At 38.1% G+C, this 72,089-nt stretch overlaps 2 protein-coding genes and 1 long non-coding RNA gene across 12 annotated transcripts; 1 reads left to right on the top strand and 2 right to left on the bottom strand.

Moving 5' to 3' along the window:
* Nucleotides 1–14,029: 14,029 nt before the first annotated feature.
* On the bottom strand, nt 14,030–17,887 carry LOC116263314 (uncharacterized). Its single transcript, XR_004174631.2, has 4 exons — nt 17,473–17,887; nt 16,779–17,073; nt 16,602–16,637; nt 14,030–14,154 (listed from the first exon to the last, which is right to left on the bottom strand). It is a non-coding gene; the product is annotated as an uncharacterized LOC116263314 (long non-coding RNA).
* A 4,432-nt stretch (nt 17,888–22,319) lies between these two features.
* LOC116262516 (protein DJ-1 homolog C) lies at nt 22,320–55,235 on the top strand. Of its 4 annotated transcripts, none has more exons than XM_050080038.1 (8): nt 22,325–22,731; nt 22,920–23,120; nt 23,797–23,946; nt 36,080–36,259; nt 49,523–49,600; nt 52,742–52,942; nt 54,020–54,160; nt 54,238–55,235. In XM_050080038.1, the coding sequence occupies exons 1-8, from the start codon at nt 22,588–22,590 to the stop codon at nt 54,466–54,468; spliced, it is 1,326 nt and encodes a 441-aa protein (XP_049935995.1). In that variant the 5' UTR covers nt 22,325–22,587; the 3' UTR covers nt 54,469–55,235. The 4 variants fall into 4 exon arrangements, with proteins under 4 accessions (XP_049935998.1, XP_049935995.1, XP_031497824.1 ...); XM_031641964.2 differs by having other exon boundaries at nt 22,334–22,731; nt 54,241–55,235; XM_050080040.1 differs by having other exon boundaries at nt 22,592–22,731; nt 22,901–23,120.
* A 324-nt stretch (nt 55,236–55,559) lies between these two features.
* LOC116261859 (wee1-like protein kinase) lies at nt 55,560–66,061 on the bottom strand. 7 transcript variants are annotated; one of them, XR_004174373.2, is made up of 12 exons: nt 65,777–66,061; nt 65,326–65,386; nt 65,136–65,244; nt 64,801–65,052; nt 63,897–63,964; nt 63,699–63,808; nt 63,587–63,627; nt 63,343–63,494; nt 62,411–62,764; nt 61,233–61,301; nt 57,299–57,473; nt 55,706–55,779 (listed from the first exon to the last, which is right to left on the bottom strand). XR_004174373.2 is itself a non-coding variant. In XM_050080332.1 (11 exons), the coding sequence occupies exons 1-11, from the start codon at nt 65,902–65,904 to the stop codon at nt 55,720–55,722; spliced, it is 1,413 nt and encodes a 470-aa protein (XP_049936289.1). In that variant the 5' UTR covers nt 65,905–66,061; the 3' UTR covers nt 55,560–55,719. The 7 variants fall into 7 exon arrangements, 6 of the variants coding, with proteins under 6 accessions (XP_049936289.1, XP_031496624.1, XP_049936291.1 ...); XM_050080332.1 differs by lacking the exon at nt 57,299–57,473 and having other exon boundaries at nt 55,560–55,788; XM_031640764.2 differs by lacking the exon at nt 57,299–57,473 and having other exon boundaries at nt 55,560–55,779.
* Between the last annotated feature and the right edge of the window lie 6,028 nt (nt 66,062–72,089).

Below are 72,089 nucleotides of genomic sequence, written 5' to 3'. Positions count from 1 at the left end.
GCGGAACAACTATGTTTACCCCAACCATCTCTTCACACTCATTTTTTCAAATTTTGGCTGCTTTACTCAGGACAACTTAGTCTTTTGTTCTCTGATTGATTCTTAATAAGTTCTTATTTTTCTAGTGGCCAAAGTTAGTGACATTACCCTGACTTTCGATTTCTTTTGTTTCATTGAGCTTCCTCCATGGCTTATGATATCTTGTCAAAACTTTTGTCTTTCGATGAGCATCAAATCATTGCTAAAATTTTCTTGTCATTTCAGAGAAACTAAAACCATTAAGTGCTTGCAAGATACAATGTTGATCTTATAAGGAATGGTTATTAGGGTTGTGATGCTTGTTTGTATCAAGATGTGAAAAATGTGCACAAAGTCCAGAAACATGCACAGAGTGTGAAATCTCACATTAAAATGTGAGTGCTTATGTGCTTGTGAGTCACATATGATTATGAGTGGTTGTATGTCTCATATGAATATGAGTGTTTGGGGTTCTCCTTGTGGTTCTCAAATGAATGAATATGAACGCTTGTGGGTCTCATACGAATACGAGTGACTTAGGGGGGCCTGTACAAATACGAGTGCTTGTTGGTCTTGTACGAATACAAGTGCTTTTAAAGATTTGAAATTTATATGCACTAAAGCATGACAATGGTGTGGCGAAGGATGAAATCATTTTGAAACTTATGAATACGAGTGATTGTAAATATTTGAGATTTGTATGCACTAAAGCATGACATGCCAAAGCATGAAATCATTTTGAAACTTGCGAATGTGAGTACTTGTAAAGATTTGAAATTTGGGGTCTTCGAAGTGTAAAAATCTCACTTAAAAAATGCAAGTGCTTGTGAAATGATTGTGAAATCTATGCATTGGAGTGCATGTACTTGTATGCTTGTATGTGCCAAAGTGCAGAAATCTCACATAAAAAATGAGAGTGCTTGCAAAATGCTTGTGAAATCAATGAATTGGAGTGCATATACGTGTATTGTTGTGTGCACCAAAGTGCAGAAATCTCACAAAAAAATGTGAGTGCTTGTGAAATTCATGCATTGGTTTGCATGTACTTGTATGCCTATGTGTCCCAAAGCACGGGAATCTCGCCTAAAAATGTGAGTGGTCATGGAAATGGTTGTGAAATTTAATCAAATCTATTTGCATGTATCTCTTGTATTTTGTAAGGGCCCACATGATTTTATTCATGTAAGGACAAAAACTTTTTTTACCAATGTAATGAATCTCATCTAAAACAATTGTTCTTTCATTTCCAAATGATAAACCGGGAAGAGTTGCTCTCTATGTCATAAGGTCTCTCAGTGCAGGACTACTCAGTATCCTAATTCCCTCTATAATCATAAGAAGCTTATATTTATCATCAGACAATTCTATGTGACCTTGGTGTTTTAAACTGACATTTTTCTTGTTTTGAATTCTTCCTTAAATTTGGCCTTTTTTGGCTTCTTGTTCTTGCTTTCTTGACGTTTCAAGCTGACCTTCACCTACAAGGGACATGCCTCCCCAAAGGCTACTACGAGGCTTCATTGCTTTCATGGTTATGTAGCTTTGTCAAATGGAATGTCATGTCTATCAAGCTTTCTATTGAACAATTATAACGAGTTTTGGGTCGGTAGTTCCTAGACCAGCTAGCTCCAGGGTACCAGGTATATAACACCATTCAGACTTGCTTGAGCTCAGAAAACTTTAGAAGACATGATTGGACAAACGTTCATAGTTCACATTTTACTTGGTACTCTCGAGTACTATTTAGCAGAACAACTATGTGTACCCCAGTCATCTCTTAACACTCAATTTCTAAAATTTTGGCTGCTTTGCTCATGTCAACTTAATCTATTGTTCTCTGCTTGATTCTTCATAAGTTCTTATTTTTCTAGTGGTTCAAATTAGTGACATTACCCTGACTTTCGATTTCTTTTGTTTCATTGAGCTTTCTCCATGACTTGTGATATCTTGTCAAAATTTTTGTCTTTTGATGAGCATCAAATCATTGCTAAAATTTTCTTGTCATTTTAGAGAAACTGAAACCATTAAGTGCTTGCAAGATACAATATAGATCATATAAGGAATGGTTATCAGGCTTGTGATGCTTGTTTGTGTCGAGATGTGAAAAATGTGCACCACAGTCCAGAAACATGCATGGAGTGTGAAACCTCACGTTAAAATGCAAGTGCTTATATGCTTGTGAGTCATGTATGATTATGACTGCTTGTGTGTCTCATATGAATATGAATGCTTGGGGTTCTGCTTATGGGTCTCAAATGAATATAAGTGTTTGTGGGTCTCATACGAACACGAGTGACTTAGGGGGGCTTGTAGAAATACGAGTGCTTATTGGTCTCATACGAATACGAGTGCTTGTAAAGATTTGAAATTTATATACACTAAATCATGACAATGGTGTGCCGAAAGATGAAATCATTTTGAAACTTGTGAATACGAGTGCTTGTAAAGTTTTGAAATTTGTATGCACTAAAGCATGACAATGGTGTGCCAAAGCATGAAATCATTTTGAAACATGCAAATGCGAGTGCTTGTAATGATTTGAAATTTAGGTCCTTCAAAGTGCAAAAATCTCACTTAAAAAATGGGAGTACTTGTGAAATGCTTGTGAAATCTATGAATTGGAGTGCATGTACTTGTATGTTTGTGTGCCAAAGTGCAGAACTCTCACATAAAAAAATGCAAGTGCTTGCGAAATGCTTGTGGAAACTATGAATTGGAATGAATATACATGTATGCTACTACGCACCAAAGTACAAAAACCTCACATAAAAGCATGAGTGCTTGTCAAATTCATGCATTGGTTTGCATGTACTTGTATGCCTATGTGCCCCGAAGTACAGAAATCTCACCTAAAAGTGTGAGTACTCATGAAAATGGTTGTGAAATTTGTTAAAATCCATTTGCTTGTATCTCTTGTATTTTGTAAGGGCCTACATGATTTTATTCATGTAAGGACAAAAAACCAATGTTATGAAATCTCATATGAAACAATTATCCTTTCATTTCTAATTGATAAACCGAGAATAGTTGCTATCTCTATCATGAGGTATCTCAGTGCAGGACTTCTCACTATCCCGATTCCCTTTGTAATCATAGGAAGCTTATATTTTTATCATCGGAGAATTTTCTGCATCCTTGATTTATCAGATAGACATTTTGGTAGTTTTGAATTCTTCCTTAAATTTGGCCATTTTTGGCTCTTTTCATTCTTGTTCTTGCTTTCTTGATGTTTCAAGCTGACCTTCACCTGCAACAGACATGCATTCAACACCCCAAAGGCAACTACGAGGCTTCATCACTTTGATGGTCATGTAGCTTTGTCAAATGCATTGTCCTGTCTATCAGGCTTTCTATGGAACCATTATAACGAGTTTTGGGTCGGTAGCTCCTAGACTAGCTGGCTCTAGGGTACCAAGTATATAACACCATTCAGACCTTCTTGAGCTCAAAAGACTTTAGAACACAAGACTAAACAAATGTTCATAGTTCACATAACTTCACAGAATAGATGCAAATCAATTTAGCACTTACGTGGTACTCTCCAGCACTAATTTAGTAGAAAAACTATGTTTACCCCAGCCATCTCTTAACACTCATTTTTCAAATTTCGCCTCTTTGCTCAGGTCAGCTTAGTCTTTTGTCCTCTAATTGATTGCTGCTAAGTTCTTATTTTTCTCATGGACAAAGTTAGTGACATTACCTTGCCTTTTGGTTTCTATTGTTTCATTGAGCTTCCTCCATGGCTTATGATATCTTGTCATTTGTCTTTCGATGATCATCAAATCATTGCTGAAATGTTCTTGTCATTTCAGAGAAACTGAAGCCATTAAGCTCTTGCAAGATACAATATAGATCTTATAAGGAATGGTTATCAGGCTTGTGATGCTTGTTTGTGTCAAGATGTGAAAAATGTGCACCAAAATCTGAAAACATGCACAGAGTGTGAAATCTCACATTAAAATGTGATTTCTTATATGCTTGTGAGTCTCCTACGAGTACGAGAGCTTGTGTGTCTCATATGAATATGAGTGCTTGCGGTTCTCCTTGTGGGTCTTATATGAATACGAATGCTTGACATTTATATGCACTAAAGCATGACAATGGTGTGCATAAGCATGAAAGCATTTTGAGACTTGCAAATATGAGTGCTTGTAAAGATTTGAAATATGTATGCACTAATGCATGACAATGGTGTGTCGAAGATGAAGTCATTTTGAAACTTGCGAATGTGAGTGCTTGTAAAGATTTGAAATTTGGGTCCTTCGAAGTGCAAAAATTTTACTAAAAAAATGCAAGTGCTTGTGAAATCTATGCATTGGAGTGCATATACTTGTATGCTTGTATGTGCCAAAGTGCAGAATTCTCACATAAAAAATGTGAGTGCTTGCGAAATGCGAAGTCTATGATTTGGAGTGCATATACATGTATGCTTATGTGCACCAAAGTGGAAAAATCTCACATGAAAAAGTGAGTGCTTGTGAAATTAATGCATTAGTTTGCATGTACTTGTATGCCTATGTGCCCCGAAGCACAAAAATCTCACCTAAAAATGTGAGTGCTCATGGAAATGCTTGTTAAATTTGATAAAGTACATTTGCTTGTATCTTTTGTATTTTGTAAGTACCGCATGATTTTATTCTTGTAAGGACAAAAATGTTTCAACCACTACTATAAATGTCATCTAAAACTATTGTTCTTTCATTTCCAAATGATAAACCAAGAAGAGTTGCTCTCTATGTCATAAGGTATCTTAGTGCAGAACTTGTCACTTTCTTGATTTCCTTTGTAGTCATAAGAAGCTTATATTTTTATCATCAGAGAATTTTGTGTGACCTTGATTTTTCAAACAGTCATTTTGCTTGTTTTGAATTCTTCCTTAAATTTGGCCATTTTTAGCTCTTTTCATTCTTGTTCTTGCTTTCTTGACGTTTCAAGCTGACCTTCACCTACAAGTTACATGCCTCACCACCCCATAGGCTACTACGAGGCTTCATTGCTTTGATGATTATGTAGCTTCATCAAATGCAATGTCATATCTATCAAGCTTTCTATTGAACCATTATAATGAGTTTTGGGTTGGTAGCTCCTAGACCAGCTGTCTTTAGGGTACCAGGTATTGAACACCATTCATACTTACTTGTTTGAGCTTAGAAGACTATAGAAGCTATGACTGGACAAATGTTCATAGTTCACATAACTTCACATAATAGATGCAACCAATTTAGCACTTGGTACTCTCAAGTACTAACCTATTGGAACAACTATGTTTACCCCAGCCATCTCTTAACACTCATTTTTTTCAAATTTTGCTTACTTTGCTCAGGTCAACTTAGTCTTTTGTTATCTGGTTGATTCTTAATAAGTTCTTTTTTTTTCTAGTGGTCAAAGTTAGTGACATTACCTTGACTTTCGATTTCTTTTGCTTCATTTGGCTTTCTCCATGGCTTGTGATATCTTGTCAAAACTTGTCTTTCAGAGATCATCAAATCATTTGAAATTTTCTTGTCGTTTTTGAGAAACTAAAACCATTAAGTGCTTGCAAGATAGAATATGGATCTTTTTAAGGAATGGTTATCAGGATTGTGATTGAAACCTGAGAATTTTGGGTCCATTGAAGTGCAAAACCATGTGCAAAAGCATGAAACTTTGGCTCTTTAGCCTGATAGAGCCCTCAAAATTCTTGTTACTTAGCCCAACTACTACTCCATCATGCATCACCTACTGGACCATCTTATGAATCACCAGCATTAGGGTGAGATCAACTTGAGGATTCTTGATCTCTTCCTGGATTTCTGGTTCTCCATCCTCATCACCTTGTGATCACGTACGTTTGCCATAATGAATGCTTGTGATACCTGATGTTTGATGAATGATAGGTGAGTCCCCAAAATAAGGAGGATCATGATAGAGATAAAACATGGATAAAAATCTAATGACTTGATTGGATGAAATGTGGCAGGACAAATATATAAGAATCTGAAAACGAAATGGGAAGGTGGGCAGACTTTGTGAAGAGAGTATGTCTACTAGAATCAACTCAATAGGAGGTTTAGACTTCATGTGTGACATTTTGACATTGTCTGATTGAAGAGAAATCTAGGGGATAAAACATAGATTGAAAATCCTCGATGGTTTTGACACTAGAAAAATAAGATTCTTTTAGAACGTCTATTAGTTTTTGATGAACATGATGTGCATGAGATTAATGAAATGTGACACATGAAGAAGAGATAAACATATAATCAGACAAGATATGCACATAATGCTTCAAACAACACCCCCTAATGACACTAGTCCATCATGCAAATAAATGTTTGAAATCAGTTTCATCACCTAGAAATAGATACTGGGATTGGAGATCATTAGTTGTTCTATACCAAGTATCCTATATTCCTGGACAAGAAGTCCAAAGTACGTAGCATAAACTCCCTGAAACTGTTTCATTCTAAGGGTTAAGGGTCTTTGTTTCTCTTGATCACTCACCAATGTACTGGGCTAATGCCTTAGTACAGGTGAGAGATGGCCAATACCCACCTAGGTTGGTCCCGCTATTGAACCATCCCAAGTTAATGCATACAGTGAGTGCTTTGTGACATGATAACTAGGACATATAGGTGAGAAGAAACTTAGAAATATTCAATCACATGCACAAACAGTTGGTTTGAATGCAGGATGGCCTAAGATGGGGATTACAATCAAAGGGAGAGGCCGACATTGTTTTCAAACAATTCATAAAATGAGAGAGGTAGTTTGTATATTTACATGAACAGGAAAATTCCCTCACGATTCTAAGTCCTAATGCATAGTAGAAATGTACATATCCATCAAATGAGGGCATCTAAATGACTCTAAAGGTAGGACAACATTTAGAATATAGAAAATTTGAACATTTTATCTAGTTAGATAGTGATAAGTTCCATCACGGATCTCACTTTTGTTTATACGTACAATTTTCAATCTTACATGCAGACCATATAAATGGGATATGCTTCACATATGCTCGCTTTTGTTCCTTGTATAGGATTCGAAGAAATGGGACCCAACTTGTCAAAATGAGGTCTGATCATTCTTGTCACCTTTACTAGAAGTAAAACTAACAAAGGACTAGACTAAACTAGACTAAATGTTCCAACTCTTATCGTCTAAAACCTAAGAAAGCAAACGTGCCCTAGTTTTGAAATTGTATATATTTTAACATCTAAACAGATCTCAAAAATGCACCAATGAACAAGAAGAAATTAATTAGAAGTTTGTTCATGTCAAGATCATCATAGATCAATGCAAATCGATATTTTAAATCTAATATGATGAATGCAATAACTAGGTCATGTTTGCTTGGAGTCCAGCCTCTACTAGAACTTGGGTATAGAACGTGGATCTATCAAGAGAACAATTTGACCCAAATCCAAAATTTATAATCATGATCTCATAGATTATATAATTATTGTGATAAATTGAAATAGAAAATGTCATAAAGTACTAAAATATCATGTTCTGTTATGGAGAGGCAAAATTCATGTTCCAAGGTTCGGTGGAAAGAGGTCCAATAAATGTGATCTTATATCTCATAATTTGATCTTATTATATCCAAACTCTGAAAGAAAAGATCCAAATGTGATGATTGTCATAGTTTAAAATCTTCTATTTGCTCATGCTTGTATGGGATTTGATCTAAGGTTTATGATCAAATACTTATTTACTGTGGAATTAGATCCAAAATCTAAGCTCTGAAATCCAAGATCCAAAACCTAAGATTTGAGATCCAAAATTTGATATCCATAATATGAGATCCATAGCTTGAAATTTATAATGCAAAATCCATAAAACAATATTTAGAGTCCAAAATCCCAAATCCAAGTATGCTAGACTTGGGTTTAACATCATGGTTTAGATCAACATAAGGTTCATGATTTGAATCCAAAGCCTTGAGTTGAAATCCATGATCCAAATAGGCAAAGAGATTGTTGGATAACTGTTCCTATGGACAAAATGGATAGGAGTTCCTGTCTACCATAGCCTTATCCTATCCATCTTGTCATTGGTGTTCTCTGCCCATTGTTTGATGGTTTTAAAATCAGAAGACCGTGTTCCATCCTACCTCTTCTGTTTGATTTTTTATTTATGTTCTATCGATTTGTATGTTTTGTCCAGTACTTGCATCATTTATAGTCTGTTATGTGAACATGGATTTCAAATACATTACAAATTATATTTATATCTAAAACCACACCATGTTGCCTACTAAACATTTAGCCACATAATTAGCAATATCAGTTTTCATACTTGGCCACCAAAAATGTCGCTTTACATTGTAATACATCTTATAACTTACAGGGTGGATGATATATTTTCAGTAATGTAGCTCATCTAGGGGGATTCTTTCTACCATATCATCATTTGGTACCCATATTTGATGATGGAAGGGAATGACACCATTTGAATCAACAAAAAAAGCTGTCTCCTCATGACTGCACATTTCGTACATCTTAGAATAACTGGAATCCTGATTTTGCTTTTGAAAAATTGTATTAATTAGATTGTCTTGTAGCAAGCTACACGTGGAGATTTTTAATTTGGTCGTTTTAGAATGGGTGCCATTCTGCCAAATTCTCAACCAATCTCCAAGTCTAAATAAGTATATTGTTCACGGCTGCACTAGTCATTCTACAACTGCATCAGCCACCACATTTGCTTTCCCAGGTTGATAAGACAATTTTATATTATAATCCACCAAATATTCTATCCATCATTTTTGGATGAGGTTCAAGTATTTTTGAAAAACTAAATAAGTCAAAAATTTGTAACTAGTGTACACCTCAAGTCGCAACTTCCATGACACATAATATAACATGGCCATGTTGCATCAACACCTCACTATCTAGAGGTGTTGGTATAAACTACATACCCTTCTATGCCTGAGGATAAAGCCAACAATAAGCTAGTAGTTAGCTTCTAGTTCAATGTTTGAAAACTCTCCTGACATGTCTCAGTCCAATCAAACTTTTTTCCTTTCCCCAACAAAGCCATCATAGGCAAATCTAGCTATGAAAATCCCTGAATGAACCTCCTATAATAACCCAGTGGACCCAAGAAAGCACTTACCTCTATAGGAGTAGTAGGCGTCTTTCACTATTGAACTACCTCCACCTTAGTTGGATCTACTGCTACACCAGGGCTAGATATACTATGCCCCAAAAGACTGATCTCCTTTAGCTAAAAAGTTACATTTCAATAACTTAGCATAAAGTTTGTGCTGCCTCAAGGTGCTCAATATAATGCATCAATATCAAGCATGATCCTCATGGGTGGAGAGTAAATGAGCACGTCATTAGTGAACATGATGATGAACTGGTTTAAATCTCCTTGAACACCATGTTCATCAAATTCCTAAACATTGTCAAGGCGTTTGTCAAACTGAAAGGTAGAACATAAAATTGATAGTGTCCATACCATGTATAAAAGTCAAGATATCGTCCTCTATGATGTGTAGTAGTTGATATCCCAATCTCAAATCGATCTTAGGAAATAGTGTGCATCCTTGAACTGATTTAACAAATCTTCTATTCTATAGAGGGATATTTATTATTAATGGTTACTTGACTAAACATGCAATGATGGATGCACAATCATAGAGATCCATCTTTCTTCTTCACAAATAATATTGGTGCACCCAAAGGAGATACATCGGACCTGATAAGTTCCTTATCCAATAATTTTTGCAACCGCTTCTTTAACTCTTCTAATTCTACTAGTGCCGTCATATATAGAGCTTTTAAGATTGGAGCGGTGCTAGGTTCAAGCTCAATGATAAACTCGACATCCCTTGTTGGTGACAATATGTGAAGATCGTAAAGCAACACATAAGCAAACTTGCTGACAATAGGAATCTAGTTTACCTTTAATGGCTTATGTTCCTTAACTGCCAAGCTCACTAAATATATTACATCACCTACACATAAACTTTTCTACACCTGCAAAGTAGCCACTGCCAACTGTGAAGCAGTCCTATGGAGTATGGACCATTACCTGAAACACCATAGGATCTGCACCATTAGCATGAATGATAAACCTCCTGGCATGACAATTGATAAATGCATCATGCTCGCACAACCAATCCACCCCAAAATCACATCGAACCCATCCATTTCAAGAATGACCAAGTGAGTGGAAATTCACCCCTAATATATCCACCTATACATCAAACAAGAATTGGGTTCGACAATCATGAATTCCAGTATCACTAATCACTCTGAAGCTCGTATGGAGTAATTGGGCAGGTAAATCAAGACATTGTGCTAATCGTCAAGATATAAAACTGTGCAAGGCTTTGGAATTAAATCATACATGTGCTAAAAAGGAATGGATAAGCAGAGTACCTTCTATGAGGTCATGGCTTTGCAGGTCCTCAAATGTAGTGGAGTACACTCACTTGGGATTCCTCCTACCCTTGCTAGAAGAGTACATTGAGTTTCATCCATTGTACACATGTTAGGGCAATACCTCTCTAAATGTTGAAATGTACAGACATACTCCACCTCGTAGAGATAGATTGAGGAATTTCTAAACTTTCTTCTTCCACACATGCTTTGGGATATGTCTCTACAAAAATTTCTCTAAATTCCTTGCAGGTAGCTGCATGACCTTTGAACTTTAGTTCCTTAGTGCATCGATGTAATATCCAGACTTCAGGTCTGGAGACATATTGCCCATTTCAAAAGTGTCATTTCTCTATCTGAGCCACCCCTCTGCTTCATCTACTCCAACCTTTCAAGTGAATTTGGATGGATTCATGCTCATAAAATGCTTACGTTGAGTGCTAGGAATTGACTATGTTGTTGGCACAAATTCCTCTGTTGGAGTCACCTTTGCATGTCGAGCAATTGCTTGTGCCAAAGCCTACATCCATCCAGAGATGTCATGAAGTATCGCCATAACATCTAACTGGTCATCATCGCCACTCGTGCCCTCATGAGTAAGGGTGTCAATGGATCAGAATCGGATCAGACATACCTTTTTACCATATCGGATTTTTCGGATATTCATATATTCATATTCGGATTAGGATTTGAATACGGAAAAAATTTTATACCATATCCGAAATCCGACTTTAAAATCTACATCTGAATCTGATCCAAATCTGATTTTTAAGTTATACTTGAATCCGATCTGAATCTGAATTTTAAGTTATATCTAAATCCGATCCAAATCTGAATTTTAAATAATACTTGAATACATCTTAATCCAAATTTTAAGTTATATCCAAATCCAATCCGAATCCAACTTTTAAGTTATATCTGAATCTGATCCGAATCTAATCTGAATTCGACTTTTAAGTTATATCTCAATCCATCTGAATCCGATTTGACTTACATAGATAAATCTGATCCAAATCTGATTTATGTACGAAAAATATATAGTAAACACTAAATGAACTATGAAACTCAATCTTAACATCACACTAGCTCAAACTTGACTGATGATAATTGTCAAGCTTATTGAGAAAGAGAGAGAGAGAGAGCAAGTGTGTTGTATTGTGTGTGTGTGTGTATATATATATATATATATATATATATATATAATACATCATCAAACTTCATTCTCTAGAGCATGCAAATTTAAATTTCCAAAAATTGTACTTGGTTGTTGATGCAACAAGAGACTAGAAGAGTCATCCTTGACAACTTCAATAATAAAAAAAAATCACCATATAGTCCAAGTTTGCAAAATTTTTCTTCAATACTTCAGTCATGTTGATACTACATTAAGGTCCTGAGGATAATGCTATCAAATTAACGAGCATTATGCAAATAAAAATTTAATTAAATAAACATCTTAGACATACATAACTATAGGTTTTAATTGATCTAATGAAAATAGATAAGTACAAAAGAATATATACCTCTAACTTATGATTCAATTTCAATGTATGCAGATGCAAATGGTGTTTTCTTTTCAGGTAAAAGTGTAGGTAAATCGGAATCATCTAGCAAAAGAATAAAATAAACAACACAAAAATATACTTAAAAGCATTAATAATAAGTAAATTACCATGAACCTGATTTCGCAACCAATCTTGTGCACAAATCAAAGCCTCCACGGTCTTTGTACCTAATCTACTTCTGTATAAATCAAGAATACATCCACATGTACTAAATGTTGACTCTGATGCAACAATTGATATAGGAATAGCCAAAATATCACATACCATTTTAGATGACACATGCTATTTAGGTGCATTGACCTTCCACCATGTCAAAATGTCAATTGGATTGTTTTTGGATAAATGAGTTCTTCCAAATACAACTCCAAATCTGATTTTATGCATTGGCTTTGTGATGATTCTTCAAGAAAGTCATCTAATGCACTTGTTCTAGGCTTCTTAATAAAAGAAAATTCAATTAAAGAAGTAAAACTCAATGCATCACTATCCTTCTCAACATCAACAATATAACCCGTACCAGTAGAGAGTGTGTTCAATGCATAAGTAGTTTTATATTCATCATAAAGATCACAAAGGTAGTTCTTAATTGTAGAGACATATTTATATGCTTCATCTTTATAAAATTGCCTATAATAAAACTCAATTATTTTCATCTTATAATGAGGATCAAATACCACTGCAACTGCTAAAATTAAATTGCATATATCCCAATACTTGTTAAACTTTGTTTTCATCCTCATTGTCATATTTGAAAGGCAAATATTTGAACTTGAACACATTTTTTCAATTTCTATCTTTATCTCACAAAACTTTTTAAAGAAGATATTAGAAGTTGGATACTTATCCACTTGTCCTTAGTCGGTGTCAAATGATAGTGACGATCAAGTTTTTGAAAATTACCAAAAGCTTCATTATATTGTAAAGCTACATCAAGCATAAGAAATGTTGACTTCCATCTAGTTGGAACATCAAGACATAACTTTTTCTCACAAGTAACTTTGACATGACGCACTGCTCGATCAAAAAATTCAAATCAAGCTGAAGATGCCTTTATATATTTTATGTTTTTTCTGATCTTGTCAACCACATCACTTATTTCTTTAACACCATCTTGCACAACCAAATTAAGAATATGAGCAACACATCTAACTTGGAAAAAAATTCTGTTACAAACAAGTGCATCTTTTTCAAGAAGCCACTCTATCAATCTTGTAACCATGATATCATTTATCGAACAATTATCTAATGTAATTGAAAATAACTTACGAATAATGTTCCATTTTAATAAACAATCTTTGATGATTGATGCAAGTTTTTCTCTTATATGATGTGTTTCAACCATAATAAAGTTGAGAACTTTCTTTTTTATTTCTCAACTATTATCAATATATTTGTGCAGTCAAACATAAATAACCACGTTTCTAACAAGACGAAGTCCACATGTCAGATGTGAGACTCATCCTTCCATTAGTCTTCTCCAAAATATTACGTAATTTTGTCATTTCATCTTCATAAATGTGTATGCAATATGATCTGACAGTATTATGTGACAATAACTTAAACTGTGGTTGTAATCCTTTAATAAACTTCTGAAAGCCTGAATGACTAACTATACAAAATGGATATTCATGAAGAATAATCATATTGGCTAAATCAAGTCGGCTTTTATCTTAATCAAACTCGAAAGTACCAACAGTACATTTTTCATCATTAGTCTTTTTCACTAATGACCAGACGTTGTTGGCCTAATTCTAAGTTAGGCCTTTTAGGACATGCTTTTAAATGATTCTTTAAAAGTATGGTGTCCATCTTACTATTACAATCCATAGATACTTTACAGTGTTGACAAATAACACGTTAAATACTTGATTCGTTTATTATCCTACTAAACTCCTTCCATACAATTGATCTTAGTGACTTGGCTTTCGTAAGAATCATGTGAGCTTTGATATTGTTAGCATAAACAGAACTAGAAGCATTGGCACCAGATGTTATAGAATCCATAAACTATATATATGAAAAATAGAAAATTTTGACTAAACTACTAAAGATATATAGCCTAACTTGACCACTAAAGATGTGTTCTAGTTGAATCAGTAGTACATATGAATTTCTCTTTGACACCATACTAAGCATACCTCTAGCTCACATTTGTGATCATCAAGCACTTCAATATCCAACTGAGTTTACTTTAACTGCAATAAACATGTCATTTGTCAGCTAAAGCAAGAATATATCCTTCTATGCATAAGATGACATGTGACATCATTTGACTTGCAATCTTCCTATTTGAAATGCAGGAGATTAGTGTTTTCATTAGTACAAAACAACTAATAATTCTTTAATATTTTAAAAAATGTGTTTAGAACATAAAAATTTACTAACATAACAAAACAAGTGTATGTATCAGTTGCCACATTCAGTGGAATGGACCAGGTACCCAAAACCAAAATGGCATGGCCACTTGACATGGACCATACACACCATCTTAAATAAGGTCTAGTTCTGTTCTTAGGATAAGTATAGGTAAAATCTGCCATTCATGTACTTATCAAAATCTGAATGCCAACTAAGAAGTAAAACAATGCATCCTAATTGAGATAGACTTGTAAAAATAAGGTCCTTCATTTGGGACAAAAAAAGCCTATAAGATCAACTGTATCAAAAATATAAAGATCGGTCAATCTTTTCATTATGACGTCTGAATCAGCCAATTTGAATCCAACATATCGCATCTATAGATAAAGCTTTACATTTTTTTAGAAGTGTTCATTTCATATATTTTGTGGGTGTGTGTATACATATAGATATATATTCAATTTCTGATTTTTTTACAACACTGTATCATACCGTTTCTGAAGATATGTTGGTTTCTTGCATAAGAAAAATTCATTCAAACAATGGCACCTAACAGCCCATCAGAGATTTAGTTACACTTCCAACTATGAAACTAGCACCATGCATATGCTTTGGCATATTGATTTTTTGTGTAGTGTATTAAAAATAAAAGAACCATAATTAGCATTAGGGGTGGGCATCGGGCCGGGCCGGGCCTGGCCCGATTATTGACGGGCCGGGCCTGATCCACCATGTTCGAGGCCCAGCCCAGCCCAGCCCATTTTGCTTGATCCCTTTGTTCTTTCTTCTCAGAGGAGAGGAGCCTCCAGCTTCAACAGACTTGCGCACCGTTTCACCAAGCACTGCAGCTTTCCTTCTCATTTCTCTTGCTTGATACTCATTACCGAAAATCACAGTCATTGCCCTCTCTATTTGGTCGCGTCTCGCCAATTCTTCAGTCTTCTGTTCTTCACTGAGTCCCATGAGCTTCTGGTTACTGACGGAAAGGCCAACCCCAAGGACATCCACAACCAGCCTCTCATTGATGTGTTGGTCTCCAAACATGGGCCACGTTAATAATGGCAGGCCTGCACTTATACCTTCCATCAAGGAATTCCATCCACAATGTGTCATGAATCCACCTACTGCCTGGTGTGAGAGTATTAGCAGTTGGGGAGCCCATCCTTTGATGACCAACCCTCTCTCTCTTTCACCCTCTCCTGCAATTCTTGCAGAAACCCCTCCTCCATTGCTCCTCTGATTACCCATATGAAAGGGTGCTGTCCTGGAACTCCATTCCCACCCTTCCCATCACAAGGAGAAGCATTCAATCACAGCAAAAATGATGACAACATGTTCAAGTGCATCTGTATGCACAGAAACAACCTAGATCTATGGAATACCTCAATAGGAAGAAAGGCTTGCCTTGCAGGCTTGCACGATTGGGAAGGAGACAATATGCGTGGTGGGGACAAATTGGGGAAGAATGCTGCCAGCTTTGGGAGGAGACAATGTGTGTTGGGGAGAAGAACCTGCTATGGTGGAGACAAATTGGGGAAGAATGTCTATTGGCTTGGGAAGGAAACAGTCACTGACAGATAAAGATGGCCAAGGCAAATGCACAGAGGACCAGTGGCGGAGCAATGAAAGGGTGACGGTGGCCCAATGGTGGAGCGGAGATGGAAGCGGTGGCCTACTGGCTGGGTATGGACTGTGGAATGTGGAGGCAGTGGCGGTAGCCGGTGGCACACGGTCGTCTTCATCTCTCCCTGTCTCTGCCTCCCTCAGTCGATGGAAAATGCGAATAGGGGAAGGAAGGCGCAGCCGGCAGAATCTCTTGACCTAACGGGCCGTCGGGCCGGGCCGGGCCGGGCTATAGAAGTGATAACCGGGCCCGACCCATTAAGGTCTCGGGCCGGGCCGGGCGCACTCAAGTTTAACCCGATAATGAATTTGTTCGACCCGGACCTGGCCCGTACAGGGCGGGGTACCCGACAGCGGCCCGACGCCGAGGCCTAATTAGCATCCACCCAATAAAGAAGGAGAAGGAGGAGCTATGTACAGAACCAATATGTGAAAAAAGAAATCAATAACAAATGGCTCAATGCGGAGAGCTCTTGGTTAGGCTAATTATGTTGAGAATCAAAGCAATAAGGTCTTTTCAATTTCATTTGATATGTTTTTTGCAATTTCTGTTTTAATGAAAAGTTAGCAAGAATAGGTTCTAAGGTGGACAACCAGTAAAGAGAAAAATTGGCCAATAAAAATCACACAAGGCAGCAACTAGTAGTTCTGCAAAACTTACCATTAATGCAAAAGTTGTTGTGGAGAGAAAGCCCATCTGATAATTGCCAAACCAAAAAATAGAGATAAGTGCAAAACGAGGTAAGTTCTAGCAATTACCAGATGTTTATTACTATGGCTAATAAGAAATGCAGTTTAGGAAAATCAGAAACAAAGGAAGCCAGCACAGAAGACTCACCAAAGAAATGCAGCAGATTAGAGGACCCAACCTAATTCAGAGATCCTTCACATCAATGAAATGGTTAATGAAATCGTGCAAGTCACTCACCATCTAGAAAATTGGAAAACCTTAACTACTGACATATCTGGCCATGATTGGTCAAAAAAAAAGGAAGAACAAAGGGGATACTTCACCCTTCTATGGATTGGAGGATGCAATATGAACATTGGAATCCTATGAAAGCGCAGCAATATAAGCGGTCACATTTCCTGTAACACCAACGTTGGAATCCTACAAAAGTTCCAACTTCCGACTGCAACAACAATAACACCATTCAACACATGATTAAGAAACAAGGTCAGGAAATGAAACATAAAGATTTTAGTAGGGTTATGTATAGAATCAATTACTGCTTATTAGTTACGGAAACAATTTCAGATACAAACAGAGAAAAACCATCAAAGCAGAAGGGAAAATAAAGCATTTCAGAATCTATAAAATGTAAAAAAACAAAAAAACAAAAAATCTTCCACTATCTAATTTCACCTAGTAGAAACTTTGTATGCTTTATAAGCTTCTATTCCAACTGCAACCTACCAGAAAAGGCATACATGTGCTATTGAAGTGAAGTACTCAAGTAACGGGAAGGCAGAAAGCTGCCCTGTGCAATAATCAACAAGAAGGGCGCCTCAAGAACATCAGGGAAGGGCACCTCAGGAACAACAGACAGGAGGACTGGAATCTCGTGATTCCGGCGGACACCGACCACCACTCCGGTCGAGCTTGGGTCGGTTGGAAGCGCAACATCGTAGGGTGTGACCTGAGCAATTTCTCGGTGAATGGTCGCCGGTGGTAACAACGCCACGCAGATGAACAATGGCGGCAGAGGTCTGCTCCTTCACGCGAACAGGGGAAGGGCGACACAGAGACAGCATACATGCGGCTGGGGTTTGGTTGATTCTGGCCAGCTCAGACCTCGGTTCTGGTCAAGCTTGGGTCCGTTGGAACCGCAACATGCCGAAGATACTATCTTGAGAAATATCACGGTGACTAGTCGCCGATGGTGATAGCGCCGTGTAGAAGAACAGTCCCAGAGGTCAGTGTTTCTTCTCCATGCGGAGCAGGGAAAGAACATTGTGGAGGTTTAGAGGTCCTTTTTGGTTGTTCGTTTTTGTCGTTGGGTGGTATAGGGAAGTCGAAACGACAGGTAGACAGCCAATCATCTTCAACAACCTGCATCAAAAAGACAATAATCTTAACAACCAATAAAAAATTAATTTTTTTAAAGCAAAAAAGAATGAGCATGAAGCTTCTATTTCCATTTTAAGTCAGGTCAACTCCAAATGGGCGTAAAGGGAATAACCATGGGCTTCTAATTTCAATTCATGTCTCACCTAAAGTTAGTTGACAAATTTCGTTATTATTTAATTTCATCTTATAAATTTATATCTTAATAGTTGTACTTTCAAAACAATTGGTAAGTTTATTGTATAAAAAATCTTAAAAATTATGTTTTGCTTAAAATTTTAAAACTATAGTTTGACTCTTGCAACAAAACAATTGGTAAGTTTATCGTATATAAAAAAATTATGTTTTAGATTCACTTAAAATTTTAAAACTATAGTTTGACTCTTGCAACAAAAAAATCTTTAATCAACCCCTAGCCCTATATATTTAAAGAAATGTGTTTAAGTGTGTCATCTAAACATATGAACTAATTATTAAAAACTAATTAAAAAACTATTTTTTCACATATCCAAATTCTTTCAAAACAGTCTTTTATGAGGTGTTGTACTCATTATAAATGATATTTTGAGTTTTATTTCACCGGTTGGGACATAGAGTTGATTTTGACAACGTTGATAATTGAGTAAAAAGGATGATAGAAGCATGTCAATTAATAGTAAACGACTATTATATGTCATTCGATTAAATTATATATCTTACCTTTATTACCTAATATTTTTTTTAAACCTGCTATTTTTCAAATATATAATATAGTTTTTCTTGTAACCAATTTGACATAATGGTCCATTAAAAAATTTATAGCTCTAAAAGTGTCTTTTTCATATTTTTAAAAATTCTCATTTTATTGAATTTCTTGATTGAAGTTTTCTTTATTATTTTTAATTAAATATATAAATTATTTGAGATATCCTGCTTACTTGATGCTTTAACTTTTATGGTTTGATTGATTACAAAAAAAAGCGTTCAATTAACTAAAATATCAATTAATTAAATAATTAGTTTTATATAATATAATGTTAAATATTTTAAGTTAAACGGTGTATATGGTAACTATAGCTCCAAGTAAGTCATTAGCTCTTAGTCAGACCTTCATATAAAATTTATATTCATCTCATGGCATGATGTTAAGTTATGGAGTTCGGTTAGACGCTCTGGATTGAGATATCAAGTTACAATTTGGATTCGGATATTAACTCACGGTTCATATTCAGATATCATGTTATAGTTCGGATTTGGATATCAGGTTATAGTTCGGATTCAGATATAATTGTTATTATCCGATAAAATATTTATTTAAAACCGAATTCAATCCAATTTTCTTAATTGGATGTTCAACTGCTTATCATATCCGATTTTTTAAAGTAATTCGGATGGATATCCGATCCAAATTCAATCCGTTAACATCCCTACTCATGAATCTACCACACATCCTACTATAATCCTTGCCACAAATGGTGTGACATAGGTGCAATATAATTAGCCTTCTATTCTACGATTCATGTATTCATAGCTAGGTTAAGCTATTATTCAAGGAGACTAATGCTACGAGTCATAAATTAGGATAATTAAAATGTTTAATCTTGATGCAAGATAAATAAATCCTATCCTACACTTAACTGGCAGACGAGTGTCAAGATTAAAAGCTTGTCTAGAATTTAGGTGCTGCAGTGTTGCCAAGCTCTAATATGAAAATTCCAGTTTAAGGAATACCATCCAAACCATAACTGTACAAAGGTATACATACATATGTGAGAAATTTTGTCCATATAATTGGTATATTGTACAATTTGTCGTATGTCGCAATGGAATAATTGTTGCATAGTTGGCGCATAGCTCGACCTGTTCTAAGCATATAACATGCTCGACTCTAAATCAGTAACGAGCTAAGTGGTTGTACAAATTAAACATCGTAATCCCTAACAAACTAACATATGTGCGTATTAAACTATATACACAACGGAAACCCCAAAAGCCAAAATGTGGGGCATCAATGCATTGCAAAAACTCTTAATAACCAAAAATATAGAGCAATAGAGAATGGTGCCATCAGACCCCCGAATTGTCCCTACTCCCAAACAATCACTCCGATCGAGATGCATGATCATCCACTTGATGAGAACCTAAAAGGGGAAATGATAAAAGAATGCCAGATAACTTTATGAGTATGATCTAGTTTCTAAGGTCAATCGTTCAATTAAATGGAAAAGAAAGTGTGATATGATGTAGTCCAACCGTGTACTGCAAACGAGCAAGAGTTGCATGAATACCCAGACAATGAACAAACATCACTGGATAAATATGAACAACGACGCTAAATGCAAGATAATCTTAACTGCATGTGTAAAACAAAACACAGACGCCCACCTAAAGAAGAAACTGATCTCATCCATATTCAAATGAAAGGACAGACCACTGTGTCTTCAAACACTAAATCAATGGAGTCATGGCTAGGGGGTAACCTCCACCACGACTCTCAAGTTCGCCGAGCTTAGCTCAGCTACAGCAATGACACTCCCACGCTCTGCATCTAATCTGCAACGGTCATACACTTGAACGAGCGAACAAGGGAGGAGGTGCAATTTTGAAAAAAATAAATAAATAAATAAATATTTGCATTGAGATACATTTGACGTAGTGTAAAGAAGCTCTAAAGCTGGAGCACACGAGACCGTACCCATCCTAGGAAGGCGCTGGCCGATCCGTCGTTGGCCGTGGAGCCCACACCCAATTCATTTGGGTAATTTCGAAAAAACATCGGTTTGGCACCCAATTTGGTTGATTCTTTGCTACAACATGATATACTTAGTCACGAGAACACGACATGTGCAATCAAAGTCTCACTGATGTATCCAACTAAAATTTACTTGAACCTAACCATTGGACTAAGGCAACTAAAATTCCCTTAGTCGGGTTGAGATTGAGCTTACACAATTTTTGTGGCACCTTAAAAGGCTGAAAATGGGTATAGCGCTGCCTTAGCACGACACGGTATTTGTGGTAATTGATACATAATTGGGGTTAACAATTAAGAAGAAAAAGTTGTAAGTTGAATGGATGAATATATATATATATATGCACAATAAGACAAGCCAACGCGGAATGGCCTCAAACTTGCTCGAAAACGTGGCTTGTGCTCGACTCATTTATAAACAAGTCAAGTTCGAGTTTTAAAAACTCGACTCGTTTATATTAACTCGGTTCACAAACCGGTACTTTATATAATATTGCCAAAACCAATTCACCTTTCAACTTTTAAAATAAGTAATTTTTTACAAGTTACATGAGTTAAATGCTTATACGAGTTAATACTTACGCAAGTTAAACAGGTTAATACTAAAAGAGTTAACGTCTAAACGAGTTAAATGAGTTAAATAAGTTGAGTTCGACGTCGATTTTGTGTAGTGGAGTCGAACTCAAGCAATCGAACTGGCTAAGCTCATGCTCGACTTAGTTCGTGTGTATATATATATATATATATATATATATATATATATATATATATATATATATATATATATATTCGAATTTAAGAAAAAAAATCCATCCTCGTCAACAACCATGCTAAACAATATATATATATATATATATATATATATATATTTCCAAATTTAACACAAAAATAACAACGAAGAATGGCTGGGTTAGTATGTTACCGTGGTAGCTGGATGGACCCGCGTACCCATATTACGTGGTGGTATGTTTGAATTTGACTTTGGGTCGAAACCAGATCTAAACTGTATGAGAATGAAAAGCAAAAAAAAAAAAAAAAAACCCTACGCCGTCTTCTTCCTCAATGCCTCTCGAGTATCGACTTTCTTCCTTCTTCCAACGGCAACCGCAAGAGATTTTTGGGCAGCGGCAGCGACTGGCGACGGATGACTAGTGGACGGTCACGGACGGCAAATAACTTGCCTCACTGACCCTCTCTCTCCTCATTTGCCTCACTGACCTTCTCGGGCTCTCCCTCATTCCTCCAGAGCTCCCTCTTGTTCTCTCCATAACGGACGGCAAATAACTTGCTTCATTGACCCTCTCGGGCTCCCCCTCATTTGCCTCACTGACCCTCTCGGGCTCTCCCTCATTTCTCCCGACCCCCCTCTTCTTCTCTCGTCTCTCGCTTTCACTTTCGGTGTTTTAAGTTTGGCAGCTTGGGGAATGCGTTTTTTTCTCTTTCTCGAGGTTGATAACGTATTAAAGGGGTTGATAATGTATTTATAGCATTTAGGGAGCAGTGATCCTGCATTTTGTTGGATAAGCGATATGTGAGGGACAAAACATTTAAGTTATTACTATCGCATAAAAAAAATTATGTTGTTTGTTGATATCATTTGTTTAGTTTTTTTTAAAATTTTAAATTAAAATTTTAATATTATCACATAAAAAACACAATTTATAAAAACGCCTTACCTGTATCGTTTTCCACCCGTACCCTTTCCCACCCGTACCCGTACCTCGATAACATAGCTTAACATTGACAGCGCTATCCCGATTAAGGCTACAACGTCAAGAAGAGCGTGACGGGAGCAGCTTGGGCCTCTCTTCCTCTCTCTGTTTCCTTCCCTCGACCGCAGGCGGCAGGATGGCCATTTTGGCTCTCCAACCCTTCTCCGCTTTCCCGTTTTCTCGATTGCATCCTTCGTCGGTAAGGCCAATGGCAGCGGGGCTGGTGGCGGTGAAGCCAACAGCACCCTCCTCCACTCTCATCACCTCCCCTCTTAAGAAGGTCTGTCTCTCTCTCCCTCTCTCTCTCTCTCTCTCTCACACACACACACACGCACACACACGCACACACACTTTTCACCAATAGTAGCATTTTAATGCAAGGCTCGGTTTTCATGTTCTGCATATTGAAGGTTAGCCAACTCTTCTGTTCGTTTGCTCGCCATTTACAGGTTAGGGTGTTTCATCCAGGTATTGGTCCCGATTGGATTAGGCACGGAAGAGATGGAGGCCGCGATCTTGATTGACATCCTGCGGAGGGCAGGGGCTAGGGTCACTCTTGCCTCGGTGGAGCCGCAGATGGAGGTGAAAGCTTCTTGGGGGGTGACGCTTGTCGCCGATGCGTTAATATCGGCGTGCGAGCTGGAGGTTTTCGACCTTGTGGTCCTGCCGGTAAATATCTTTTCCTCCCTACTTATTTCATATTCTTCTGGTGCACTCTATAGTTCCGTATTCGTCGGAAGTTTATAGTTCCGTGACTCGCTTTGTACTGTACAGCCTTTTCTGGTGAACTATTATTTATGACCTTTTGTTATAAAAAATAACAATGCACATGTCTGAAGGATCCAGTAGGTTCTCCGTTTTCCAGCATCACTTAAGTGAATAAATGATACCTATTACTGGCTCTCATTGTCTTCTGGACATGAATTGAGTTCAATCAGTCTACTAGTTAAACTTTGTATTATTAGGATTCTATTGTCTTTTGAGGCTGGCTGTGAGTTCGTCCTCAAACTTTTCGTCTCTTGTGTCTCACATAGCTTGGTTCTGTTTGTATGAACTCCTTATTTTTCCAAGTATTAATTCATTAAACCACCAGAGTATGAGAACACTGGAGATAAGTGAACTAAGTTTTTGCTGTCTGACCAAACTTGTTCCATGAGAGGCGTGTCACATCAATATTCTTGGTAGGCTGATCCATATTAATTGTCCAGGCTTGATAGTTGAAAATAATGCAGGAAAAACAAGTATAATCGTTTAACCTGCTGGCGATGTCTTATGTTTGTTTGTAATAATTTTTGAGTTTGTTTAATTGCATGAACTGAAATTCAGTTTTTGTTATGAAATGCAGGGAGGAATGCCCGGTTCTGCAAGGCTTAGGGATTGCCAAGTTCTAGAGAAAATAGTGAGAAAGCATGCTGAAGAGAAGAGATTATATGGTGCTATATGTGCTGCTCCTGCCATTGCTCTTCAGGCTTGGGGCCTTCTAAAGAAAAAGAAGGTCATACACCATTTTCCTTTGCAACGTGCTACTATGTATAGTAAAATCTAACCCATTTGGCTTCGGTCTATGGCAGCATGACGATAGTTTACTTTACATCAGTTGATGTTTATTTAGCTATATAGTTAAAACTTAAAAGTGCTAGATGAACCTAGGCTACAACCTCACAAAAAAGCCTAGGTGGGGCCTAGGTAGTGTTCAATTACCCATTGTTCATACCGGATTCAACCGTTGCAGATAAAAGTAGAAAGAAGAACAAGAGGCAATGTTGTAAAAATACGCATTGTAATGTGTACCAGTCAGCTTAGTAGTTGTATATATAGCATTGTAAGAAATCATAAATTTATTTTTTACTATTGAATGACCATTGCCCTTTACCACTTTGAACTCTGGTTGTTCTCTAATACATCCATGTGCTTTGATTGTTTTCTCACAAACAAAGTTGTAAGTGGACCAGTGTCCAGTAGCACCTTAACCTTATGCCCCTTAAGCTTCCCTTCCACACACATAACTTGGTGTAGATAGTCCCCAGCCAATGTGTGAAATGAGATTTCTGGAGCAGCCTCATCTTTGCTGCCCTCATCATCCTCTACTTCCTCTTGGATCACTGGTTCATCCTCCTCATTAGTCTTATTGGCTAAGTGCATATGAAACTTTTTACAAACATGCCCAGAAGTCCATTTTTTCCTCACATTGAAAGCATAACTGCTTTCCTCGTCTATCTCAGATCTGCTCCAGATTTAGTCTCTTAGCAAGAACAGGCCGGCCTTCAGTTACCTTTCTAGAAGCTGAAGGTTGTCCACTGTTCTCTCCTGGCGTCAAATTTGGCTTCCATGCTGACTGCTTAGGAAGCTTCTGGTCCCAGTGAGTGACTCCCAACCTGCAGCATTTTCCTGTGCCACTCTTCAAAAGCTTCCAACAGAGGCTGGGATTGTGTGGCCTGCACCTCTATTCTCAGTTCCTTTTTTGACCATCTTACAAACGTCCCCACCGGGTCCTCCATAGGCCACCCTCTCACATGTTACTTGTTGGATTAGAAGAGTTTATGTTTCTAGGTGGCTCTTTGTAATATTAAAGAGTTGCAAGATCTCTTTAATATTTTTTTTATTTCTCTTTGATGTAATCTCTAAATCTCCTTTTTACCCTAATCTCTTTATAATCGAGATTAGGGTTAGTGAATAATCAAGTTTTCTTTCTCAAAGTCTTACGACTGCTACTCTCTCTCTCTCTCTCTCTCTCTCTCTCTCCACATCTCATGACCTACCATCTCCAAACCTCACGGCTGCAACATGGTATCAGAGCCATCGTGACTGGCGATGTGAAGAAAGCAGTGGCTGAGGCGTGAATCAGGCTGGCAATGTGAAGAAGAAAACTGCCGTCGGCTTCTCCTCCTCATGCTATCTCTTCCACCGCCTCCTTCTCCTGCTCCACACATTTAGTTCAAGTTGATTGTTTTCCAGCAACTGATCGTGTGGAGAAGTCTATTCACGCTATGAAATCTGCGTGAATAGACTCCAACTATGGGTGTTTAAACATATATATTTTATCGCGGCTGGGTGGGAGTCTGCGGTAGTTTATGTTGAATGTTTCTTGTTGTTGCTATTCATCATTAGTGGAAAATAATCTGTGGTACAACAGCGTTAGATGCATAAATAGATAAGCTGTTGGTTGCTAAAGATAGTGCAAGTAGTGTATAATTTTTTTTGTCGTTGGATTGCTGGATTTTCTCTGTCGTGGGGTTGTTGGACAGCAGTCTTCTATTTGTATTGTTGGTGTTGTCAGTCTTTTATTTGTATTGCTGGATTTTATCTGTCGTGGGATTGTTGGACAGCAGTCTATCGTGGGATTGTTCTCTATTGTTGGGTTGTTGTTTTCTGTCGTAGGGTTGCTGTCAATAGTTGGACAGCAGTCTCATATCGTGGGGTGTTCAGAAGCTGTGTGGGAGAAAGTGTTGTGCATCTAATGTTGTCGTGTGGTGTTGGACATGTGTTATTGTTGATCGGTCGCAGCCTTTATATATATATATATATATATATATATATATTCTCACTTGCTGGTGGTTGGGTAGATTTGCGATGGCTGAAAATCATAAAACTGATTTTTCTCATGTGATTAAAAGCGGAGGAAATCCATTCTTCTATGGTTCTACTATAAAGTTAGATGGATCCAACTATGAAATTTGGTCTCGTGTGTTTATGATGTCTGTGATTGGACATCGGAAGGAGCATGTTATTGAAGAAGATGAGCCTGTGGAAAAGAGTGGGAAATATGTTTCATGGAAGGAAGATAACAATATTGTCATGTCTTGGATCATGAATAACGTGCAATCACAGATTACTTCTACTATTGCATTCTATACCTCTGCCAAACACATGTGGGATTTTCTGAAACAAACTTACTCGAATGACAAAAATGTTAGCAAGATATTGCAGGTTGTTAAGATGTGTTTATATTCAGTTTTAGGTTTAAGAGGGTACTTTTGTAATAACTTTTCCTTTAGATGGTTCTCTTGTAACTTCTCTCTCTCCTCTAGTCTATATAAAGAGGAGTTAGGGCAGATTTCGAGGTTAATCAAAGATTATTCTTTCTAATCTTATCATGGTATCAGAGCAGCAGCCGTCTCCTCCTCGGCGCGCCGATTGAGCGGCGCAACCCGCCGCCTGACCGCGCCCATCGCTGCGCTTCCTCTGCCCGCTCGTGTCCACCCGACGCCTCCGCCAGTCGCTGTCCTGCCCTCCGCCAGTCACAGTCGCTGTCCTGGCCTCATCTTCGCCGCTGCACGCTGCATCGCCTCTGCTGTCTCCACTCCGCCCGTCGCCGCCGCTTGCATCGCTGCCCTCTCCGTCCGTCGCCGCCTGACCACGACCGTCATCGCCCTAGCGTCATCGCCCGCCGCTGCCTGCTCTCGCAGCATCTCCGCCCGTCGCTGCCATCTCCGCCCATCTTCGCTCCTAGTTTCTGCCTGCTCTCGCAGCATCTCTGCACCGCCGCTGCTTCGCTGCTGCCCTGCACCGTCGCTGCTCCGCCGCTGCCTGCCACCGCTGCTTCGCTGTCGTCTCTGGTATCTCTCTTCATTCTTCTTCGTCGGCTTGTGTCTGATCAGCGTTGTCAGTTTCGTTCCAGCCGATCAGACTTATGGCTTACTTCGTGCGTTTGACTGCTATTGCTCGATGATCAGCATGCTGTCTTTACATATGTGATTATATTCCTTGTTGCCTGCACTTCTTATTCCGTGGCTCGGTGTCCTCCTTTGTGTTGAAAGATGTCTGAAATTAGCAGTGGAGCTAATACCTCTTCCTTTGCATCGTCGGGAGAGATGAAGAGTTCCCCATTTTCTAGCATTATCACCAAAATGGATGGGGGAAATTACGAGATGTGGGCCATGCAAGTAAAAAGAACCTTGATCGCTCATGAGAAGGAACATCTCATATTGGAGTCCGAGCCCGTACAGAAGGTAGGAAAATATACTACTTGGTTTAAAGATAATTCGTTGGTTATGGTATGGATTGTTGGTACTCTTTCTCAAGACATTGCAAATGAAGTCTTGTATAAGGAAAGTGCAAAGGATATGTGGGATTCCCTTGCAGCCACCTATTCACAAGCAAGGAATGAAACAAGAATTATGCAGCTTCATCATGATATTCATCAGATGCGACAAGATGGTCGACCTCTTCATACTTATTATTCTAGTCTCAAGTCCATGTTTGAGAGACTAAATAGCTACTTTCCTGCATGTAAGTGTGAACAACAAAAGGCATATAGAGATATGCTTATGGTAGGGGTATTTCTCTCTGGATTAGACTCTGTTTATGAATCAGCAAAGAATCAGATGCTCACTAGTCCCTCGATTCCTCCTATTGATGAGGCTTATAGTAGGCTAAGCAGAATTCCAATCCCTGCGTCGACTGTTCTTGATACCACTTCTGCTATGCTTGCTACTCGTGGCAAAGGTGGGTCCCTCTTTGCCAGAGGACGAGGATACCGTGGTCGTGGCAATACCACTTCGCGCCCAGTATGTCAGTTTTGTCATCGCATTGGTCACACTGTGGATAAGTGTTGGCAGAAACATGGTCGTCCAGCTGTTGCAAATCAGACTGTATTTACTGATTCTCCAGAGCAGCCTAAGCCTCAGCATACTGTTTCCTCCAGTGAGTTACGTGCAGATGATATTATCTCTCAGTTGAGAAACTTGATTGGTGATAGAACTCAACTAGCTCCTGATCCGACCACCTCTACTATCACTACTACTGCTGCCAGTGCGTCTTCATCTGGTATGTATTCTGACTATACTCCTGCTACTGACACTACAGATTGGCTCATTGATTCGGGTGCATCGACCCATCTCTGTGGAGACAAGGCTCAGTTTACTTCTTATGTCCCTACTCCACCTGGTCGCTCGGTTATTCTAGCAGATGGCAAATATTCTCCAGTTGTTGGACATGGAGAGGTCCAACTTACTTCATCATTGCCGTTGCAACATGTTCTTCATGCACCAGAATTCCCACATAGCCTACTGTCTATCAGTCAGATTACCAGAGATTTAAACTGTCGTGCGATATTTGACTCCTCTTCTCTTGTGTTTCAGGATATACTGACGGGCAGGGTGATTGGCAGTGGCCGTGAACAGGGAGGTCTTTACAGGCTAGTGCATCCCTTTCCCTTTGCTGGGTCTACCTCTGCAGGGTCGTCCTCCTCCTCGGCTTATACTTGGCATTTACGTTTTGGACATCTACCGTTTCAGAAACTGCTGCATGTTCTTCCTCAGCTGTCTCCTAAGTCCTCCTTTCAATGCGAGTCTTGTCAGTTGGGCAAACACCATCGGTCATCCTTTCCTCCGCGGCCCAGTAGAAGTAGCCATTCTGTGTTTGAGTTACTTCATTTTGATGTTTGGGGTCCGAGTCGTACACCTGATCTTCAAGGTCATCGATATTATCTTGTTGCTGTCGATGACCATAGTCGTGTTAGTTGGGTTTTTCTTATGAAGCATAAATTTGAAGTGGGTCATGTAATCAAAAATTTTATCAATGAAATTCTGACTCAGTTTGATACTTGTGTCAAAATTGTGCGCTCTGACAATGCTCTTGAGTTCTGTGCTTCCTCTTTAGAACAATTTTTCAGGGATAAGGGTATCATCCACCAAACCTCTTGTGCCTATACCTCCCAACAAAATGGGGTTGCTGAACGGAAACACCGTCATATTCTTGATGTTGCCAGAACCATTATCATACATAGCCATGTTCCCCATTCTTACTGGGGAGATGCTGTTCTCACAGCATGCTATCTTATTAATCGTATGCCGTCATCTGTGTTGGGAGACCTTATTCCTATCTCTGTCCTCTTTCCTGACAGAGACTTGTTTTTTGTTCCACCTCGTGTTTTTGGATGTGTTGCCTTTGTTCAGTTGCTTGGTCCTGGGTGAGATAAGTTGTCTCCTCGGGCCATCAAAACGATCTTTGTTGGTTATTCCCGCACTCAAAAGGGATATCGATGTTATGATCCTTCTACTCGTCGGTATTATGTGAGTGCTGATGTTACATTTTTTGAATCAACCTCTTTCTTCTCCCCCAATGGAACTCAATTAAGGGCGCCTGAATTGAATGATGAAGTCCATTTTCCTCTACCTCTCATGAGTTGTCCAAAACCAGTAGATCCACGTTTTGGGGCTGTCTACCAACGTCGTACTAAACCTGTTGCGCCTGTTCAATGTGCACCTGTGCCTTCACCCAGCACGCCCAAGGTAATTCCTGACACAAACTCAACTGACACTTTTTTATGTAATGATGACATAGGAGAATGTCACGAGCATGTTCATGCTCCTAATGAACTTGATATGCCCATTGCTCAAAGGAAAGGCAAACGCAGTTGCACTTTGCATCCTATCTCTGGTCATTTATCCATGGATAGACTCACCCCTATGTACCGACAGTTTGTAAAGGGGCTGTCGGCTATTGCTCTTCCACAGAATCCCATGGATGCTCTCTCTGATCCCAAATGGGCCGCAGCTATGCAAGAAGAGATGGATGCTCTTCAGTCTAGAGGCACCTGGACACTTGTTACTCCTTCAGCTGATGCCGCCATTGTTGGATGCAGATGGGTCTTTACTATCAAATACAGAGCGGATGGCAGCATTGACAGATATAAGGCTCGTCTGGTTGCAAAAGGCTATACCCAAACTTATGGGGTTGATTATTATGATACCTTCTCTCCTGTGGCACGACATGCTTCTTTACGGATTCTCCTTGCTGTGGCTGTCAGCAAGAATTGGTCCCTATCACAACTTGATGTCAAAAATGTCTTTCTCTATGGTGACTTACATGAAGAAGTGTATATGCAGCAACCACCAGGGTTTGTTGCTGAGGGGGAGTGTCAGAAAGTGTGCAAATTGCGAAAGACGATTTATGGTCTGAAACAGAGTCCTCGAGCTTGGTTTCAGAAATTGTCAGAGAATATTGAGAATGAGGGCTTCAGACGCTCTTCGGCCGACCATTCCCTCTTTGTCAAGAAGACTTCTACATGTACGGTGATAGTTCTTGTCTATGTTGATGATATCATTGTTACAGGGGATGATGATCAGGGGATTTCCAACATCAAGGATGTCCTTGGACAACACTTTGTCACCAAGGACCTTGGTGAACTACGTTATTTACTCGGTATTGAGTTTGCCAGAAATCAAAAGGGCCTTATCATGTGCCAGAGGAAATACGTTACTGATGTTTTGCAAGAGACAGGGATGCTGGGGTGTCGACCTGCATCCACGCCTATGGATATCAATACCCGCTTGTATGATGATGATACTGAAGATGTTGATGCGAGACAGTATAGAGGGATTGTTGAGAAGCTCCTATACATCACTGTTACTCGACCTGACATTGCCTATGCTGTTAGCAGAGTGAGTCAATTTATGGATAAGCCCAAGAAAGTTCATTGGGATGCTGCTATGATGATTCTTAGGTATCTAAAGAATTCACCAGGAACGGGACTCTTCTTTCAGAATGGTACCTCACTCACTATATCTGTGTATGTTGATGCCGACTATGCAGGATGCCCCTCGGACAGAAAATCCACTACTGGATTTTGTGTGTTTATTGGATCCAACTTGGTTACATGGAAGAGTAAGAAGCAAACTGTGGTTGCCAGATCAAGTGCAGAATCTGAGTATAGAGCTATGGCTCAGGGTACTGCTGAAGTTATGTGGGTTAGATCCCTGATGTTGGATCTTACTGTCGAAGTGCCTCTTCCTATGCAACTGTTATGTGATAACAAAGCTGCACTGTTTATTACTAATAATCCGGCTTTTCATGAAAGAACCAAGCATGTTGAAGTAGATTGTCACTATACCAGAGACATGATTCAAAAGGGGTTTGTAAGTACCTCACACATTTCAACTACAGGGCAAACGACTGATATCTTTACTAAGGCTCTTGCAAGGGGACCATTCCAAAGCTGTTGTTCCAAGTTGAGCCTATTTGACATATACGCTCCAACTTGAGGGGGAGTGTTAAGATGTGTTTATATTCAGTTTTAGGTTTAAGAGGGTACTTTTGTAATAACTTTTCCTTTAGATGGTTCTCTTGTAACTTCTCTCTCTCCTCTAGTCTATATAAAGAGGAGTTAGGGCAGATTTCGAGGTTAATCAAAGATTATTCTTTCTAATCTTATCACAGGTTGAGGAGGAATTACTTAATTTGCAACAGGGCGACCAGAGTCTGGCTCAGTATTTCGCTTCTCTCAAGTCAACTATGAATGACTTAAAGTTAAAGCATTACGTTCTCCATGTCCAACATGCCATATGACCCATGGTGAACAGTCCATGGTTGCGAAGTTTGTACAAGGTCTCTCTTCTGAATACACAGTTGCAAAGGCACAGATGCTGACTAGAACAGAAATCCCTGACCTGACTGAAGCCTACAACAGACTCAGCCGTCTTGATGTGACCTTCTCTCTGCCCTCTAGTAATATCCATGCCTTTGCCTTGGCAGCCTCAGGAGGTCGTGGACGCCGTTCATTTAGGGGGAGAAACATGGGTCGAGGGTCAGGAGGAGGTCGAGGGAGATTTCAGTGCACTTATTGTGGGAAAATAAGACATTTGGAAGACGGATGTTGGGATAAACATGGCCGTCTTTCCGCGGCGCCACCCCTACGAAGAAATGTTGCATCTAAGCTGGGAAAGAACTCTTTACACTCTCCTATTGGATCTGCCCAAACAGCGTCATCAGTGGTAGATGAGTCTTTATCTTCTTCTCACCCTGAGACAGTGACTGTGAGCATGAACAAGTCAGAGTATGAGGACTTCCTGGCACACAGATCTACCCAACCATCGGCCTCTACAGTAATGATAGACAGTGCTATGTCCGTTGATACTGTCCCACATGATACAAATACTACTTGGATTATTGATTAAGGAGCATCGATGCACTTTTGTAGTAGACCTTCTATGTTTATTGTCCTCTATTCATTACCTCAGACACATCATGTAAGACTTACAGATGGTCGATGGTTACCTATTATGAGTTGTGGAGATATCAAGATCTCTCAGTCTATGACTATTCCTAATGTGTTATATGCTCCTAAGTTTCCCACAAATCTGTTATGGGTTGGACAATTGATTAATGATTTACATTGTCATGTTATATTTGACTTTGGTGTATGTTCATTTTAGGACTTGTAAACTGGGAAGACGATTGGTGGAGGCTATGAGAAAGGGGGCATCTACTTTTTATCGGATCCAGTGGGTATTGCAGCATCATCGATCACTTCATTGTCCTCCTCCTTCCAGTGGCATCTCAGACTTGGTCATCTATATGTCTTCAAGCTTCATTACTTTCTTCCTCATCTTTCAGTACGTACCAGAGTCATTTCAGGTTGAAGCCTGTCAACTAGGCAAACACACCTGTAGCAGTTATTCACCGAGTCTGAGTCCGTCCAGTTGTGGACTATTTGATCTTCTTCATGTTGATGTGTGGGGTTCTAGCAAAGTTGCTAGTAGGTCAAGATTTCGTGATTTCCTTGTCATTGTTGATGATTATTCTCGAGTCACTTGGATCTTTCTTTTGAAAGAAAGGTCTGAAGTCGTATGTACTCTCAAAAACCTTATTATTGAAATAAAGGCCCGGTTTGGTATTCTTGTTAAAAGCATTCGCACTGATAACGCTCTTGAGTTCAAGGCATCTACCTTAATGAAGTTTTACTCTGATAATGACATTTCTCCTCAGTTTACTTGTCCCTATACCTCCCAAAAAAATGGAGTAGCTTAGCGAAAACATCACCAACTTTTAAATGTGGCTCGTTCCCTAATGCTTCATAATAATTTACTTGCATACTTTTGGGGAGATGCCATCTTCACTGCCTGTTACTCGACCAATCGTTTACCATCCTCCTCCATTGACAACAATGTTCCCATTAAACTTGTGCACCCACAACGACCCTTGTTTTTCGTGGCTCCCAAAGTATTTGGTTGCACATGCTTTGTTCACATACTTGGACCCACACGTGATAAATTGGGTGCCCAAGCCATTAAGTGTATCTTTATAGGCTACTCTAGAAACCATAAATACTACAAATGCTTTGACCCCTTGATTGAAAAGGAGTATATCAGTGCGAATGTCACATTTTTTAAGTCTAAACCTTATTATAGCTTCTCTCCTATCTCTACTAAGATGCCATCATCGCCTGACTCGCTACCTATTCCTCCTATTCCTTTGGAGTCATTTTCCTTTTGAATCTCCTTCTAAAGAAACTTGGGAATAGAGGTTGCTCGAAATAGAGATGGTGTCATTCTCTCTCAATGGAAGTATGTTATTGATTTACTGCAGGACACCGGGATGCTAGGAGCTAAACCGACTAATCTACCTATGAATGCACACATACATCTTCATGATGACCAAACAGAATTAGTGGATTCTCGATCATATAGATCACTTATTGGAAAACTCCTCTATGTTACTGTGACAAGAGCAGACATTAGCTTTGCGGTGGGGAAACTAAGTCAATTTATAGAAAAACCCAGGAAAGTTCATTGGGATGCTGCTTTGATGGTGGTCAAATATCTGAAATCGTCTCATGACAAAGGTCTTTTGTTCACAAAAGACAAGACCCTAGAAGTGGAAGCCTATAGTGATGCTGACTATGTTGGCTCAGTGAAGACAAGAAATCTATCACATGATTCTGTGTATTTGTGGGAGGCAACCTTATATCGTGAAGAAGCAAAAAACAAGGTGTGGTGTCAAGATCTAGTGCAGAATCCGAATACAGAGCTATGACTCAAACTGCAGCAGAACTAACTTGGGCTAGATCCATGCTATCTAGCCTAAGTGTGTCGATTTCGCTTCCTATGAAGATGTATTGTGACAATCAAGTAGCCAGTAGTCACATACATTGCAAACAATCCAATTTTCCATGAGAAAACTAAACATATTGAAGTGGACTGCCATTACATTCAGGATCTCGATCAAGGATGAACCATTGCCACTATTCATGTTCCTTTAGAAGATCAAGCTGCGGATATCTTCACCAAAGCTCTCCGTATTGGTGATTTTTCTAGATGTTGTGACAAGCTGAGCATGTTTAATATGTATGCTCCAGCTTGAGGGGGAGTGTTGAATTAGAAGAGTTTATGTTTCTAGATGACTTTTTGTAATATAAGAGTTACAAGGTCTCTTTAATATTTTCTTTATTTCTGTTTGATGTAATCTGTAAATCTTCTTTCTACCCTAATCTCTTTATAATGGAGATTAGGGTTAGTGAATAATCAAGTTTTCTTTCTCCAAGTCTTATGGGTGCTACTCTCTCTCTCTCTCTCTCTCTCTCCACATCTCACGACCTACCATCTCCAAACCTCACGGCTGCAACATTACTTATACTCTATCACTAACCCTCATTGCTTGATTTTAGAAAGCTCAATTTTGAAATCTAAATATGTTGAGGGCCCAAATCTAATGGTTAGAGCTTCTACGAGTTGGGTCCAACTGGGTTTTTCTTGCTAGGCCACCAATCAGCAGTACCAGCATATGGCTGGTCCTTCTAAATGAACAGCAGCGTGACCCACACAATTTTCAATTGTGATGCCCTGGCAACTGAAGTATTGTTCTGCTCTAAAAACTCAGCTAAATGGGTCTGCATTGCAAAACTTTGGAAAATCCATTTTGGGAGGTCAGTGCAACCTTGATGAATCCCCCTTACGCAGGAATAAATCAAACAAGGGATTTGAAGTCAGACTCGTACCTGGATTGTGTGGCAGAACAGGGGTATTGTGGTGCAGACTGTTCTCGCCGAATCGATTTAGCATCTCCCACAGCATACCAAACATTTCTGCCATCATGGTCTGCATTCGGGTATTGACCTCCATCAATCTCTACCCTAGGTCACCCTAGTTCTGCTGGACTCCATCTAAACATCCTGCCATCAGCCAGCACTGTGAGTGCTTCTTTACTTGCCATAAGGCTCCAATACCAATGAATAGCAGCAGTATCAAGGTTCCTGCAGATTAGAATAAAATTTCCTCGTGCACCCTCCCCAACATTCTATTAGGGGCATAGGGCCAGACAATCCCTCTCACCAAGAGGTAAACTTTCATTAATCTTGCATAACCCTAAAACAATAAGACTTGAGGTATTTAAGCTGTAGTAACTGGGTGTAACAAGGGGCCCGACTCATTATTCTTTACTTTTAACTATTTACAAAAGAGGCCCTCTAACCTGTGTATCTCCTATGACTATCACATTGCTTATACAGTGTAGAATGATAGAAAGGACAATAACACACAGGCAAATGTTACAACATGAGCAGAACTGATATACAAAGTACCACTGGACTGATGTGACTCTTAATAGGCAGTCCTGTTCAACAAAAAATTGGGGTAAAAAGAGAGGAAAACAAGGAGAAAAGCAGAAAATTGGTGGTTTTCAAACTCATGTCAATGAATATATTGTAAGATAGAACCCAAAAAAAAAAAATTGTTTGTTTGATCTGATTAAGTGCCTCAGCCTACGCATCTACGCTGCTGTCCACTGCCTAGTGCACTTTTGACCACAAAGTTATTTTGTAGACAAAAACCTCTAATGATATGCTCTCTTTTAGGAATTTGGTCATTTAGTTTTGTTTCATATGCATTATGTTATACTCAAACTGTTACTAGGTAACTGGCCATCCAGCATTCCTCGACAAGCTTCCTACATTTTGGAGAGTTAAATCAAATGTACAAGTATCTGGTGAAGTTACCACAAGCCGTGGCCCAGGAACTGCTGTGGAGTTTGCTTTGTCTTTGGTTGAGCAGATTTTTGGCCAAGATCTAGCTCAAGAGATTGGAGGGACACTAGTAAGTGTCTTTTCTATTGATGTTTTTAGAACTTCTATTATAAGAAGCTACATTTCCTTTTCAACTTTTCTGTTAAGCTTGATCAGGAGTCAACTTCTTTAGATTTGGTGTCTCACTATCATCTTGTGCTTGATCAATTACAGCAAAGTTTTCATGTTTGCCTACAAAATCATATGCAGTGTGACAAAAAGTGATTATGTTTTGGTTTCTAAAAGCCTAAAACACACTTTGAATTTAACAATGGAATTGGAACATATGTCCCATGGACTTTGAATGAGGTTGATGCACCTGTGGCCTACCTATTAATGTGTTGGTGGTTCTCTCATTCAGTGACTTCAATTGTCAGCTATGGCTAGCACAGTCAGCTATGTACATGCACGTTAGACTTGTCTTTAACTTGAGTTGATGTTGTTTAGTGGGTTACAAATTCATAAGATTTTATTAGTTTAGCCTCATGGAGAATTTATGGCTTTTTGCTTTGGTATCAATCTCATAAAATGTGTGACATAACCTGTATAGGACGAATCCAAGATTGTGTACATAATGTAAATAGTTGCAAATTTAGTTTCGTAATTTTAAAATAAAAAAAAACAGAACAAATGCATAATAATAAGAAAAGTTAAGAAAAAATTGGACAAAAATTTTCTCTTTGAAAAAGTATGAACTGCATAAACATAACAAAATAGCAAGTATATACTACTTGCAAGGCACACTTCCGTTAGAATAATCAAAATCGTCCACTTAAACTTCTTTGAAACTTGAATACTTAAAATGGGTATTGAATAATTTCTTATTATTGTATATGAGTTCCACCTTGGGGGTCTTGCAACAACTTTTGTTGTAAAAGTTGAATTTCTTATTTTGGAGGGCTGACATAGACTCTGATATGAAGTGCCATGAGAGCTTTAATATTGTTGTATGGAATAGGTTATACATTTTACTTTAAATATGTAGGAATGCCTTCCAAGGTGAATCTCGTGCAGCCTTAAGAAATTTATAAAATTTTTCTCTTGCCGGTTTTTATGTTCTTAAAGTATAATGTTAAATACCAGAGTGGCATATTATGACATGTTATACAGGTGCATATTATGAGTTATATCAAATAGACTGTATTTAAAATCCCTGAAACTTGTTTCAAAGATGTCTCATATTATGAAAGTGAATTATGCCAGTATGTGGTTGTCAAAATGACTGACAAATTTCACCTGATACAATATAGTAATAAGTTTTTTATGGGACTAAATTACTGAATCTATGATATGTCACATGGGTGCGGGTGCGGTACGGTACAATACGGTTCGGGTATGGTGGTATGGGTTCAGATACAACATTTTTAAAAATTGCGGGTACAGAGGTACGACAAATTTCTCAATTCCAAAGAATGATAAAATGAAAAAAAAACATGAACAGTGTTAAAGTTTTCTAGTCAATTTGAGACTTTCTGAAATATTAGAAAGTGGACAAGGGACTACTTACTGTTTTCTTATATTTTAGTTGACTGAAATTGTAAATATGTAGTCGACAGCCTAATCTCTTTTAATATGAGATTAGGGTTACGTGATGAATAACAAAAACTTCTCTCTCTCTCTTTGATTGCAACATGGTATCAGAGCTACCACTGGCTGCGACAACCAAGTAAATTTTCCGGCAACCTCCTTTTCCAGTGACTTCTTCCTTCGGCGACTTCTTTCTCTTTCCTCTTCTCATCGCCAGTAAAGAAATAAAGTTTGGGTGTGATGTGTGGAGAAGAACTGATCACGCTCATGTGGAAGGCGTGATCAGATCCTTAAGTGGATCTCGTGGCTGCTGTTTGGTATGAGGAACAACAGATGGTATCGAGATTTTTTTATGATGTGTAAGACGTGATGATCGTGAAGTCCTTTGTTTTGGAAAAAAAAAAGGAAACATGGATGGTGTTCTGCCGACAGTGCAGGAGGAGACTGATAATAACAGATTTCTGTAGCAGATTCCTTTTTTTTTCTCTAGAGGTGTAAACAGTCGGCATAAGGCAGCAGAAATCAACAGCAGTTTCAGTCGTTTGAAGGTGTAAGCAGTCGGCTGAAAGGATCAGTTTTTTTTTTTTAAACTGGAAATCCATTGCAGTCGACTAAAATTCTGTAACCTATCTTCTACTCTCTATTATGCTTTTGAGACATGGGCAGTTTCTGTGATTACACATGTTTTTTTGTGTTACCTAGCATGTGATATTCGTATGATCTTTGAAGATAGTAGACATATATTTCTCTGTAGTGTTTGACTGTTGCATCCTTACTAGTATGTCAATTTTTTTTTGCTTCCTACTATGGCTGACGGTAGTAGATTAGAAAGTTCTAATGAATACAAGATGGCTGATAACTTCTTTTCGTATGGGACCACAATCAAACTTGATGGTTCTAATTATGAAATCTGGTTGAGGGTATTTATGATGTCTGTGGCTAGTCATAGAAAGAAATATATTATTGAAGAAGATGAACCTCTTGAGAACAAAGGGAAATATTGCTGTGTGGGAGAAAGATAATGACATTGTAATGGCATGGATTATGAACAGTGTAGAGTCCCACATAGCTCCAACAATTGGATACTATACCAAAGCTAAAGATATGTGGTCTTTCCTGAAGAAGACGTATTCTCATGCCACTAATGTTATTAACATGTTACAATTGGAAGAGGAGCTTTGTAACATATGGCAATGAGATCAAGATCTGTCACAATATTTTGCTACATTGACTGCTGCATATGAACGGCTAAAAACTCTTCGCCCACCTTGCAAGCACTGCTATGCATCACATTTTGAAACTAGTATTGTGGCAAAGTTTCTTTCTAGGTTATCTTCAGAGTATTCTGTGGTGAAATCTCACAGGCAGTGATCTTCCAGACCTAGCAAATACTTATAATAGGCTGAGTCGTCTTGCAGTCACTCTTACTCAGCCTACGCATGACACACCAGTCTCTGTACTTGTGATGTCAGGAGGACGTGGCCATAGTTCTTTTGTTGGAACTAGGATGCGTGGTGCAGGACGTGGCAGATTTCAGTGCTTCTGTTGTGGTAAACTAGGTTATTTAGAGGACCGATGTTGGGACAAGCATCCCCATCTACGTTCTGTTGGTCCACCAGGATGTGGTGAAGGGATAAATGCAGGAAAAGGGTCTTCTTCATCTAATGCAACTTCCTCACAGGCTACTTCTCTGGTTGAGTCTCCTACCTGTTCTCTCCTACCTTCATCATACTCTGTCAACTTATAAGCAAGGAGGAATATGATTTGGTCCTAGCTCAGTGGTCTACCCTTGCCTCGACCAGCACTGCTGCAATAGATTCAACTTTCTCTGTTGGTGTCCCTACCAGTGACCCAGGTATGATATAGATGATTGACTCGGGAGCATCCAAACATTGTTGTAATCAACCACAGATGTTTTTATATTTACCAGGTTCACTACACCACAACATGTCAGATTGCTTGATGACAAGTTGTCCCTTATTCTGGGCAGTGCTGATATCTACCTCACACCTTTGGGCACCATTACACATGTGCTATATGCTCCTCGCTTTCTTGTTAACCTGTTATCTATTAAGCAATTGACTAGAGATTTACAGTGTAGAGTCATTTTTTATCCTGGTTCATGTTCTTTTCAGGACTTACAAACTGGAAAGATGATTGGTAGTGGCCATGAACGTGAGGGGCTCTATTTCCTTTCTGTCCTTGTAGATGTTGCAACATCCTTTTTCACATCAAAGCCTTCTCCTTTGCAGTGGCATCTCAAATTGGGTCATCCTTTTGTGTCCAAGCTTCATCGCATTTTTCCAGATATTTCTACATCAAAGTCTTTCTTATGTGATGCATGTTAGTTATGCAAGCATACACGTAGTAGTTTCCCTTCGAGTCAGAGTCCATCGAGTCAAAGTCCATTTGATCTTCTCCATGTTGATGTTTGGGGTCCAAGTTGAGTTTTCTTTCGTTCACGTTTCAGGTATTACCTTGTTTTGGTTGATGATTTTACTAGAGTCAGTTGGGTATTTTTGTTACGGGACAGGTCTGAAGTCATCTGTATTCTTCAAAAATTTGTCAATGAAATAAAAACTCAATTTGGTGTTACTGTAAAAAATATTCGCATTGATAATGACCTTGAATTTAAATCTTCAGTTCTACCTCAATTTTATGCCAATCATGGGATTCGTCCATAATATACGGGTCCCCACCCAACAAAATGGTTTTGCTGAACACAAACATCGACAGCTTCTAAATGTGGCCCGCACCCTCATGTTGCATACTCATATGCCTGCCTACTTTTGGGGTGATGCTATTCTTACTGCATGCTATCTCACCAACAGATGATCCAAGAACGCATCCCCATTCAAATACTATATCCAGATCGACCATTATTGCATATACTTCCCAAAGTATTTGGATGCACTTGTTTTGCACACATCTTGGGCTCCAGCTGTCAAATGTGTGTTCATTGGATATTCTGCCACTCAAAAAGGCTATCGATGTTTTGACCCCCATAACAAGAAAGAGATTGTCAGTGCAGATGTTACATTCTTTGAGTCCCGTCCTTATTTTTCCGCTCCAAGTACCACTGTGTCTGAGTTTCCTGTGTTTGTTCTTCTTCCTATTCCCCTAGTATCACTTGAGTCTATCCCGTCCTCTCAACCACTGTCAAGTGATCATTTTCTTTATCTTCCAATAGTCTATACTCGACATCAAGGTTCCTCTCCAAATCGCCTACCAGAATCTTCTCACGAGGTAAGTTCCAATGATAAGACTGACTCAGGAAGAAATGATGACTATTCTGTAGATGATCTACCTATTGTTATTCACAAGGACTAGCGACAGTGCACAAGGCATCCGATTTCTAACTCGGTCTCTATGGACCATTTGAGCACAAGTTTGGTGCATTTTGATCGAGCTATGGCTAGTCACACTATTCCGACCTCTCACCACCAAGCCTTATTAGATTCACGATGGAAGCATGCTATGCAAGAGGAAATGGATGTTCTTCTTTCTTGGGAGACTTGGGACTTGGTGGACCCATTGATGAATTGTGATGTTGTTGGCTCCAAATGGGTATTCACCATCAAATATCATTCTGATGGGTCCGTAGGACGATCCAAAGCTCATCTTGTTGCTGTTCAATGATGGAGGAAGAAACGCGAGAGAGAGAGAGAGAGAGAGAGAGAGAGAGAGAGAGAGAGAGTTCTTCTATTATCGTGACCTAGTCTCTACTTAAAGAGAGATTAGGGCACGTCTAGAGGTGTTACATAAAAGAGACTCATAAAGTTGTAAAAAGACAAAAGAAGACTCTATTTTTAAATAATCAGAAAACTGCTACACTAAAAATAAACTTTCTGATTTCAACACTCCTCTTCAAGCTGGAGCATAGATATTAACCATGCTCAGATTGTCACAACATCTGGAGAAATCACCAATCGGAGGAGCCTTAGTAAACATATCTGCTGCCTGATTTTCAGAAGCTACATGAACTGTAGACACCACACCTTTTTTTATAAGATCCCAAACATAATGACAATTCACCTCTATGTGCTTAGTTCTTTCATGATGTTGAAATAAGAATGTTTATGTTTCTAGGTGGTTCTTTGTAATATTAAAGAGTTATAAGATCTCTTTAATATTTTCTTTATTTTAGATTGATGTAATCTGTAAATCTTCTTTCTACCCTAATCTCTTTATAATAGAGATTAAGGTTAGTGAATGAGATGAGTTCTTTTCTTCTCAACTCTCACGTCTTCAGCCCTCTCTCTCTCTCTCTCCATGTTTCAAGGCTGCAACATGGTATCAGAGCGGGACGTGACTGGCGACGCGACTTGAACAGCCGGCGATAGGCTGCAGATGTCCGTGAATCTGGCGACCTGACGTGAACAGCCGGCGACCCTCCTTCTCCTTCTCAGGCTATCTCTTCCACCGTCTTGTTCTGCTTCCTCTTCTTCTGTCTCTTCCTTCTTCTTTTCTCATCTGTTCTAGTTGACTGATTTTCAGCAACGGAACTAGGTGGAGGAGTCTATTCACGCAAGGAGGTATGCGTGAATAGACTCCAGTCGTGGAGACTCTTATGGTTTGATGTGGTCTATGATCAAGGCAGCCAAGTGGAGGATTGCTCTTTATGATTTTTCTGTGGCAGTTTACGTTGAATACATTTATCTGCTGTCGTTATCCATGATGTGTGAAAATTAATGTGTGGTATAGCTGCGTTAGATACATAAATAGACAAGTTGTTGGTTGGAGCAGATTATTGTGGGCTTGCTGGTAGCAGTTTTTTTTCAGATTGCTGTTCTTTTTGGCCGTGGGTTGCTGTCAACAGTTGGACAGCGGTTTGCTTGCTCTTGTGCATCTAACGTGGCTGTGTGGGAAGTTTGGTCTTGCTGATCAGTCTCTTTTTCAATATATATATATATATATATATATATATATATATATATATATTCTCTTGCCTGTGGTGGTTGATCTCTTGTGGATAGTGTTGAACAAGAAAAGTTTTATGTTTTAGGAGGTTCCTTGTCGACGTGTGTAGACCAGCGGTGGATCACGAAACTTGGACACAACAGACAAAGGAGATTCAACAGGGAATGACTCCAAAGGAATAAGAGGAATAGGTAGTGGGTCTGGAGACCGTGGCATCTCAACAGATATAGGAGTGAGGCTATAATAAGGTTGAGACTCAAAGAATGTGACATCCGCACTGATATACTCTTTTTGAGTCAAGGGATCAAAGCATTTGTAGCCTTTATGGTTTCTGGAGTAGCCAATGAAAATGCATTTAATGGCTTATGTTGAACAAGAAAAGTTTTCTTGTTCAACAGATAGATTTGCAATGGCTGAAAATCTCAGGACTGATTTTTCTGATGAGGTTAAAAGTGGAGGAAATCCATTCTTTTATGGTTCTACGGTAAAGTTAGATGGATCTAACTATGAGATTTGGTCTCGTGTGTTTATGATGTCAGTGATTAGACATCAGAAGGAGCATGTTATAGAAGAAAATGAGCCTGTCGAAAAGAGTGGAAAATATGGTTCATGGAAGGGAGATAATAATATTGTCATGTCGTGGATCATGAATAGTGTGCGACCACAAATCGCATCAACTATTGCACACTATACCTCGGCCAAACAAATGTGGGATTTCTTGAAACAAACTTACTCAAATGACAAGAATTGTTAGCAAGATATTGCAAGTAGAGGAGGAATTACTTAATTTGCAACAGGGTGGTCAAAGTCTTGCTCCGTACTTCACTTCCCTCAAGTCCATCTATGAACGACTTAAAGCATTACATCCCCCATGTCATAAAACTCATGGTGAACAGTCTATGGTTGCGAAGTTTTTACAGGGTCTCTCCCCTGAATATGCTGTAGCAAAGGCTCAGATGTTGACTGGAGCAGAAATCCCTGACCTAGTCGAAGCCTACAACAGACTCAGTCGTCTTGCTGTGACCCTTTCTCAGCCCTCTAGTGACTTACAGGCTTCTGCCTTGGTAGCCTCAGGAGGTCGTGGACGCGGTTCATTCAGGAGGAGAGGCATTGGTCGTGGGTCAGGAGGAGGTAGGGGGAGATTTCAGTGCACCTATTGTGGTAAAATAGGACATTTAGAAGACAGATGTTGGGATAAACATGGTTGTCCTTCCGTTGCATCCCTAGGAAGAAATGTTGCATCTAAGCAGGGCAAGAATTCTTTACCGTCTCCTATTGGGTCTGTTCAGGCAGCTTCATCAGTTGTAGATGGGTCTTTATCTCCTTCTCACCCTGAGACAGTGACAGTGAGTATCAACAAGTCTGAGTATGAGGACTTCCTAGCACTCAGAACTTCCCAGCCGTCGGCCTCTACAGTCATGATAGACAGTGCTATGTCTGTTGATAGTGTCCCACATGATACAAGTACTACTTGGATTATTGATTTCGGAGCATCGAGACACTTTTGTAGTAAACCTTCTATGTTTATTGTGCTACACATGTTGCCTCAAGCACGTCATGTGAAACTTGCAGATAGTAGATGGTCACCTATTCTGGGTTATGGTGATATCAAGATTTCTCAGTCTATGACTATTCCTAATGTGTTATATGCTCCTAAGTTCCCAACAAATTTGTTATCAGTTGGACAATTGATTAATGACTTACACTGTCGTGTTATATTTGAGTATGGTTTATGTTCATTTCAGGACTTGCAAACTGGGAGGAAGATTGGTGGAGGCTATGAGAAAGGGGGCATCTACTTCCTGTCGGATCCAGTGGGTATTGCAGCATCATCGATCACCTCACCGTCCTCCTCTTTCCAGTGGCATCTCAGACTTGGTCATCCATCTGTCTCCAAGCTCCGTCACCTTCTTCCTCAGCTTTCAATACTAGAGTCGTTCCAGCGTGAAGCCTGTCAACTTGGCAAACACACCCGTAGCAGTTATTCATCGAGTCTTTGCCCGTCAAGTTGTGGACTATTTGATCTTCTTCATGTTGATGTGTGAGGTCCTAGCAGAGTTGCTAGTAGGTCAAGATTTCGGTATTTTCTTGTCATTGTTGATGATTATTCTCGAGTCACTTGGGTCTTCCTTTTGAAGGAAAGGTCTGAAGTAGTATGTATTCTCAAAAATCTTATTATTGAAATAAAGACCCAGTTTGGTATTCTTGTTAAAAACATTCGCACTAATAACGCCCTTGAGTTCAAAGCCTCAACCTTAATAAAGTTTTACTCCGATAATGGCATTTCTCCTCAGTTTACTTGTCCTCATACCTCCCAACAAAATGGAGTAGCTGAACGTAAACATCGTCAACTCTTAAATGTGGCTCGTTCCATAATGCTTCATACCAAGTTACCTGCATCTTTTTGGGGAGATGCCATCCTCACGGCCTGTTACTTAACCAACCGTTTACCCTCATCCTCCATTGACAACAAGGTTCCCATTAAACTTGTGCATCCACAATGACCCTTATTTCCATTGGCTCCCAAAGTATTTGGTTATGGTAGACATAGTAGACATAGTATTCACGCCTGGTGGTGTTGGAAGAATACCTCTTCCCATTCCTGCATGAGAAGTCCAAGGACGGGTGCGATTCCCTTGCAGTGCATGTGTCCCCGTGATCAGTACATTGTGGCTGTTAGAAGGAATCAAATTTTGTCGCTGTACACAACTAGCTTCGTGCTGAAATAGCTTGGCCTTCAAATCTTCAAAAGATGGGAGGACAAGTAGAACTTCCAAGGCTGTGCAAAATATGTCAAAATCTGTTCCCAGTCCACTTAAAGTTTGTTGCACTTTGTCCTTGCCGCTGACGGGATGTCCAATGGCAGCAAGTTGATCACTTACACTTTTTATTTCATTCAAATACTCCAAAACTGTACACGTCCCACGCTTGATGTTGTGAAATTGCCTTTTTAATTGCAGAAAACGAGCTTCCGATAATTGAGAGTAGGTCGTGGCAAGCGTAGACCACAACTCTAGGGCTGTTAAATCATCATCAATGCCTCCTAATACCTCCTCTGACAGAGTAGAAGTAATGTAGGCAACAAGGGACTGGTCGTGAGCCAGCCAAACTTCATACGCATGATTGTTTTCAGTAATAGTTTCATATTCAAAACTGATCTCACTCCCAGCCGCTTGATCTCCCACTACAGTCTTCTTCACTTCACGGTCAATATACTTTGGAGGTACTGGAGTGGTGCCATCGATATGTCCATGGAGTCGATGGCTTTTAATAAAAGGGACAATTTGACGTTTCCAAGTCAAATAGTTACTGTGATTCAGTTTTTGGGAGATAAGTTGGGAGAGAAAACTGGAAGATAAAAGGGAAGAGTTCGGCTGATCCATGACTGAATAGAAGAACAAGAAATTCGAAGAGAAATAATGAAATAGAAATGATTAGGGCAGACGACTTGAGGCAGAATTTAGGGCAGCGACAGAAAATAGGGCAAATCACGTTAGAAAATAAGATTTAGGGCAGAAACAGAAATTAGGGCTAATCACGCCAGAAAGGAGGATTTAGGGCAGATTAGGGCTAATCACCAGACTGAAAAACACTCACCGAAGGACGCTGCAAAAATCTGGCTCTGATACCATGTTAGAATCTTCACAGCAACGTGTATCTTCGGCTGAAAATAAGAAAGATTGAGAAGAGAGGACATAAAAGAAGTCAATGGAGGAAAAGGGTGCCAACGGCCGATGCAGCCCAGCAATCCTTAATCACTATTAAAAATGTTAACCTAATCAGGTTACAACAGTTTGTACAAAAATAAATAAAAAATTACAAGTATGCCACCGCCTAGTATATTTGGGCGTGTGGTTATATAAGGATTGGATCGGGTCTGGACAGACCCGATCTCCCATTCGCACAAACGTAACAATAGGCTCTGTGAATGCAAGAGAATAAGAGATTCTATCCAACCACTTGTCATCAATAATCAATCTTGTGATTGCTTTGAGCTTTATCATCATCATCAACATAATATAAATTCCAATCATCTTCAATCACCATACTGGTCAATACACTTTTACTCATTTTCATCCTTTTGACCATAATGATTAAAGATGCAAAACGTGTCTATGCAACTCTTAACAAATGTAGTTTAGAATGCTTGTTATAAATGGAAAGTGCATGTTGATGATTTACTATGAAATTTCTAATGTTTTGCACATCACTTTCTAAGTCTTCAATCCATGAACATGATCCATAAGTGTGAGGATCTTTGCTCTTTATTTGGTGGATTGCATATACTCTTTAGAGCAAAATTTAGACTATGGACCATACAAGGATTCTAAAAGATATGAGGATAATCCTGTTCTACACCAAGATCATCTGCCTTGCATACAAGTGCATTTTTAATAATTATTTGAACAACCTTATATTTCCCCATTTCTTCAATAATTTCACAAACAATCCTTTTATATACTTAACACTTGTATTTGCCAAATGTACCTATCGTTTTTAAGAAGATTGCTGAAGTTGCAGTAAAATTAATAAGAAGGTGCTTCTGTAAATCTGTACGGCCATCAGAGACAATAGAAACTTCATCTTGCTTCCAAACAAACTTCTGGTACTCTAACAAATTGTTCACATGAGCCTTTTGTTGTTCTAGTAGTAGAGTGTGAAGCCTTTTAGAACTAGGGGGAATATACCGAGGCAAGTTATAATTTTAACGAGATGTAGCTAACTCCCTACAATCTGGACTTGTAGCTATATGAAATGGTATGCAATTAGCATAGAAAAAATTTTGCGACTTTTAGATCAAATTCTCTCCGTCCTTGTAAACCAAATGAGACAATTGATTTCTGAGTAGCATCAGCCTTTCTTTTTTTTTGAATCATCCTTAACATCATCATATCAAACTGTAGGAATGTTAATAAAACCGGATGATGCCATGTTTTTCTTCTTCTCATAGAGTTCTTGTTCTTCCTTCAACTGATCCAAACTAAGGCTGGGCGCTGAGTACCCGATCGGTATCCGGCACTCGGCCCGACTCGGGTCCGAAAAAAAGGCCCCGATAATATTTTTGTAATATATATTTTATTGATTTTTATATATAATTATAATATTTTATTCTGATCAATATATTTATATATTATTTTATATTAAAAATATATATTTTAATTTAATCGGGCCAGGCCCGGGCTCGGGCTCGGGTTTGAAGTGTCAGACCAGGCCCAGGCCCGGTTTTCGGGTGTCGGGCTGGCCGGAGCCTGACTCCTTATTAGGCCGGGCCGGCCCAATGCCCAGGCTTAATCCAAACTCTCAGTTGTGATATCTTTACATCCTTCAATTCCCTGTCCTTTGATTTTTATTAGATGCACTTTCAATCTTGTATATGATCCATTGAACTCTTCCCCACAAAAAGAACAAACAAATATAGCATTTTCACCACCTTCAAGAGCTTCCCCTGTCTTTTCTACATATGACCATAATGGTTGGTCATCATGTGCAGTCGATGTAGCTGATCCACAACTTGAGATGTTTGCCATACTACATTAAAAATAATGAAAAGATGCAAAACATGAAAAATAAAATGATCAGAAAATTCATGAATAAAAAAAAAACAAGAAAGCAAACATTCCTAAATCTAAACATGAGCTGTCTCAGAAAACCAATCACTCTTCAAAGAACTGTTAAATTAAGTTCAGAATTGCAAGATTAATATTAACAATTGCTAAACATCAAAATCACAATTAGGCTTGCTCCTATGATTGGCCAATCGTCAACATCAGCTGTTCTACTAAACTGGTCACATACTCGCAGTTAGTCAATTGTCATAACTAAATATCAATGAAGAGAAAGGACATGGCAGAAGTGCCGCAGCAATCAAGGAATTAGAAAGCAGTTGTAGACCCGTAACTAATAATTGACAAAGAGCTTTTCCTTCCAAATCATAACCCATTTGACTCCCACGTAACATTACAATGTTAACTTAAATAATTGAAAGAAATTAAAAAAAAGCTGTCAGTTGATAAATCAAACCGACGATGATGAAAGGAAACGAAACAAAAGTGGCAGCCAAGAGACAATCAAATATAGATCAAACAAAAGTTCAAAACACAAAAAGTTTTACAGGTTTGCAGTTCAATCTTCAAACAAAAACATTCCCAAATGAAAAAATACGAAAAACTCCAAATAAAAAAAAAACCTAGTCGCTGCCGGCTGCTGCGATGCATTGCCAGATGTGGCCATGCATCGCTGGACATAGTCTCCGCCGGGTCATCATAGGGAGGAAGAAGACAAAAGACTGAAGAGGAAAGAAGGAATGCTCAGTCGTGGTCGAGCTCTACGACAATTTTTCTAAGGGTTTTTTAGGTTTGGATCAGGTCTGACCTAAATCAGATCCAAACTGTACCTGTTTGCCTCACCATACCAGTTATACGGGAACAGCTACGTAGGGCGATCCCACATACCCGTGTGACATAGAATCTATGTATTTATGACTCATTTCACAATACCTAACTTGTGCCAAAGTCAAGTTGATATGCATATGTAGTTGCCTGAATTTTTCATAGCTAACAATTGAAATTGGTGAATCAGAACAACATTTGCACCTGCACCAGCACCAGGTGAAACATAGGGTCAGGTGCAGGACCTCCTTAATGAGTTTCTGTTATGTATACTGGAATTGTCATCCTTTTGTTATGTTGCGACTAGGATTGCTGTCTATGCTTCTGTTCAATTTCAGACAAAGTCCATCTGCATATTTAACTTATTATGAACACTCAAAGTATCTTTTGGGGTATTGGTGAAAATGATTCTCATTCTGTAATTTTCTTGTCTTAATCATCTTCTTTCTCTAATATAGGTATCGTGTGGAGATGATTTTCACCAAAGAAGTGAAGAGTACAATTCGGTTGAGTGGTCTTCTAGCCATACTCCTCGTGTAAGAGCTGTTCATTCTTTTTCTCCATAGTAGCTTCAAAAAGTAATTCAACTATAGTAACTTGTTAATTGTGTTACATACTCTTGGACACAACAAATAGACCATTTTATGTATTCCTTTCTGACTCCTCCTTGTCTTTGATGGGAACGGTTTGCTCTAATATATAAATTGACTATTATAAATTGACAAGTGCATTTCTTTTCTCCTTTAATATTTGATGCATCAAGAGTTTCTTTTGTAAAATAGTTTGTGTTTTTGGCATTTTGTATTTGTAAAGAGAAAGTTACAAATGGTTTATATTTTTTGTAGGTTCCTCTTGTAAATGCTTTCTGTTTCCTGTATTTTGGTATCTAGTTGTTGGGACTGGGAGGCAGTTCAGATTTCTGTTTCAAAGTTTTCTGTATTCTTTTTGGCTTTTGAAAATGGATAAGTTCAAGGTTTTTAATGTAATTTAGCTGATCCATGGTCTCAAATCAGCACTCCTTACAATGCTATCTGTTTGCTTCAAACACAAAAAATAAATCTCTGATGTCCTATCGTCAGCATTCAAACATAATACAGCCATTTCATAGATAACCATATCTTCCTCTACCACACCCACCTCAGATAATATTTTCTAGACATGTTATCCACAGTGTATATCTCCATGCATACGAGCGACTACCTTAGTGACTACATATACTTTTAAGTAGCATTGGATATCTGCATTTGATTTTACCATTCTGTGATCTTATGTGTAGTAGACGAAATTTTTTTTTTTTTTTTCACTTGATTTATAAAAATATCATCCTTTCTTTTGCTTTGAACGATTTGCTTTTATTGATCTTTTTTGGAGATTTTGACTAATTATACATTCCATATTTTTCATAAGATAATCTGAACTGCTATATGTTCAAATTGGTATCCTGCGACCCTCAGACTGAGTTTTGTTAACTATTGTTTTTGAAAGAAAAACAATATATAACTTGTCGTTTAAACATAAAAGATTTGTATGACTTGGTCACAAGCTATGTCACATAGGTACGGGTACAGGTGCTGGTATGGGTATGAGGAAGCGGGTACGGATACCGCGTTTTCACCAATCTTGGTACAGCAGTACGACGATAAATATATATGTTTAATTCCAAAAAACAAAATTGATATCATCACATCATTAAGACAATGTTCCTTTCGTAGTTCGTACATATAATCTCATAAAAAAACATAAATAGACTAAGACAATGTTTTTTTTTTGTGGTTTGGATCGGTTCCAACCCAGAACTGATCCAAACGTACCCAGTCGTACGATTTTGCCGTACCGGTATGCTGGTACGGGTAATTGGGCCTCCCCCACGTACCACTGTGACATAGGTCACAAGTATAGCTAAAAAATAAATTAACTTAATATCAAGTAAATAATAATTAAATCATATTTACTCATCTGATAACAAGAAACAAATAACTACTGTTACTTTGTAGTTTCATTTTTCAACATAACTGGGTAGCAAGTATAAATATATCAATGAACAACTCAACAAAAATTAAACATTAAAATCAATATATTCTACATGTTACGACCAGAGAGAAAGAGAACATAAAAACTTGATTAAAGTTACCCTAATCTCAGAGTTAAAAGAGATTAGGGTTCGCGGTAACAGGAATTACACTTTCAGTCCAAATAGAATTAGATAAATTTAAAAGTCAGACACTTCAACTTCCTAATATTTCAGAAAGACTCTAGCCGACCATCTAAGACATTTAACACAACATTTGCAACTGCCCAATAGTTAACAAACTAAACATGCATGTGCATATTATCTAAAACTAGAATTCCAAAAGATAAGAGCCAAATAGGGATGGACAACGAGGTGAGCAACTCAAACTCGGCTCAAACTCAAGTTCCAGCCAACTTTTTTGCTAAACAAGCCAAGCTCGAGTTGATTGTTTGACTCGTCTATATTATCGAGTCAAATTTTGAGTTCCTTCAACCCAACTCGTGTAACACCATTTGGCTCGAACAATGTATTTATTATTTTTTTCATTCGTTTGATTTCATTTTTCAACTCCTTTTCTCTCTCCTCATTCATTTTCTCCTTCGAGGCCCCGTCTTCTGCAACAACCAAGCAGCAGTCTACAGCACCAGGTACCCCTCTCATCTCCCTCTACTCTCCCCTTCTCTCTCCCTCTTAGATCTTTCTCTCTCTCAATCTAAAAAAGCCCTCGCTTGGGTGAGGGTAAAACCCTGGCAAGGGTGATGATTTCACCCTTGCTCGAGTGAGAGTTTCAGACTTTTTTTTTTGTGTTTTGAGAGAGAGAAGCAGCAGAGAGTAGATGAGGTAGAATTTCCAGTGTTGCCTATCTCCCTTCAACCTCTCCACGCTCTTCCTTGGTTTTTACCAGAGGCCTACACTGGACTCTGGTCGCCACCTACAGCTGGACTCTGGTTGAGCTTATCAAGCTTACCGAGTCAAGCTCGAGCATGGCATTTAGCTGCTGAGTTCAGCTCGAGTTCAAGTTGAGCTCGAGCTGATGGTTTTATGAGTCGAGCCAAGCTCGAGCTGGACCAGCTCGGGCTCCTCGGTTCGTGTTCACCCCTAGAGCCAAATGATCTAAAAATCGAAATAAGGAGATAACCATAAATAAAGTTAAGCCTAATCAGTTTTGGTTTTTCATTTGCAATATGCAAATTTAATAAATGAGCTATGATTTTAAAATTTTATGTCCCAATGTAAGTTACAAGGTTCATGTAAAAATAATTAATTAAGCAGCGAGTAGCCAACCCCTTGTTGATTGAAATGAAGTTCGTCACTAGATTGCTGAGTTACACGAGTTTTGGTCGAGTCAAACCTAGTTTCATGCTTCAGTTGAGTCAAACGACCGAGTTAGGCTGAGTCAAGCTGAGTTTTGATTGCAAACGAGTTTTCTTATTGGGTTGACCTGGTAGGGGACCATGGGTTGACTTGGCGAGTTTTAAAACATTTTTGCATGGATCCAACTGAAATTGGTTTATTATTGATGAGATGTTGAGAAGTACTTGATGGCTGATACGATTTACTCAGTGATTTGACCCACTGCTACTTTTTCGTTTTACTTGTCAATTTGCAATGGAACTGTGCAAATCATGTTTTTGGTTGCTAATTTTTGTTACTGACTTGGTGTTAGGCCCTTGTTCCAATTGCTAATGGTTCAGCTGAGATGGAAACAATTGTGGTAGTGGATATTTTGAGGAGAGCCCATGTGGATGTCGTAGTTGCTTCTGTTGAAAGATCCAAGCAGATTGTGGCATGTAGAGGCACCAAAATCATAGCAGACAAGCTTATTGGAGATGCCGCTGAATCAAATTATGACTTGATCATTCTTCCTGTGAGCTGCTGAGATGATACTCTTTAATGTTTTTCCATTTATGAAATCTTTCATATAACATTGACGGAACATAGACACAATTTCTCCATTTTAAAGTTCTTTTTTTTTTCGAGTTCTTATTGTTCTATGGTTTATTTAGTAGTCATCCACCTTCTAGAGCATATGACTGCATCCTAGTAGATATATGCATAAAGCTATTGGTAGCGCTCAATTAGAGGAGTTATTGTTGGATAGAAAAGTCCAATTTTTTATTAGCCAATGGTCCAAAAGATTTTAAATTTCAAATGTTAATCAATTTTTTATCAAAGAGAATGTTTTAGTATTTGATATCTTGAAAAAGGACCACAATGGAAACAATTGGATCTGGAAATGGTACATTCTTTGGAAGATCAAAGTTCAATGCTTCACGCTGTATGGATGGTCCTCCATTTTGTGTGTGCATGTGTGTGCTTGCTGTCTTCGTTAACAAAACTGAGCATATCATTCTGCAAGGAAACATGGGAAAGTTCTGATATTTTAGGATAAAGTCATAAAATTGACATGAAAGATTGAAGAAAAAACAATGGGCTTAATGTTAACAATAGAATATTAAGAAATGAGGGTCCTTCAAAAACTAAAAATAGATAGAATGTGACCCAAGCTGTGATATTTCACTATTTTACCTAAATTTGTATGGTTAGCTTTATATACATTCTTTGTCTGAAGTAATAAAGCAATAATATCATTAAATCCAAATAGTTGACCAACGGCAAATTCAAACTGAAACTTTCAACAGTAACTGGTCATTTTGGCTGTGTTCCACATTGATTAATTGTGTCTATAAAGTGTGTGCTGCATCTAGTATCATGTTATATGGACGTCGTGCATGTGCTAAGTGTCTGCAACAGTGGTGAAATCAGGTCCATTTGAAAAATTTTCCCTTGTCAACTCAAAGGGTTCTTCTGGGATGCACTAACTTATATAAAAATTTTATTCTGTTATGCATATGATACATCCATACTTGGATGTAGCGCAGTATTTGGTTGTTAGAGCACCTTGTTGATAATGACATCTCTAAGTCAGCTTTTAACTCATTAGGGTGGTTGTAATAGAGGAGAGCGGTTGCACAAGTCAAGAGTTTTGAAGAAGTTGCTCCAAGAACAAGATTCAGCTGGTAAGGTATATGGGGAAATCTGTTCTTCTACTGTCGTGGTTCTAGAGAAACAAGGCTTGTTCAAGGTATGGATGGTTCATTTCCCCTAATTTTTGTTTCCAATCTCTTTGATATGCTTTTGTTATACCCTTTCTCCATCCAGCAGGATAGGATGGTGAGTGAGCAGCAGAGCATGACTGGTAATTTCACTGGCCAAGTTGCTAAAGGTGCTGGTGTGGTTATCGATGGCAATCTGATCACTGGTAGTGGCCCTGGAAATGCCATAAATTTTTCACTGGTCATTGTGGGAAAACTGTTCGGCCATGCAAGGGCAAGGAGTGTAGCAGAAGGTATCGTTTCCGAATATTCAGAATGCCAAGTGAACAGCACATAAAAAGTATAGGAGCTACGAAGAGTGGGACGAATGGTGACAGGAGCTGGTTGCTGCAATTACCATGTTTCTGAAGCCGCAGAGCCTACTAATCAAGGATGGATTTCAAATTAGCCAAGCTTTCTAAAATCTTTAATCTATCTCCATTTCTTGAAGAGTAGCTTTTTGTGATGGTAAGGAAAATCTTTTGAAGAATGTGTCAAAATGTTGAATGGATGATTGGGGAAAGGCATATCCCGTAACTTGCAAAACGCTAAACGTCTATTAGGGAAAAAGGCGTTTTAATCTCCCAAATGTGGGGTTCTTGATCAAGGAAAAAGTCGGCTGCCGAGTACCTTCCATAGTTCTCAGGCCAACTGCAATGGAGAAAGTGGTCAAAGTTTCTTTCGACAAATGCACGCTCAGATCAGGCTAAGCCTTTCTAGCAAGGCAGGGCAGTGGGCCCTTGGATGCATCGGCGATCGGTCCATATGGGAGTTGGCTGAGCTTTTCTTCTCCTTGGTCATTTATCCATTTTTATTCTTGCTCTTATTGGTATCAAGATGTCGTACTTCAAGTAGTCTGTAACTAATTAGTTTGAGCGTTTATAGGAGCTACTCGTAATAAGGAACATGCAAAATAGATCTAGGGATCTATTCTTTGTTTTTGCTTCACTTTCAGTTATTTAAACAAGATGACGGTAAAATTTTATGGTGTGAGGACTGATTGATCTACATATAGTAAATTATTGACTGGAATTGCCAAATTGAAAATGGATGACGTTTCACACTTTCCAATGTTTGTCTTGTGTTTCTAATATGTTGTTTATTGGTTTCCAAATTATTGTTGTTTATTGAAAATGAAACATTATTTGACAAGAAATCAAATAGGGGAATGAGAATAGGAAGCAAATAAATTAAGCAGATTGAATACAGTGTCCCCAAAGTGATTGTTTCCCCGTAGAATGGTGTTTAATTTTTAGCATATTTTCAATGAAAACAACAAAGCATACACCAAACTCAAAACTAACTGTTGTTGGATAGTGAAAAATTGGGTTCAATTCACGGTGAATGGAAGGATGAACGTAAATATTCCCCAATAAAATCTACATGTTATTTCCTTAACTTAGAACAAAAAAAAAGTGTAATCAACTTATTACAAGGTTCATAGTGAAGACAAAATTAATACAACCTGATTAATGAAGACAAGGAAACACAACTAGATTCAGAATTAACAAAAGCAAACTATCTTTGTCCTAAATCCTAAAACCCAAAACTAGTCTTCACAGGTGTTCTTTACTTCGTCCATCGTCCTTTTATCTGCTTTGCTCCTCTCCTTCAGAACCTCCACAACACAGAGGAAGCAAAACCACATTAGTATGGGACAAAAGGATAACAAACAAACTAAGAACGCAACCTAACCATTTGATTCATCCGTACAGAAATAAAAAAGAACAACAATCAATCTTGACTTATAAATTCAAAAATATCCTTCGATTAAAGTCTAAAAATCATTGAAGAATGCAAACATGACTAATGTTCTAAAATGGAGAAAAAACCAAAAATCACTGGCAAAAACAACTAGTACTCTAAACTGCAAAAATCAAGCACCAAAGTCAGGGCTTGACTCGATCTATGCAGAAATTGAGACAAACAGAGACCTTGCACTCAAGAGTTGAACTCTAAGAAAATGCATGTATCTCCATATTTTTTACCCAATTTAGCTGAATTTTAGATTAGTCTCTCGACAGATAAAGAAAGCTATGCTCCAAAAAATAGATAAAAGTTTGCCTTCCAGTTGGAATTAAAAAGTAAGAAAATGTTTTGTCACAGGCCTGTCTATCAGATAGATTATAGACAGATGAGGAGATCCACTTCAAACTCAAGGATTCAACGTAAATGTACCATAAAACTTAAACGTAAATGTACCATAAAACTTAATTTACCTATAAGACTAGAGTTGACAAATTATCAGACAAAAATGTAAAAAACCATTAAACATGGGATCCCATGCAAGCTGATCTCTGAGAACAGTATAGAAAACAATTTACACAGAAAACAAACTACTGAAAACTGCATTGATGTAATAAATACATATTACAGAAAAATAATTACAATGCTAATTCTAATACAATACCAAATAAAACAGTAATTTATATAACTACCAAAAGGGAGCATAAGATCTACGCTAAGTTGATGTAGAAATTAAATTAAACTAGCAACAATTGGGTTCTAGACCTAGCCTTCGGACACGTTCAACTGTAAACAGACCTAAATGCACTTACTAAAAGCAAATCTCAACATTAAATATACTCTTTAAAAATCCTAAATAATTATAAATTTTACATAAAATAATTTTGAGAAAGGGGAAAGACAGGATAAAGACATCATTTTTTACTGTAAGGAAGTGAGTAATATTAGGGCTTCTCCACCCATGTTCTTCACACCTAGCTCTTGAATCAAGGCCTATGCTCTTCATGAAGCTATTACTCCTTGAATTGACTAGAAATAATGAGAGGAAGAAAGAAGAATGAGGTAAGAAGCAAAGGAGCAATGACGATGCAAAGGTGATTGAAGATGAAGAAAGAAACAAAGAGAGAGAGAGATAGAGAGATGACCCACATGGGAAAGGATAAGGGAGGGCAATGGATACACATTTCTTTGGATCAAGTATAATATGAAGGCTTAGATGCCAGCAAATAACAAGGTAGCATCCTGAAAGTGCCTCTAGAAATCACACGATGAAGTAGCTAGTGTAAAGTAGTTAAAAGGTTGGTATTTTTTTAATTCTCTTAAGTTGGTGTGATGATGCAAAAAATACAAAAAGCATATTTCGAAAAACACCCTTCACTTACTTCCTAAATAAAAGTGGATTCCAAATGTTTCCTCAATTGCTTTTGCATCTGACACTACTATTTCAGTGAATTCTTGTTTATAAAACAACTTTAGCTTTCCCACTCAATGAAGTGGGATTCAATGTGACTTCTGTTCAATACAAGCATCCAATGAGCTGCTCACTGATGGCACTTCCTGTAAACAAAAATTCAAGGTATGTAAATGACATTGTGTAGCAATTAGTTCATCTACGAACAAGGAAGAGTGCTTAAGATACTTACATCACTTGTGACATTCTAAAGAAGACATTTTACGGGTGGTGAAGAATATTTTGTCAAAGTATAAATTAACTGGAACAGATATTGATTGGTTACTGCCACATCTAATAAAAGAGACAACAGGTTATTGCAACTGACATGTCCGCACATTTGTGATTATGTTAAAAAGCAACATGTATAAACAAATTGTCATTATTCTAGGCTTTTTATCATCACAACCTACATGTAAAGTGTTATGGAAGGCATATCCACTATTATTTTATCGGCATTACATGCCTTTATCTGACTTATTAATTGTAAGATCATGCAGCTGACAACATTTTCAATAAATGATATCAGTATTGCATTTTTTTGGCGAAAATGCGAGCCTATTTTATCATTATAACATAAATACTATTAGTAGAACATTATTGCATTTAGTTACACCAACCTCAATTACCACTTTAATGAAGACAGTATCAACATTGCCTTGCTATATGCAGTTATGCCAACATCTGTCACCATTTTAACATAAATGCTATCAGTAAAATGCTGTTACATGCAGTTTCACTCATCTCTTATCATTTTAAGGTAATTGCTATCAGTAAAGCATGAATGCATGCAATTTCACTAATCTTTAATCATTTTAATGTAAAAATAATTAGTTATATCAGTGTCTGTTATAATTTTAGTATAAACACTATTAATAAAGAAAGACAACATATGGTTTTGATAGCATTTGTTATCATTTTAACATAAATGCTATCAATGTAAAGTTATTGCATGTAATTATATCTTTGAAAGCAATACAAGGCATTTTATATCAAATGTCATTGCTGCCACTACATGTGCAAACTGAAATGCTAGGGTTTTTGGAATACTGAACCTTCTATGAATGTTGTTACTTTTGTGAGGACATATACTTCTAGTTAATAGGTACATTGTAAATGCAATTGTTAATGTAGAGGACAACAATGATGACATAGATAGCATGGTAGATGAAAAATATGCAAGCGATGCAGTTGTAGTTGAGTGTACATATTGCTTGTTGCACATATTTCAAAGTGCAGCAAAGAATATAGATTGGAGAGTATGCATGCAATCCTTAAGAAGAACCTATATTCATGTTCAACAATATTTCAGTTTCTTGAGCAATGGGAAACATTTTTGCAGAATCTTGAACAAGCTAGAACAAGATTGCAAAGCATTTTCGATAGTTTACCTAAGGATGGAGATCAAGGTGCTAATGCATGCTATAGACATATACATGCCAATGGTGTACGAATAGATGAAAACTGAAGCCCTTACATCCATCAATTGTGACATTGAAGCAACCCCTTGCAAGGACAACGTACACAAATATCACATAGATCACGATAATTTGAATAAAGAGTGTTGAAATCCAAGAAGAATTTGGTGCAAGAAAGAAAGCTCCTCCATATTATTTTTAATCATTTTCATTTTTTAAATTGTTTTGCTTTGTGTGCCTTGCCAACCATGGTAATCCTACTTAACTCCCATTTCTACTCTTCTTCTCTTTCTATTTCTTTACTTATACCCCTGTCCTTCCCCATCTCCCCTTCCACAAAGAATGTGTGTGTGAGAGAGAAAGAATTTGTGCTTTTTTTTTGTTTTGTGTGGATTCACTGCAACACTAAGATACCACAGACTAAAATCCAAGTTTAGGAGTATATGCGTGTTTAATGGTATAGCAACCAGATTGCCGCCATTCAACTTGGGAAGGAATTGGTATGAGATATAAGCCTCCTATGCCCCAAGCCCTTCTCTTCTTCTCTTATTGTCACTCAATTACTCATCTTCTTCCTATCTGATATGTGCTCCTTCTCTTCCTAGCCTTTCAACCTTTTTGGCTCAAGGTGGATAGAAATATTGACATATTCTATGAAGGCAGAAGCATCAGCTTGATGGGCCTCATTTCTCAAGTTGTTTATGATGGTGGCTATGATGTACAAGGGTAGGTTAAATTCACATCTCTCTCCGTCTTCTCTCTTGGTAGCTCTCTAATTCTTTCTTTTCCAAAGGACCAAATGAAATAAAACCATTTATGATGATGGTCATTTCTTCTATTTGTCTTCTCCTTTGTTTCTCAAGGTGTTTATTATGGTAGCCACTAACATCTTGACTAACCCCTTCAGGATGTCAGGGAGAGAGTGGGAGACTAAGAAAGAGAGACCTCCAACTGGCAGATGGTTGGGTCCTAGTGGTTGCTGGAAAGGTGGAAACCACCAACCAGCAGTGGGTTGGGAGTGGGGGGGTGGGGGCGGAGAGGTAGAGAGACATTTCTAGTGACCCTCAGCTTTTGGGGATCTCCGACATTGTCTTAGCTGACAGCCAGTCGATCACGCCCAATGGAAGCCAGATTACAATCTAAGAGAGAGAGAGATACTGGAGTGTAGGGCCGGATGATCGTTGCTCGTGGCTCACTACCTATTGCTCACTGGCCATGAAAGTTGAAGCCCTAGAGGGTGGATTGGCATATGATGCTACGATTCTAGTGCTTGTGCAATAATGGGTGGGGCAATTATCCTTTTTTCCATGACAATTTGACAAAACCGGTTTAAATATAAAGCCAAGTTCAAATTGGGGCAATCAAAAAACTCGTTCCGCATTCCCTAGATTCATATAATGCTGATTGAGGCAATTTCATACCAAGTCAATGATCCACTGGGTCCGCTGAGTCTCAGCCAAGTCTTGATGTAGTATCACTTGGATCCTAATCCATGGCCCAGTAGCTAAACGATTCTTATCTGACTCGGGTGATTCCCAAGTTTGCCAACAATAGATGAAAAGGACTAAGTATAACAATAAACTAAGAGGTGGAATCTTAAAACCTCAGTGACAATTCATCATGGAATGCTCCAATCTATAGATTACTTGTATTGTAAAAATGAGAAGCTAATGAACTTTTGTTCTTAAGATTTCTTTCGCAACTTTATGCAAGTGGTTAAGAGATACCTAGTGATGCAGCTTCTCCAGCTCTATTCTTGGTGCATTAGCCAGGGGAATAAGTACTACAATTGAGCTATACAGTCTTTGCAGTAAGTAAGGCCACCCTTGATTGAAATAAAATAGAGCCGAATGGCTTCATATGATATTAAAAGGATATTTTCAAAGTTAATTCAAAATTGAATTAAATATTTAATTGTGGTATCTCTTTCGTCTATGATTAAAATGTAAATTTGTAGTCCATCTCTCTCTCTCTATAATATATATATGTGAGTGTGTCTGCCAGTATGCAAGATACTTGGTCTGATAACTTATAAAACAAAATGAAGACTGATCAGGCACGCCAATGAGTCTTCCTCTGCTCCCCCCCCTCTCTCTCTCTCTATATATATATATGTAGCTCAAATCTCAGTCCAATCATGTGCACTCGATATGCCCAACAGAATGGAACGGGCAATGTCTCTTTTCCCGGGACTGGGAGCAATTTTTTGCAAAATAGGCAGACTTACTTTCAGCAAGTACAAAATCTATCCATCTGCTCGACAGCCTATATTGACATAAAGAACCGATAACATAACTTCTGCCTCGAACACTGCAGCCTTGTAGCCTTCTTAACGACAAAAACAACCATAATGTCGCGTAATTTGGCTTTGGCTATTAAGTTGAACAACTTCTACTGTGTTCCTTAGCAATATTACTTGAACTTTGACGGGTTGTTTTCCTTACTAACTTTAAAAATTGGATTCTTGAGCAGCTCTTTAGCAGAAGGTCTCTTTCTGGGATCAGGGTCCATCATAATCTGCAGAAATTAGAATGTGTATAATATTAGCACATACAAGTGTATCACGATGATAAAATTATAGAAAATAAAAAGTCGTATTTTGTTAAGAAAAATCAAACCATAACATAACGGCCTCCAGATTGCCCTAAAGTACATCTGTAACCAATAAACATTTCTAAACACGTGTAGTGAAATTTTTGGTCCTTGCTCAAGAAGCCAGCTACAGTTCAACAAATAAAATACAAGATCTATAGCATTCTTTAGTCCACTTCGTGAAAAAAGCTGCATGTCTCGTTAACTTCAGATTATGTTGTCCATGAAAATTTGAGAATGGTTCTTGAACTTATAATGTCGTTAAAACTAGGGGTAAGCATGGAACAGAAGCATATATGTCAACATGAAGAAGCTTTCGACGATTCAGACAATGCATGGCACATGTTTACTGGGGACCAGTTTGGCGATCATAAGGGAGTGCATGACAGTGCATGCGCTTTTAAGCACATTTGATTTTCATCACAGCCGTGCAAGTTTCAAAACCATCCTTCATTTGCTTAAACAAAACGCAAAAGTTGCCCAAAGGATACGTGTTACACACTACCTCCTGATTTATTTATTTACAACTACTTGGATTATCCAGCAGTAATGTCTTAGAGGTTACAGGTAACCAAGTAAATAAAAAATTGTACCATCAATGCCTGAGTCGCCATGTAAAACAAGGTTAAAACTGAATGAGCTACAGCTTTGGACAACAAAATTATTGGGTCTATGTCTAGGCATAGGCAGTAGTGATGGCAGCTAGACTTCCTCCAAATGCATCCGCTACATGCTCCATGATGTCAATTAAGGGTGTATCTGAATGCTTTGAGGAGAGCACCTCATCCATTTGTCACATCCCAAAGGGATGCAATTTTGCCAGATCAACCGCCTTAACGTGATTTAGGGAAGGGTGTACTAAACAACCAACAAAACTTCCTAGCATAGGCATTATTTTCATGGTTAATGGTAAATCAGTGATCTCTTGTTAAAAAATAGTATTATTGACGAACATGCTCCCTTCTTATGTGGTGCCAGAGAATAAAGTGACTAATGAACATTGTTTTCAACCAGCCCAATAGGGGAAATCGTACCTTAAGCAAATTTTGAAATTGCAAGGAGTAACCAGGAAGCAAAGATAGCTTGCCCTCCCTCAGCGCTAAAAAATGTGAACCAGATGCTGGTAATGGAGACCCTTTAACAAGCTCGTATATTGAGGCCCCCAGTGAAAAGATATCAACCCTGTCCAAATGCTCATGTTTATCATTTAGTATCTCTAATGGCATGTAACGTGCATCACCTTCCTCAATTTGAATGCTTCCATCTTTCAGTGTTGCACATCCAAAATCCCCTAGCTTATAGACACCGTCTTTGACATATATGTTATCAGGTTTTACATCCAAGTGTACAATTCCACGTTCATGTAATAAGTGCAAAGCTTCAGCAACCTACAAAAAGAAGGCAAAGATGTTGAAAGTTATGCATTTGTCAACTATCAGACAGAGAATTAAATTAAAAATTAAAATGAACAAGAAATAAAGTAAACAAAGGAGCCACATCTGAAAGAGAAGTGGTGGGGGGGGGGGGGGCAGAGAGAGATAAAGAGAGTTTTTCGAACTGTAAAACATATTACACCACTGACTGACTAAAAGGCAACCACAGGAACTACTGAGGACATGAATCCTTGATGTGATCAACTACTAAATGGCTGCAGGTGAGACTTATCCCCATGACCTCATGAACAAGCGAGCAATATCTATCCATGCATAACAGAAGACAAAAATCAGAGGCAATGCATAAGTTACGAGGCAACCTGGCTATATCAATAAAATGTCATAATAATTACTAGCAATACTTACATACTTAGCCCCCAATGAACTTATGAAAGCAACTACTTTTCTTTTTCTTTTGGAAAAATAGAAGCATTAGTCAGTTCTCTTGACAAATAACTCAACCAAAACAACAGATATGTCATCAGTCACCATATTTTCCATGGGGTTGGAAGAACAGGAAAAGTGACAAGAACCTGATGCATTGCTTCCAGAACTTCGCCCTCTGATGGCAGCAAAGGACCTGATCTACTTAATGATAGGCTGTGGTCACAAAGCTCCATCTGGATATAGAGTTGCTCGTTCTCAAACCATGAAGTATAATAACCAACTATGTTGCGTTGAAACCCTACGCAAGCCAAACATGGGAACGTTTATGGAAAAAGAATACATATTGCAAGCCTCAGTTACATATGGAAGAAATAAGACCTGCTTGCATACCTACAGCTGCCAGAGCTTGAACCTCCATCAATGCACGCCTTCTATCAAATTAGTGAAATATATTATGCGCCTTGTCCACAAAAAGAAGGAAGAAAGGACAACAAAATATTACCTTTCAGTCTCTTGATGTAGCTGCTTAATGGTGTGTTTCACTGCATACATACAACCATCAGTTCTCTTCAATACCTTGAATACCCGGCTAAAATTACCACAGCCAATCTCCTGAAAGGAGGAAACCATCATAAGAAAAATGATATAGGTCTAACAAGTATTAAACACAAGAAGGGGCAGGAGACCATTCTGGATGCACCTCGAGTTCATGGAAATCAGTATGATACCGTGAAAGGCCATCACCACCAACACCCGAGGGGAACAAAGCTGATTCACATAAGAGTCCAGGTGTAACCGTGAAATAACTAATAACATCATGGCAACGGCATCACAATACAGAGAAAGACCATAGGAAGACAAACAGGAATGAGTGCAAACATTAATTTAGTAGTCTTGACTCTTTGTTACTTGTGAGGCTACAGTTTCAGAAGCGGCAAAATGATGACAAAAGGTGAACGGTGAAAAAAAAAACACATTTCTCATTTGTTCAATTGACAGAAAGATTGTAGGAGGAAAATTTTCTAAAATCAGCCACTTTTTGCTGGCAAAAACTCCTCATCTGGAATTTGTCCCAGCAGAGTTGTGCAAAATTTAACTCTGCCACTGCCCAGCAAAGCCGTCTTTAGGTTTTTTTTTTAACCCTCATTTTCTCGATTACCACAAACACAAGCAGTTTAATTTTTCCAGCAAGATTATGCGCAGTTTTTGCTTTGCCACTGCCCAGCAAAGCTCTCTTTAAATGTTTTCTGTTAACCCTCATTTTCTCGATTCACACAAACCCATGCACTTTACTTTTTTCAATCTAGATTTTTCCTAGCGAATTTTCTGCCAGGGAATACGTTCTTCTTCGTGCAGATTTTTTCTCGGTTCATAGATATGCCTAACGTTGGTTACTGAGAGGATATTTGGAAGCATCAACTTACCGGCAATTACGCCAGTTAGATTTCTGTTAGCGTTTGGAAGTATTGGCCAATATGCGGAAGAATAATTAATCACAAGTTTTGAATGGGCTCAGGCTTTAAATCATGGGTCACAATTCTCATTGTACTACAAAACCCCTAATGTTTTAAAACTTTTACTGCTGAATATATCTTAGCGGGCACCTTCAGGTTTAGATTTCTGCTTGCAAACAATATCCAGATTCATCACCGTATTCCCACTTAAATACGGGTTCTTGACGCAAATAGGAGGAGTGACACGGCACCGCAGAGCCACTGCTGATCGGGAAACATAGCTTTGCTTCTTCTCTGTTCCAGGTATTGACGACTTGATTGACTTCCAGTCCTGTGCGGTTGAAGTTTCTGCAGGAAGTTCTGCTGCCCTTGGAGGGCATTGCTTCTTGGAATCAAAGTTGTCTGGAAAGGTCTCTAGAATTTAAACCCCAAGAAACCAAATGACAGACAAGGAAAACGACTAAAACGTTTTAGTATCGACTCACTTGTCCAGTTCCCAAAATTTGGAGGACTGCAAGCAAACATACCAGTTCTGTATCTCTTGTTTCTGTCTGCACATGATTTTACAGGAGATTTTGGGCAAGGAAGATTTTCCTGTAACATGGAATATCAGAAACTGATCTAGGAGAAAGGAATAAATCTACTCTTTGGAGCAGACAGTAGATTAGCTAGTACCTTATCAAAGCCTGAGATATGGCAGATTTGTCGTTCGTCTGGGGTGATATAATCTGGCGTGCTGAAAAAAACAATAATAATAAATAAATAAACTAGAAGTCAATGAAGAAGGAACACTAAAGTTCCTGCTACCGTTCGGTATCAAAATCAAGTTAAAAGAAAATGCCCAAAAGATAATGGCTCAGTCTCCGTTTACTCATCAAGATAACTCCATCCAGATGAGGTATCCCGTTGTTTAGCACAAGACAAGAACCCAATCTCGTCCGAGCAATGGGGGGATAACTTGGCGAGATCCAAAATGGTCAATGAGACAATACCGAACCCTTCTGTGTAATCAGAAATTATCCGTGCCCATAATGGAGTACGGCAGATAAGATGCCAGGCAGATGAGAGGGTTTGTGTTCTGATTGGAGCAAATTAGCTCGAAAAATCGCTAAAATATATAACGTACCAGAAGAAATCCTGGCTGAGGATGAAATCCTTGTCATCTTCTTCGGCAGGAAACGCGGTCTCCTCACCGTCGGGCAGCAAAAACACCTGGCCGAGCTTCTCCCGCAGGTTGCCGGACGATGAAATCATTTTCCCCGTGTCTCTTGGGCGAAAAGGATCTCCCTCGGTCTCGGTCTCTCTCTCTCTCTCTCTCTGTGAAGGGACAAAATGGTCGCCGTCGTCCTTTTTATTACTTCATTTCAAATCTCCCGCGCTCTAAAGAAGGTCCGTTTCCCAAATTTTGCCCCTCCGGCGCTTCCTGTTGTGCGCATTCTCCGGGGCGCCAGATTTCACCGTTGTGCAGTGAACTGATAAAAAAAAACAATAAAACAATGTTAGTGCGAGAAAAGAAATTGCACTAATTAATATAATGCTAAATGCAAACAGTTCTAAACAAGTCTCCAAGGATTTTAATCTTCAATTTGTCCTATTCCGAGCCTCGTAGATGAGCACAAAGCCTGAAATAAAACAAGTAAACTTATTTCACATAATTTAGCTTTAGCCTAGAGATTATATATACACCTACATTAAATTAATTATGCAAGACCTAGGTGTTTTAAGAGATATATATATATATATATATATATATATATATATATATATATATATATATATATATATAAATTCCCATCGAATATAAGCTCAACAGTTCTAGAACATGAATAAAATGAATCAAATGTAAGAATGTCCTTAACCTCCACTGGACTTGACACAAAATCATTATAAAGGGACACGGCAACCTAATAACCTAAGCAAAAACTACAAATCACTAACCTACTATTGACAAATTTACAAAATACTGCTCAACTTTTGAAAACTAACATGTCAGTGCCTAATCAACAAATGAATTCACAAATGACCGCCTCTCAATAGTAACTGTTAAATGTCCAGTAAATATAAATCTCTCTCTTGTGCCTCCAAGTGCCACTTTTTCTTCCCAGCCATCTTTACCCCCACTATCCATTGATCTCCTTGAAAGCAGAGGTGGAGCCAAGGAGTGGTCCGCAGGGGCCCTACGCCAGTTACATGTAAATTTTGGAATTTTTCACTTGTCCTATATAAAAAATTTTAAAAATGATATTTTAGCCTGTGTCAAGATTTAGAAACATTAATTCAACCACCGTTATGAAAAATTTCTAACTCTACCCTACTTGAAAGGGTAGACACAGATGTAAGGAGCTAACCCAAGTTTTGCTTATGACACTGTTTTGCTCAACCTCATGTGAAAGATGAATGTTCCACGTGAAGATGCCATCATTAAGGAACAAATTATCAAAGGAGTGATAAAAGCTAACATAGATAAAAAAAAAAAAACTAAATGCACGACCAAACCGTATGGAAATGCTTTTAATGTTGTATCACCTACATCCATACAAGGATGTCAACATTTTCGATTTGGATTAGATATCCAACTCAACTGTTCCCAAAAAAAAAAAAAATCAGATATGAAAAAAAAAATTTAATATCTGATTAAAAAATTGGATGGGAATGACATCTATTGGATTAGATTTAGTTTTTAATAAATATCCTATATCCAATGCCCTTACATTTTGAAGGCTAGCCAGATTAGGTTTAAAATTCTTATTCAGATTTAGATGTGAATTCCAATATTATGATTCTAATCTGATTCAAATTATGAAATCACATTTCAAATCCAGATTCTGATATGACTTTTCTTCATTTACCTTCGAATTCAAATTCGAATGCGAATATGTGAATATCCGGAAAAGCATATATGCTTATAGTACATCTAGTTCAACCATAATCTGTTGATATCCCTACATCCCTGATGCCTCATACATTCAAAATTCATCATGTGAAGTTTCTATTAGTTTTAAAGATGTTTACATTTTGATAAGAGAAGATTCCTTTCCATTTGCATGGTTTTAAGTGGAGAACGATTATCACAATCCACAACCGCTTGTTGCCTCATCTGTTGTCCCTTATCATTATCTTTCCTTATTTGTTGCCGTCATTATCTTTATCATGATACTATAAAAGAGGAGCTGACACGCGTAACTCAATGTGTGAGTAGTTAATGACCTTTACTGATGTTAGGAAGGATACACCAGTAAAGATGTGGTCGCTAATGACATGTTCCACCATGCACCAGAGAAAACAAGTTTTTGTGGATGTTCTCTGGCACACATCAGGAGACACGGTGCCATCAGTGGCCCTTCACTGACGTTAGTGTCCAGACGTCAGTATAGATCCATTCTCCATTGATGCATTTGTGCCAACAGGTCAGGTATTGCTGACCTTTACCAGTGTTAAGGAGAATATGTTAGTAAAATGTGGTCTTCGATGCATTGCTCCAGACGTTCCTTGACAAATGTAGAGAGGGTGCATCAACGGGCCCTTTACCCATGTTGGTGTCTAGAAGTCATTATAGAGCTATTCTCCATTGATGCAAGCTTTCTATTTGCCATAGAAAACAAGTTTTTACTAATCTGCAAGCACCACATTGGTAAAGGTGCTCTATTTTGGGGCTCATTTCCAATGTGAAGACCTCGTTAGAGAAACCCTGTCTTAATTGACACTCTCCATATATGTTAGAACAGAATGGTGCTTTGTCTATGCTCTCTTCACTGACTTTTCAACACAGGGGTTAGTAGAGATTCATTCTCATACTTGTGCTTACTGATGTTTGGGCAAAACATCAGAGAAACGTGGATTTTTTTTTTTGCCAGACATTCATCTACTAAGAAAAAACATAACTTTGTCAGAAATAGGCAACTTTCTTTAACAGTTTTTTTGGCATCAGAGAAGTTCATGACTTAATACTTCAAACATTGACCATTTTTTTCTTTTTTCCTCCATTCACAACAACAAATAGCACTTTTAGGAACGACTGCAAACCATTCCTAAAAGTATAGGGGCCGTTCCTAAAAGTAATTGGGAATGGTCAGGTGGTCGTTCCTAATGTGTTCCTAAAAGTGGAGTTCATAATTACTTTTAGGACCGGTTGCGAAGGTTCCCAATGATGCATATGGACCAGCTTTCTATCTGTGTTCATAAAAGTTAAATTTGTAATTATATTCTAATATGCATGTAGGAATGGCCATTCCTAATACTTCATGCAATAACTTTTAGGAATGGTACCCGATTGTTCCCACACCCACACCCGCACCCACACCCACACACACACACACACACACACATGTATGTATATAGTGCAAGAGAAAAATTATTTGAATACATGGGAAAGCACTCAAAAAATTAAATGTACAAAGATGCTGTATTGACTAGTTTTATAACGAAAAATCTTTTACTAAGAGGTGATAGCAGTAAGACAAAATAGATTGCGGTAGCACAATTGCAGGATACATTTTATGATACACTCAAATAAAATAATGGGGACGAAAAACACAAAAAATTATGTGATAATGCAGCTGCAAGATTCATTTTACGATACACTCAAGTAAAATCGTCTTTACAAGGATGCACTAAGAACATAGAAAAGTTAAATAGGACAACGACACTCTATGGACTGGTTTTGCAATAAAAAGGCATTTACAAAGCGACGATAAGCAGCCAGACAAAACAGTTTGCGATAATGCAACTGCAGGTTTCATTTTATGATACACTCTAATAAAATTGCGTTTGCAAAAACACAATAAGTACAAAAACTAATACAACAACGCAACTGTGGGGTTCATTTTTACAATACACTCAAGTAAAATCATGTGTACAAGGATGTGATAAACATTCAGAGAAATTAAATGCCATTACAACATTCTAGGGATTGGTTTTGCGATAAAAAAGGTATTTACTAAGGGGCGATAAGTAAAAATCATATGATGATTCAACTGCAGGATTCATTTTAGGATATACTCGAATAAAATCTTGTTTGCAATGATGTGATAAGTACTCAAAAAAATTAAATGCGACTATGACACTATATGGACTGGTTTTACGATAAAAAAACATTTACTTAGAGAAGATAAGTAGTTAAACAAAACAGAATGTAATAGCACAACTATCATATTGTGATATATTAAAATAAAATCTTGTTTACAAGAGCTTATTGTCTTAACGTAAATGCCTTTTTATCATAAAACCTGCCCATACAATGTTATTGTTGCATTTAACTTTTTTCGAGAGCTTGTCACATTTAACTTGAGTGTATTATACAATGAATCCTATAGTTGTGCTATCGCAATCTGTTTTGTTCGACTACTTATTATCTCTTATTTAATATCTTCTTGTCATAAAACCAGTCCATATAGTGTCGTCATCACATTTAATTTTTTCAAGTGGTTATAGTATCCTTCTAAACATAATTTTATTTGAGTATATCATAAAACAAATCCTATAGTTCATAATCGCAATTTGTTTTATCTAACCACATAACACCTCTTAGTAAACAACTTTTTATCATAAAACTAGTCCATATAGTGTCATTGTTGCATTTAAATATTTTGAGTGCTTATGTATTCCTTCTAAACACAATTTTATTTGATTGTATCATAAAATGAATCATCTAGTTGCATTGTTGTAATATGCTTTGTCCAACTGCTTACTACCTCTTAGTAAATGACTTTTGTCATAAAACTATGCCATACAATGTTGTTGTCATACTTAATTTTTTTAGTGCTTATCACGTCGTTGTAAACACAATTTTACATGAATGTATCGCAAAAAACAAATCATAGAGTTGCATTATCGCATAATTTTTTTGTGCTTATCGCATCCTTTAAATATGATTTTATGTGAATGTATTGTAAAATGAATCCTAAAGCTGCATTATCACATGATTTTTTGTTTGACTGCTTATTGCCTCATGGTAAATATTTTTTTATCGTAAAACTAGTCCATATATTGTCATTGTCGCATCATTTTTTTTTGAGTGCTTATTACATCTTTATAAACATGATTTTATTTGAGTGTGTCGCAAAAATCATGCGGTGGCGTAATTGCAATCTATTTTGTCTAACTACTTATCGCCTTTTACTGAACACCTTTATCATCATTTGAGTACTTATCACATCCTCGTAAACACGATTTCATTTTAGAGTATCATAAAATGAATCCAGCAGTTGCGTTATTGCAATCTCTTTAGTTCGACTCCTTATTTTTACTTAGTAAACACCATTTTATCATAAAACCAGTCCATACTATCTTGTTGTTGCATTTAATTTTTCTGAGTGCTTATGACGTCCTTGTAAATACGATTTTATATGAGTGAATCATAAAATGAATGGTGTATTTGCATTATTGTAATATGCTTTTGTGCTTATCGCATCCTTGTAAACATGATTCTATTTGAGTGTATCGTGAAGCAAATCCCTCATTTGCATTATCGTGATCTATTTTGTTTGACCACTTATTACCACTTAGTAAACACCATTTCGTCGCATTTAATTTTTCTAAGTAAAAAATCGCATCCTTGTAAGCATGATTTTATTTGAGTACATCAAAAAATGAATCCTGTAGTTGTGTTATCACAATCTGTTTTATCTAACTACTTATTGCATCTTTCCAGACCTCCTTTTATCGTCAAACCAGTCCATACAATGTCATTGTAGCATTTAATTTTTTGTAGTGCTTATCACATCCTTGTAAACACGATCTTAATTGAGTGTATCATAAAACTAGTCCATACAAGGATGTGATCTACAGTCGAAAAAATTCTATGCGACAATGACAATATGGACTAATTTTACGATAACAATGTGTTTCCTAAGAGCCGATAAACAATTAGACAAAATAAATTGTGATAACATGGCTGCATGATTCGTTTAACGATACACTCACAAAAAATCGTTCGATAATGCAGATGCAGCATTGGTTTCACGATACAATCAAGTAAAATCATGTTTACAAGGATGCCATAAGTACTTAAAAAATTAAATGTGATGACCTTATATGGACTGGTTTTATATTAAAAAGCCACTTACTGATAAGTATACACAGTCAGACAAAACAGATTGCAATAATGCAACTGCCTGATTCATTATAGAATACACTCAAATAAAATCTTGTTAACTAGGATGCAATGTGCACTTGGAAAAAGTAAATGTGACAATGACTCTGTATGGACTTCTTTTACGATAAAAAGGCATTTACTAGGAGATGATAAACTGTCAGACAAAAAATCGTGTGATGATGCAAATGCATGATTTGTTTCACGATACACTCAAGCAAAATCGTGTTTTGAAGCACACAATAAGCACAAATAAAATCTTGTTTACAAGGATGTAATCAACACTCAAAAAACTTAAATGGGACAACAACATTTTATGACTGGGTTTTATGATAAAAAAGCATTTACT

The sequence above is a fragment of the Nymphaea colorata genome, chromosome 10 (genome assembly GCF_008831285.2).
Source record: "Nymphaea colorata isolate Beijing-Zhang1983 chromosome 10, ASM883128v2, whole genome shotgun sequence".
NCBI lineage: Eukaryota > Viridiplantae > Streptophyta > Magnoliopsida > Nymphaeales > Nymphaeaceae > Nymphaea > Nymphaea colorata.
This window is presented reverse-complemented; position numbering and strand designations above follow the sequence as displayed.

Bases quoted from the DNA above. Each gene is read 5' to 3' on its own strand.
- LOC116261859 (XM_050080332.1), bottom strand. From the start codon at position 65,904: ATGATTTCATCGTCCGGCAACCTGCGGGAGAAGCTCGGCCAGGTGTTT. The intron at 65,245-65,325 runs GTACTAGCTAAT...TCCATGTTACAG, and splicing joins ATATCTCAGGCTTTGATAAG to GAAAATCTTCCTTGCCCAAA. The intron at 63,809-63,896 runs GTGCATCCAGAA...TCCTCCTTTCAG, and splicing joins CTGATTTCCATGAACTCGAG to GAGATTGGCTGTGGTAATTT.
- LOC116262516 (XM_050080038.1), top strand. From the start codon at position 22,588: ATGGCCATTTTGGCTCTCCAACCCTTCTCCGCTTTCCCGTTTTCTCGA. The intron at 36,260-49,522 runs GTAAGTGTCTTT...TCTCTAATATAG, and splicing joins AAGAGATTGGAGGGACACTA to GTATCGTGTGGAGATGATTT. The intron at 54,161-54,237 runs GTATGGATGGTT...TTCTCCATCCAG, and splicing joins AGAAACAAGGCTTGTTCAAG to CAGGATAGGATGGTGAGTGA.